Here is a 57880-nt window from a genome sequence, read left to right as displayed (position 1 = left end):
CTTATCAACTTTTTTTGTATATACTTCATACAAAGAATATGATAAAATATACAAATAATACATGTTGATTTTTTTAAAGAATTAAAAAATATATAATGGTTTGTAGGTTTTGTAACATAATGTGGTTTGGTTTGGTTTGATTCGGTTTGTAAAATACAAACCGCAAACCGAACCAAACCATACAATTTTGTTAAAAAAATGACCCGAACAAATCCAAACCAAATGCGATTTTTGCAGTTTTCGGTTTGGTTTGGTTCGATTTGCGATTTTCTATTGATCTGGTTCGGTTTTGAACACCCCTAGAATGAACATATTTGAGAGTGAAAGTTTAAAACATTGCTCTTTCCCACAAAAAATGAGGGCGGTGCGGAGAAGGCCCACAGACATTGAAATTTTTAGGCCTAAAAATAATAAAATTGTATAAAAAAACTCTTGTTCAAAAAAACGAAGCGGGACGCACACATTAAAGCTAATTCCACGCCAAGTCACACACTAACTCTTCTCCAAATCTCTGAAACAACACTACAAGAATAAATCAAATTTGCTAGGGGCTAAACCCCTCACTAGAGGCAAAAATCCCTCACAATACAAAATTTACGAGGGGACAGCTCCCCTAACAAAACAGGGAGTCGCAAATTAATTTTATACTTAGCTAATTCTTCTAATTATTTAGAGGATTTCTTATAGTGCAAACCGACAAGACAGAAATAAGTGAAAAGAATTTTCTTCAGAATCCAAACACATGGGTTACACCATGTGTTTGATTGCCCGTAAGGATGTATTTTATGGCCATATCAAGCCTAGTAGAGAGCTTATTTAGAAAGAGTTTATGTAGTACTCAAATTTTGTCCAAACAATCAAAAAATATTTCAAAACATATAGGTATGTTGTTAATTTTTATTGTTTCACATTTTCTTAATGGTAGTAGAAAATTTTCACAAAATAATTAAGAGTTTTGTTTATTTTTGGAGGTCAAATTTCTAAAAAAAAGTAATTATAATTTAATTTAATTGCATTTTATCATCATAAGTATTTTTAATTTATCTTCTAAAAAAAGTTTACTTTAGTCTTTTAATTTGATTTATCACCATATTTACCATCTCATCATAAAAATTTTAAAAAAATTATGCATTTAGGATTTTAGTATTTTCTAGTAAAAAATTTAAAGCTAAATTCAAATATGCAACACCAAAATAAAATGCAAATATAACTACAATGTTGAATTTGATTTACAACTAACAAAGACAAAATAATAAATATATAATTTTATAAAAGAAACAAATAAAATGACGAGTAAAAAATTAGAGAGAAATTTAGATTTCTAAGTTCAACTCATAAATATTGATATTTTAAGTTGAATATTTTTTTTTGATAAGCAAAGATGTATATTAACACTAGAAGCTCAAATAAAGCTTCTATAATACGATTACAAGGTACAGTTACAACAAACCATAAGGTTTTAGATCAACAGACTTCTTATGAGTGTAAAGCCATTATGTCTAATGGATGGTGGTTCCACTCATAGAATGAACAAAGAGACCCAACTGATTTTAAGTTGAATATAATGTAACGTGTCGAACTTAGGACTTATGTGAATTTTTAATCTTTACTACCTTTGTTTATCGACAAAAAAAATTGAGAAAAATCATAATGGATATTAAATCTCATTTTATTGAATTATAATATTACCTAAAAAGTTGCTATGAAAAAGTTTTTTCACATAAAAAAAATATGAATTAATATCAAATCAAAAATAAAAAGAGATTAATGGTTATGCACTGTCGATGTAAAAAGTTTTACATTGTCAGTCCATCACAATCATTCATAATTATTATTTTATATATAATTAACATAAAAGCTAAACGTAACTTAAAATCTGACAGATACAATTCACTGACGACGGTGTAAAACTACTTTACACAGTCAGTGTATTCCCATTAAATTCAAATAAAAAATATGATAAACACCCACATTCATGAACATTTTTAAAAAATATCATTTGGGAAAATACTTTATTATTTTTAGAGCTTAAAGGTAGTGCACTATCAGTGTAAAAAAATTTACACTGTCGGTGCATCACAACCCTTAAAAATAAATACTTTATATTTATTTAAAGAAAAAGTCAAATTTTTATAAAATTTAAAGGTTTGGATTTCATTGACAGTGTAAACTTACACTGTCGGTGCATTTCCATTAAATCCTTACTTTTATACCTATTTTCAAGATTATTATGTTATATTTTTTTTGTCACAATTTGTTATATTTTTTATTAAATAGAAAAATGGAAACAATTTAATTTATTAAAATTATATTAATGGTTATTAAGTAAGTGTTTGACTTTATAATTTTTTATTTATTTAGAAACCAAACCAAAAAACAAAACTTTAATACTTAATCATTTCATTAAATGATTTAGTCACCATGAAGACATAAATAAAAATAAAAATTCGATTTGTTCCCATATAGGAGACTAAACTATTTGTGCCATTTATGCTTATCTGTTAATTAATTAGATTTCAAATTTTTACAAAGAAATAAATATATTCATTATAATTTTTACAATATAATAATCTTTATTGACATAAATTAAATTCCACATTATATTTTAAAGAAATAAATTTTTGTATGGAAATGAATAAATCATAGAATAAAATTAATACTATTCTTTTATAGGTAAAAAATTTACTGACGATTTTATTAATAAAAACTAAAATATCAAGATTATCATATGACTCATTGTAGAGTATATGTTAATTTCTTTATAAGTACGTGCAATCTCCATCCTTTGAGGCCATGCGCAAATAACGAAACATGCAAAACACGTAACTCCCTAACAAATAGTTTTCACGATCATAACTTCCTCTCTTTCCTTCTTCACAAACTCGTTGCTTCTTCATCTTCTACACACATTTCACTTCTCATTCACAGGTTTCATACGATCATTTTCTCATCAATATCCATGCACTATTTCTCCTTTGAGACATGCATTAATTCTCAATTCTTGTATTTTATTATCTCAGCTTCAATTAGTATTTCCTCAAATTTCTAACAAAACTGAAAGCTGTAAGAGTGCTATAACAGTTGCCTTGAGCAACAAGAAAAGTAGATCGGAATAGGAGAAGAAAAGCTAGATGAGTTTTTGGGAACAATTGGAGGTGGCATCTGCCCCTATCATTCAAGTCCTTCTCATAAGTGCAGTGGGAGCTTTTATGGCAACTGACCATGGTGATAATCTTCTTTCGGCCGACTTTCGGAAATCGTTGAACAAGGTAATTAAAAGAGCATTTACACGAATTCGACGCTGATGTGTTTGAACTTTGAACTAATCTAACTTTAACATTGTTTTTTGGCTTTTGTTTATGCCTTGTGCAGATTGTCTTCTTTGCATTCACTCCTTCACTTATATTTGCAAGTTTTGCAAAGAGTGTTTCTCTTGATGATATGATATCATGGTACACACTTTTTGGTTTTTAACAATTTAGATAAAACTTTGCATATATTTGAATGGAAACCACAATAATTAAGGAAGGACATTATGGCTTTTTTTTCTGTTTATTTATGTTAACCATATATATATTGTTTACTCATGAATGTAGGTGGTTTATGCCAGTTAACCTTGGACTCACCTTCTTAATTGGAGGGATTCTTGGATGGATAATTGTCAAGCTACTAAAACCAAACTCGAAAATCGAAGGTCTTGTTATTGCTTCATGTTCAACAGGTAGCATATATAGCATCTAATTCTAAGTTAGGGTTGACATGAGACATGTCTTTGAGGGCGTGCAACACAGACTATCTCACAGGGTCCAAAAGTTGTCACATTAATGTTAGACACTATGAGCATCTCATATTGATTTCATGATGGTTCTATGATCAGGAAATATGGGAAACCTACCAGTAGTAATCATACCTGCAATCTGTAATCAGAGAGTAACACCATTTGGAACACGCGATGCTTGTCACGCTAGAGCACTCTCTTACTCTTTTTTCTCTTTAGCGGTAACTATGGCATTTTCATTTTTTTCATTAGATTTGCTTAAACCATCACAACTTGTGTATTACTATCTCATGTTATCATGTTCTGTGTTAACTGTTGTAGCTTGGTGGTGTTTTTGTATGGACCTTCACTTACCAACTGATTCGACAAAGTTCAATGAAGTATAAGGCGTTTGTGGCCGATGAACTTTTAAAAGTCGCCAATGCAGACCTTGATACTAATGTAAAAACTCAACTTCTCAAGGGAAATGATAGTGTTGGAGACGCCGAGAGCCAAATAGTAAGACTCTAACACTTCATATTTAAGATGTGTCTAGTGTCAGACACTGATATGATATGATAATAGAGTCGATGTGTCTGTGTCGTGTTTAATTATCTAATGATTCCAAATCTGTAGCTTGTAGATCAAGGTCTGACCACTGTGCCAAACACTAAATCTTTTATGCATAAAATTATGGAAGGTTCAAGCCAAATTCTGAAAGAAGTAATGTCACCTCCAACAATAGCTACTGTGAGTTATATGACTTTCTTTTGGTTTTTACTTGCTGGCTTAGTTTTTTTATTTCAATGTTAAAGTAAATAAAATGGTCAAGAGAAATTTCACCTCGTATTCCATGACCAGTTTTTAGGCTTCCTCTTTGGTGGAGTTAAATGGCTAAGGAGCCTAATAATCGGACAAGATGCTCCGCTGAAAGTGATCCAAGACTCCATTCAGTTGCTAGGGTATGTATGCGCTTATCCATGACACTGACATGAACACAAAACACGACAATGATATCAGACACATGTGTCTGTATCATGTCATTGTTGTTTGATACTGACATGTATTGAACACGTTTTCAATCTGAAATGTCGATAGTGACTGAATTGATTTTATATAGGGATGGTACAATTCCTTGCATCACAATTTTGCTTGGTGGAAACCTTGTACAAGGTATATGAAATTTAACTTCCAAAAGATGTACATTAATCTTTTCTTCCTCAACAAATTTTGGACAATCTAAAAACTAATGATTCATTTTTAATGTGATGAAATTGCAGGAATGAGTTCAACAAGTATCAAACCATTGGTGCTCATTTGTATCATCATTGCAAGATTTTTCTGTCTACCAGCTATTGGATTTTTTATTGTGAAAACAGCTGCAAATTTAGGGTTCCTCCCACTGGATCCTTTGTTTCAATATGTGTTAGTAATACAGTATGCCCTACCACCAGCAATGAATATTAGTAAGTGATTTATATGTAGTTACTATTGTTGCTAACTCTAAAACACCGATACCTCTAAAAAATGAAAAAATGTGTGACACCGACATGATACTACCGACACCTATGATTACGTTCAATTTATTTTTATTTTTTTGAGTTATTAGCATTGTCGACGTGTCAGTATCGGTGTAATATGTTGTACCCGTGTGTCTGTGCTTCATAAGTTGCTGATATGATATTTGAATGATATTATGAAGGTACGATGGCTCAGCTGTTTGAAGTAGGCACAGAAGAGTTTTCAGTTATACTATTGTGGACATATGGTGCTTCAGCTATAGCACTTACTCTTTGGTCAACATTCCTCCTATGGTCATTATCTTAACATTGTTTTATCTTCTCAAACAACTGTACAGAACCATGAAAACTAAACCTTGGTTTATACATCTTAGACTTAGGGAGCAGTTTTACCATATCAACCTATTATTAATGTTGAGTTTAACTAGATTATGAGAAGATATGTAGTTTTTGTCCAAATGTGAAATGAAATTACTTGCATTTCGCAGTAAATTTAAGAGTAAGTTTGTTAGTTAGAGATTTTGAAATAAAATTATTTTAAATTTGTACAGATTTAAAAATAATTATGAATATTTTTTAAGAAAATAATAAAACTATTTCGAACTTATTGCTATATATTAAAAGAGTTATTTTTAAAGTTATTAATTTAAAATACTTATTGTTAGATATATTGACATAATAAAAGTCACTAATTTTTTTTAAAAGATATATCCTTAAAATAATATTAATGACTCAAAATAATTTTTCATTTTAAGCATTCTTTTAAATTTTTATATAACATTTTAAAAAATTAAAAACTATAACAATTAGAAGCTAATTTTTTTAAAAGAAACTTCCCATTCGGACCTTGAGCCCACTTGGGCTACCCGGTTCGCCAAGAGGGGTATACTTTCTAACCTTAATCCTAGCAAGCTTACATGTCGTAACGATGTTGTCTCTGTTGTGTACCTAAACCTAATTCTTTCAAACTTGTTTCTCATCTTCCACATGGCTTTGCAGATTATACTCACTTCGTTTTTAGGTAGACTTTCGTCTCCATTATTCATCATCTTAATCAGATTCAAACTCTATACTTTTGAAATTGCACTTTCATCGCCATGGCTTCTGCAACTTGAGGATCTTTGTTTCACTACTTCTAATCTGAATGACCAAGATCGTTTTAAATTATTAGAGGGTAATTTAGTATTTACTATTCTAGTGATAACTTAGTTGTTAAGTTTGTTCGACTATGGCCTATATGGCACTTTTTGTTTGTATATAAATAGACTAGTGGTAGTTTTCATAAATGAATCAATCATTTTTATCCTTCTTTAATGAGTAGCAGCCGCCATTTACTTTCGCTCCTTTATTCCTCCTTGCTTTCATCACCTTGTACATTAACAATTGGAATCAAAGCCTGGCTCTAATTCAGAAACCACTGGGAAATACACGGGGAACACGAGTGATTGTGAGATGTGTGTTTGATTTTGATTCTGGGTTCTTGTTGAATCTTTGAACAAAATCTGAACAGAATCATACTTTCTGATTCTGTGGGTTTTGGGGAAACACTGTGTTTGAGATATGAGTGTGAACTGTACAAGGTTTAAGATGAGTGGAGGAAGCAGTTTGAATACCAAACTTCCAGTGTTCGATGGCAAGAACTGGAATTGTTGGATGATTCAGATGCGTGTGTTATTTGGTGCTCAAGATGTTCTAGATCTTGTCACTGAAGGATATGTTCTAGTTGCAACAGATGCAACAGAACAAGAGAAAGAGGCGCAGAGAGCTACAAAGAAGAAGGATCGTAAAGCTTTGTTCTACATCCATCAGTTTGTGGATGCGAATGTGCTTGAGAAGATTGTTGATTCAACGACGTCGAAGGAGGCGTGGGATAATACTGGTCAGATGTTACGGTGGTGACGCATCAATAAGAAGGTGAAACTTCAGTCCCTCAGAAAGCAGTATTAGAATCTCAACATGAAGAACAATGAGAAAGTTTCTGAGTACATCTTCAAAGTTATTCTGATCACTAATGAGATGAAAGCTTGTGGAGAAACTCTTTCTGAACAGGTAATCATTGAGAAGATCTTGAGGTCGCTTACTCCTCAATTTGATTACATCGTGGTATCTATTGAACATTCTAAAGATCTGGACACCATGAGAATAGAAGAGCTGCAAAGCAGTCTAGAGGCGCAAGAGTTGCGTCTGACTGAAAGAACCTCTGAGAGGGAGGTTGAGCAGGCTCTGAAAGCTTATTTTTTCAAGAAGGACCAGATGCAGAAAAAACATGGTAGGTCTCAGAATTCAGAAGTCTTCTATTCTGGTGAGGAGAAACATCAGAAGGGAAAAGAGAAGTATGACAAGAGAATGGTTAAGTGTATGTTTGTTTTCCCAATGAAGCACCGCTACCGCGCGTTTAATAGAAGCTGGAAAGTGTAGCTTTTACATTAACGTGCCTTGGGACGCGATTATTGTACGGGGAAACGCGGATCCAAACATTGCATAAGTGTTACTGTTGTAATAGGTTTGGCCACTTTGCTAAAGATTGTTGGTCAAACAAAGAAGCAGAAATAGCCAGAGGAGATTCTGATGATGAACTTGTGCTATTAATGGCTTATGAATTTGATGGGGAACCTGTGAGTTTGTCGTTTTCTGATTCTGAAGGGGAAGAAGATAACTCTGAATATTCTGAAGGAGTGTTTTTATATGATTCAGAATCAGAAGATGACTTTAAAGATTCTGAAGATGAGTCAGAGTCAGAAGATGACTCTGAAGCTGAAGACAAGTCAGAATTCGAAGGTGATTTTGAGTCTGAAGGAGAATTGGAAGATGAGTCAGAATCTGAAGAAGATTTTGTTTCTGAAGATAAGTCAGAACTTGGAAGTTCTGAAGAAGGGTTAGAGCCAGAAGATGATTATGAAGACTCTGAAGATGAAGATGATGAAGATGATTCTGATCCAGATTCTGATGATGATCCAGAATCTGGTGGTGTTCATGTTACTGGAAGGGAAAACTCTGAAGACGTAGGTTCTGGAGGAAAAGCTTTTGGAGATGATCGTGTTTCTGGTGGTAATCATGACGTTGAAGGTGGAACTTCCGAAGGTAGTCTAGTCTATGACGGTGGTCATGATTCTGAAGGTGGAACTCCTGAAAGAAAAAATTCTAAAGGCAATCCAACTTCGGAAGGCGGGATATCTCTGAAGGTAGTGGTTCTGGACGAGGTCCAAAAATTAACAAAGGTGTAGATTCTTGTGGTAGTCGTACTTGTAAAGAATATCCAGAAGGAGATACAGTTCCAGAATCAAAAGAAGATTATGAACAAGTGTGTATTTCATAAGCTCTCAAGAAGAAAGTATGGTTGAATGCCATGAAAGAAGAATTTGAAGCTATAGAAAGAAACAAGACTTGGGAGTTAACTGAGCTTCTAAAGGAGAAGAAAGCCACCAGTGTCAGATGGGTTTTCAAGGAGAAATCTTCTTTTCTGAATGGAGTTGCACATCGTAGCAACCAGAAGCAATGTGCAGATGTTTTGACGAAGGATGTCAAGACTGAACACTTTATCTATTTGAGGGATGGAATTGGTGTTGTAGTTTTGATGAGCTGAATATGAATTAAGGGATGGTGCTGGAAGTAATTCATATTCAGAAGTTGTTGTTAGAGTCAGAAGCTTCTGAGGAGATTACTCAGAAGTACTACTGCTCAGAAGCAGAAGCTTCTGATGTTACGTTCCAAAAATGTGTGTAGGTTTTGGAGTTTGTGTTTGTTATGCTTAGCTATTAGGTTCTAGTTTATGTTTGTTTTGTTTAGAAATATAAATTAAGGGATGGTATTAGAGGGTAATTTAGTATTTACTATTCTAGTAATAACTTAGTTGTTAAGTTTATTCTACTAGGGCCTATGTGGCACATTTTGTTTGTATATAAATAGACTAGTGGTAGTTGTCATAAATGAATCAATCATTTTTATCCTTCTTTAATGAATACCAGCCGCCATTTACTTTCTCTCCTTTATTCCTCCTTGCTTTCATCACCTTGTACGCTAACACGTATCACCACTTCTATTCCCCATAAGCCCTCTTCTATAAGACGTTCATCTGAGTTACAAAATCGACCCTAAAATTTTTCAAAAAATTGAAAATTGGTCCTTAATAATTTTTTAAATTTTACAATTTAATCCTTCAAATATTTAAAAATTACAAATTGGTCCCTACTTTTCAATTTTCTAATTTAGTCCAGAAATTTTAAATTTTGTAAAAAATGATCCTAAAAATCTAACAATGAAGTATCTTAATACTCCATTCAAACAAAATAATTTAAAAATAAATGAATTTCAATTGAATTGCTTTAAATTTAAAATTCCTTTAAAATTTTCAATTACCTCGTCTAAATTCTAAACACACTCTTCGAGTCGAAGGAACAATTTCCAAATTGATCTATAAAGATAACATTGGGATCAAAATGATTAGAATAAACACATTTGATCTAGACTGTGTTAACTAAAACATCTAAAGGACATTCAAAACTGGTTTATCCATAAAATATACTTTCTCAAAACTCTTAGAGAAATTTTCAAAATTAATTTGACAAATTCTTAGATTTATAAATTTTTGTTGGCAATCTAAAGTAACTACAATTTCAAACAATAAGAATTCTTCATCTAGAGATTTGACTAGTATACTTAATAAATTACAGGAAATTTTGCATGAACTAAAATATCTCAAGGAACTTAAAAAATCTACCGTAAATAAAGTTATCCATAAAGATGAAAATAAAAGAGATCACACTCAATGGAAAGACAACATAGACTCATCTGATGAATCCGAATAACATAATAAAGCAACTGTGTGCTTTATGAAAAACTACGAAGAAAAAGAGATAAAAAATGTAGAATTTGAATTCACTTTAATCATTTCCTATAGGTAAGACTTGTCATCAACCATTTATCATGTTGTTTCTCCAAGCTACAACAGAACTTATGTTTTCTTTCCCTTCCGACAACACATTCATACAAGTCAATTTCAATATCAGACATCTGTAAGTTCTGAAACGTGGATAGCAATATAAATACGAAGTACATTTCACAGCATGCTTCTTGTTCAATGCTCATATCTCTAGATGAGAGTAAGCTGAAGTTTTGGCCGGTTAGGCTGGGGCTCCACAACCTCCATGTGAATTTGTACTGTCTGCAAAATGCTGTATGAAAGGCTTCCATCCATCTTTTTAATCTTTTGCTCTTGTTCATCTACATACCATTCTCCACTACCCTTTTCAGCTCTTGTTGTCAAATATACAGGTCCTTCGATACCGTATCTGTGAAGAGAAAAATAGCATACAAACCTTAAATGAAAAACTCACTGAAAGCATAATAGGTGCTTCAGTCCTTACAACACCTACTGAAATAAAGCAAAACATTCTCTTATGTTATTTTTATCATTGCCATTTCATGGTATAACAAAGAAAAATTAAAATATAGAAATGAGGGGAAAGATACTTTACTTGGGAACAAACACAAAAAATCCATTAGATCTTATCTTTACTATCCTAGCCTCCGTATCTGTTGGCCTGCATGAACAAAAAACAAACAAACTCCATAATAAGCTGCAAAGTGCAAAAAGATAACCATAGTAGTAACACAGTGGAGAAGCTGCCATGTACCTCTTCCGGAAATAAATGAGAGTATGCAGCTCTACAGAGGCCCGCCCTGCCATCTGAGCATTCCTGTGCCTATAATTTAAATCTACACCAGATACAAATAAAACATCATTAATAAGATTTAAAATGTCACACCAAAAGAACAAGACCGGTGAAGAAAATTTTACTATTTGATTTGAGTTGTGTTGACAAATATAGTTTTGTCCTAGAGAAAACTTCCACTAAAGCTGGATAAAAACATAAATGATTAAGTATTATTAGATCATGAAAGAAATTACTTACTGTCTGCAATACTGGTGAGTTGCAGCCTGTCTTGAAATACAGATGGCAACTTGGATATTCCTATAGAAGCAGCAAGTAGCCTGTGTACAATGACATCTGCAGAAAAACACACATTTCATCTGTGTTACTGTGCACATTTGATCAAGCTAACACATATTATCATAATGAACATATACCTACCTGCATATCTTCTTATAGGTGATGTGAAATGGGTATATAAAGGAGTTGCAAGCCCATAATGATGATATTCTGGTGGGCTGAGATCTCCACTACAGAAATAAACTGCCTATGAAACAAGACAAAAAAATCAATTTTCCCTTGTAAATGTGAAAAACAAATAGACGTGTCCCGAGTTCCATATAGATTACTTCTCAATACAATTTCTTTCAAATTCATAAAAATTTCAAGGGTTCTCATTTACTTTCAAATTACCTGACTCATGCATCTAGTGGCAAGAATACGGATCAACTTGTTGAAGTATGGATCACCACCCTGAAAAGGTGCTCCGCATGAGAGAGAGAAATATTTGAGACCATATAATATCATCAAAAAATAAATACTTGAGCTAGCAATGTGTGCGCCATAAAAAGTATATCATCAAAGATTCGGAGGCCAAATCATAGCATTTTTACAGAAAATAATTATACAAGAACCATATATGATATACTGTTAATAGAAAACAAAAATGATGTGAAAACGCAAAATATAAATAAAATATATACCACGGCAAGGTCAAGAGAATCAGCTAATGCTTTAGATGATGAGACATCCAAGTTCAGGCCAATTGCAGCAGAAACACGTAGCAAGGGTTCAAGCATCTCTTTAGTTGGAGTCGGATGTCGCCTACACAAGAATCACAATCCCATTACTATTACTAGAACAGCAAGTACACACAATCTTGTCACATGCAAATATTTTATTAGTTTCTATCATGTACAAATATTTAACGCCTCTAATCAATGGTATGGGGTGCTTGGAAAGGAGATGATTCACAGAGTAACGTTTCATTTAGTAGATGCAGTACTCAAACAAAAACATAGATAATTAATATTTAGACCTGATGCTTTCGGGATTTCAGTTTATTTTAGGATGATATTCCTATCTTAGTTCTAGAATTAAATTTAATTATGATTATAATTAAAAAAAACTTAATATACTTTCATTAGCATTTTCATTACAGTATACTGTAAGAGTTATAAATATCTCTTCAGGCATTTTATGTTGGTAATGGTATCTGTTAAAGGGTGAGAGCGCATACTATCTTGAATTCTCTATATGTAACCCATTTTCTGCTTCATTTGTTTATCTATTACTATATTAAATCCACCATACAGTTACCAACTGTTTTAAACTAAACATATGATGTCAAACTTCTCGACCTTAGGAGTTATGGATGGTACTTTTCTGTTTCTATCAGTATCTTGCTTCTTGCTTACTCCATAGATCAGAAGATTCTACTTCATTCTAGACTAATCACTTGTGTTATAACTCTGTTCCATGCGAAGGCCGCATAACTGAGAGTACTTTTATTCTGTTTCTGTCAGTATCATTTGCTGAATTTTCAATATAATGCTAGTGTCAATTTTTTGACGTCTTTTGAATGCAACGCATGTTATGCTTCGTTGAGATTCATTCTATTTTCACCAACCATTAACCAAACATCATTTACTGAAAGAAGTATGTGCACTAGCCCATACAATAAAAAATTAATTAACTTGAATGCATAATCAGTTTTATTCGAATTCTTTAATTTACCTAAATAAATTATTGGGCTTGACATGGAATGACCAAAAAAAAAACAAAGTAATAGGAATTAGGGAAGAGGAAATAGTATGGTTTAAGTAAAATGTAAGCCCCACTAGAAGACATTATAAGCTAAAGACAGCCTCTCCCTAGAAGACACTATCAAATCAAAATATTAAAAGGTGAGATCAAAAAATGAAACCTTAATAGCGAACACAAAGGAAAGCTTTTAAGAATTTGTTGTGCAACAGAAACATTAGCAGCAAGCATAAACTCCTCCACCATCTGATTGGCTTCCCGGATTTGGTACATGCCTGTAAATAAATTAAACAGTAAAACCAAATTCTCAAAAACAGAAAGCAGAAAAAACCTGTATCTTTACCATTCCTTTTAAGGAGGAGCTAAATTTGCTCTCCTACAAAATACTCAATTTTACTAAACATCTTAAAGCAAAAGTGAATAACTTACAGTTGAAGTTTTAGGGATCAGAAGGTGAAGAAAAATGAAAAACATATTTCAATGAAGATATGATGCAAATAATTGTTAGACAGAACACTTGTTGAAATGGTACGGATTAGATGAAAAGGAAAATTAAATTTCAATAATGAAATGAGACAAGTAACTGTTAGACAGAACACAGACCCTATACAGTCTAGTCCAAAAGGCGGGCATATTCATAGATAGATTATTAAGGTTTAAATGATGCCAGCAAACTTGTACTACCTACGTCTCACACGATAAGTGTCCCTTTTGCAATATTTTCATGTCTCAAATCATTTGTCCCTTTAGTATACAAATGCATCATTTATTAATTTTTCCCACTAATATACCCTTATTTACTGTATTTCTATTCACCTAACTACTCCACAAACTACAATTAATAAGAGTATTTTAATAAATGAAATCTCTTTTATCATTGAAATCAACACAACTAATAATTATCTTCAGTATGCAAAGCTCAAATGGGACATCTAAAATGAGACGGACAATCACATACTTCCACAGTCCAGAAGAATTTCTTATTCAATAAGAATAACATTATAACAAACAACTTCCCATATTGCAAGGCCTAAATTAGAAATACTAGTGAAAATAAGAGGTGAAAAGATTATACCAATATCAAGGGGATCATGAGTCTCGGTGTCAATTTGAAATTTGACTTCTGCAGATGCAAGAGTCAAAGCTCCTCTCTCAATACGCCTTAATCTCATTTTCTGACAGATTGCAAACAAATATAGTTTCAGCCTTACTTACAATTTGGCGACGTAAAACTATAATTCCGTATCCATAAATCCATACCTTGGCTAAACTATTCATATTTCTCAAATCGGTAGTTACTGGATCCATCAATCGGCTGCAAAGAAAAGCAAGATACAGTAACCAAATTATATATGGAAATAAAATTGCATAACAAAGTAACAAACTAGAAGATACAACTAATCATCATCGACAGGATGACTACCCCCATGGACAAAATAAGAAACGGTCATTTCATTTTAGCAAATAAATTGATTGAAAAAGCATAAATCAACAATGAATTATTAGTCTAGAAAAATATTATATAATATATTGGAAAGTTAAGTTACAATTTAATATGTAGTTTGTTCAAATAGAGAAAGAATCTAGAACTAACGGGCTTTACTTAACAGGCCCTTATAATAAGATAAAAACTAAGTTAAAGATAAAATAAAACAAACAAATAACAAAACTAACTTGATCTATTATTTACAAAAATTAGCATGAGCATGAACCCAGTCATTCAGCAGATGCGGCACAGGCTTTTTTTATAAATAAAAGTCAGAATACATTTCCTTTAACTAGTCCTGTTTATTTTTGCGAAAATCACTAAAGCCGGTGCAGAAATTTTTTAAGCAGTTATGGTGCAAGTATAACACAATTACAGAATAGAATCATATCTTTAGTGTTTACTTTTTTTTCCTTCAGTATTAGAGTTAATAATACTAAATTAAAGAAAACTTTATCCACATCATCACAAAGGATCTAAGGAGAAATAAAAGCATACCTATCATCCATCCTCGCTTGTGCTTCAACATAAGATAATGCTGCCGTAGATTTTATGACACTTTTTGTGTATCTGGTGGAAATAATGTCTGCTTCAGGTGTCATTTCCTGAACATACATAAATAATGCAAGTGCAAATCTGTGAGTGTGTTACCCAAATACAAAATGCTGAAGTTGATATCATTTTGGAAAATATAAACTCTGCCATAAAATATAAACATTTTGCTCAGTCATATTATTGAACACACGGAGGAGATATGGTGAACTTTCAAAAAATAACAAATAATCAACACACATAGAAGAGACCCCAGTAGCCTGCGGAAGGTACCTGGGAACCATGGCAGTATTATTACTACTAATCAGTCCACAAAAAATGAACAGGAACCAACTTGATATAACATATACATGCTGTATAGACTTTTGCAACCACAAAAATTTGGAAGATGAAAATTAACATGAAGTGTAGCCGTCACCTTCAATAATTGGGTACAAATGTTTTTTACAGAAATAACATAGTGGATAACCAAAATGTTGGTTTTAAACTATAGTTTACAAACCCGGATAGCTTCCCACCCCAAGGCTGTGACAGCATAATAGCGCGCTGTGGAATGGCTGCTATGTTATGGTACTAGCTTATCTAAACCATATGACCAACTTGACCGAGAACTTATCTACACTTTGTGGCACTAGCTTTTTGCTCAAAGCAACATATTCTGTTTGAAGCTAGAGCTGTTATACTACTTTAGTTGGCATTCTCACCGGTGAATGCATATGATATACACACAGAACTAGTTAATGCAAACTTTACAATTGAAAGCTTACGGCAATTTGTGATTCAGTGAAGCATATTTTGAAGGTTTTAACTAAATAATAATTCCTATCCAATAGTAATCCACATGCATATACAAAATATATAAATTTCACTAAGTTTCATAATTTCCAGAATATGACATTGCACATACCCATATGACAGAGAATGCTAGCCTTTCCACGTCAGAACGAAGAGAACATACATCTGCCAGGTGAAAGTTTATCAATAAAGCAGATAATAGATATAACCACACTTTTTTTTAAGCATGCAACAAACATTTTGTCAAGAGGTTAAATGATAATACCCTCTGTTAAAGGTTTCGGAAGCATATCTATTCTCCGCTCAACAAGATAGACAGATGTGCCCCTTTGAGAAGCCTCGTCATCGAGTGGAGTGCCAGGAAACACAAAATTTGTAACATCTGCAATGTCTGATAGAAACTCATTAAAGAAAAACTGCATAAGAGAGATGAAATAGCATAAAATGGGAAGATAAAGGAGACAAACAAAAAAGGACCGAAAAACTACTGAAGCCTGACTGTTGAAGAGGGTCAAGTAACCCACCCCCATAAAGGATGGGTATTATCGTATTATTTATCATTCAGACATGCATGCGCTGAAGCGCATGATTTGATAACTTTGTACTTCAACCAAGACTGGCAGACTCTATTTAGAAAAGAAACCCTAATAAATAACATCCAAATATAACATTTGATCCAGAAAAGCAGCAGCATACTTCATACACCAGTAAACAATTCAAGCATGTAAGAAAAAAGCATTTAGATTGATCATTTTTTGAAAGGACACTAAAAACATACCATTCAGATATGCTAATTAAAATTTTAAGCAATTGCATCAACATTTATGCCAAGCTAAAATAGCATCCACATGCACACAAGTGATGAAATGAAATTGTAACATCCATCCAATAGTAGTAATAGGGAAAGGCTAATGAGTGCCCTAAGGGCACTCTTTAAGTATTCCAAATAAATAAATTATTCTTTGAAAAAGTTTAAATATATAGTTTATTGATTTTATTTTAAATGGCTAATACCCATCTATTTCTAATGCACCGAAGATCCATCTATAAATGCACCAAAGACCCATCTATATATGCTACTTTAAATATATAGTTTAGCGATTTTGTTTTAAATGGCGAATATATAAAGCTTATTGATGCATGCATCATCATTAACATAGATGTCCTTAGACTAAGGATACGAACTCCAACTTCAAAGTTTCCATTTGGAAGAGCATAGCAGTGGAGTGCATCATCAATATCCTTGCAGCCTGCATCCAGAAGCCATAAAAGTACTTATACCATCGTTGAAGCATGAAATATTTCATTTTCAATATTAGAATTACATTTGCATACTATACAGTACTATTTCACCATCAGCAGAAGAATAGAAATGAAAAAATAAGAAAATGATTCAAACCTGGAGGGTCCACACTGAAGACACGCAAATGACGCAAATCCTGCCTAAATGGAATGGACAAATCTTCCGAAGAGACTGACCATGGCAATGGTGGCAAACACGCTAGCACTTGTGCAGAGAATGGCCTTGAGTTTATATCGTTTTCTATCAAAACCACCTATATTAATAAGGAAAAATATGTTATATGTTATAAAATTAATGTTGTATAGTTGGTTGAAAAACATAAATAGTTGTGAAGACATGCATCAAATGCAAAACAAGAAAATTTATTAATGCATATAAGAAACATGGATGCAATATTAGGTATCACAATATAACATTGACAAGATAGACCAATATGACATGCAAGAACATTAAGAATTTAGGCACATAGAGATGATAAAAATAACAAAAACAACATCCGGAACACAAAAAATACCATCACAACACATCATAAACAAATAAAGTGGCCATTCCATAATAAAGTGCAAGTTTTTAGTCATACACATGTATTCTTATCAAGAAAGGACAGGATGACAGGAGGCGGTTCAAACATGCACAGGTCAACTAAATGGTATTCCTGTAGCAATAGGTATTATGGATTTTCAATTTATGGGGGGTAGTATGGGATCCGTAGTATGCTACCAATCACACATAAAAAATCAAAACAAAATAATATTATAGGATAAGTGCAGGATAGTAGTAAAGTATCTAATGATGTCCTATGGTCAGCAGGCACAGTATCAGTAACATCCTACAAAAGTAAGGAAAACACTTAAAATTATATGTGCTTCCTTGTCTGAATGAGGGATTTTTATTTCCCAGCTTCATTGCATACATTTTGTGCGGATTATCAATTCGGTGTAGCCGGGTAAAGGTTTGTAATGGTTTGCCCAAGTGACTGATGATTACATTAGTTTTCATAGCTTACAATTAAAATCATGTTGTTTGTTATAAAGCCAGAAGAATACAATAAGGTTGAGGTTAAGAAGGAAAAAGAAATCACTTAGATATGATTATATGCATCATCTTTATAAAGAACATTGCAGTATTCAAGCATAAAAGTGCCAGATAATTAGTATCTTCCAATTCCATACCTCACTTTCAGTATCTCTATCACCTATCTCTCCTATAGTCCGCACATAATGGCCAGATGGATATCGAGATTGACGATCCCAAGAATCAACTGATACCATAATCCTCTTGTCCAAAAGGTTCTCAAGTTGGCGGGTTTGGATACGAATCTTGGGAAATCTACGATCTTTAGAGACAAACAATGCATAGGCAACACCGCGACTTCCTCCAGGCATAGGCATTGGCTCCAAAGATCCACAATACCTGAAAAGACAAATATTACATCAATCATGTCAAGAACAGATTGACAATAAAAACAATTGAAGTATGGAAGCTGTTACAAATTTATTAGAGAACAAGATGATATATGCATCTAATATTTTATATCTTTTTATACAAAATTGTATTCGCAGTCGAAACCAAATACTGAAAATGCACAACAACCAAGGTAGGCCTTAGTCGAAAATAGAATGATACACAACAATGACAGTAGCAGAAATCACTTGATTACTGAATATAAAAGTGACAATAGTTTCTACAGATAAAAAAAAGTAATATCAGTTTCCAAATCAATTGAGTGCAATTTGTTAAGTCACACAAAAATGCTTCAAGTAATTAAAAAGATACTTACGAGTGCCAGTTTCTCTTTATAATACCAACAATGCGACCAGAGGGACGACTGGATCCAGCATTTGTTACTCCGGTAGAACCTTGCTGAGTAGTAGTTCTGGGTGCATCATCAGCACTATTTGGGGCTAGATGAACATCTTCATCCTCATCCTCTTCTTCTGCAAGCAAACAATGTTACATGATGGGAAGTTTAAATAGAAAAAAATGCTCACACTTGAAAGGACATACTAAAACAAAAATAAGACTGAACTATTTCAACCTCAAGAAGAAGCATGCTCATGTTAAATGCAATGTATAGAGAGAATTAAAAAAAGCAGCATATTTCTTTGCTTATCCAGCTGAAATTAAGGCAAACGTGAATACTTAGTTATTGAGGTTTATTCATCTATGAATAATTTAAATATGTGAATACAAAGATAGAGCCTCTCTTTCCCTTGTACTTCTTCTTTCCCGAGATAGAGCCTATTCGTCCAAAATAATACTAATACAAGAAAATATACAACTATAAGAGCAAATTTAATGTCCACGTGGCTAAAAATTCATGAACTGAATCAAGAAATTGAGGACAAAAAATTTCAAACAAATGTTTTCCTATTAGCATTGGTTAAGGAATACATTGAAAGTTTTCATCGCTGATTATAGTATTCAATGGATGAACAATTGTGGAAGTTATAATTTCCAATAAATATTTCTATCTTGCGCTCTTGTAAAGCATTTTTCATTTAATAATGAAATTTATGGTCCGAATTTGAGAATAAAATTAAAATCCCTACATTTTGATGACCTGTGCCTATGTAGCTTTGTTTTCCAAGTGAAATTGGTTAATTAGCTTTTGAGATAACTTAAGAAACAATGAATGTTAACAAGTTGCGATTCTTCCTTTTGACAGAGTAAAGGCATCTTAGTTAACATACCTTCGCCAACTATAGATAGAGACTTCTCCCCTTGCCATTGATCCTCAGGCAGAAGTTCAACTGCCACAATATCACCATCAAAAGCTCGGTTCATGTTAGAGCGCCCATATATAATTATTTCATCACCAATGCTCTCACTCCCAACATATGCTTCAAATGGATTGTAACGGTTTACACGGAGTTTCCCTTGATGATATATTCCACGATGCAAACCAGATGTGATTTCTGACATTGGCTTATGCTGAAAATTCACAGAATGTAAATGCTCCGCATGCTAATTTTAACCAAATCTTCAGGCACAGATTACTAGATAGAGTAAAAATAATACCTCTGAATAAATTACTTTCCTTTTGGATGGTCTGTGATCTTCAACATCTTCCATCTCTGCATCTTCAGATGAAGGCCGCACAAGCAGATCAAGTAAATCAGGTCGGTCCAAAGACTTGACATATGACTCAACTGAAACAAAAGACAGATTGATTAACAAGCTCTGAGGTGAATCATTTCAACAAAAAATGTTTGTTAGTTTCTAAATTCTTCATATACACGGCTGAAGTACATCGGTTTGCTATCTATTCAACATACAATACAATCACCAAAAAAATATAACTCAATCACCTGTTTCTGCACAAATGCCCTCTTCACTAGCTTTCCTTTTATTCTCTTTATCATTAGTTACAAGCAAAACCTTTACTGCACCACCTAGATGCTTCTGATACCACTGTGCAGCCACTCGAATAGCTGCATTACCACTCTTTAGAATTACATCTTACATAAGGATTATATCGGCAATTCAAAAACAAAACTATCCAACAGTGTTGTCAATGGCGGTCCATAGCGGAGAGCCAAAATCCCGCCATACCGGACGCTTTGCGAAGCCGTTATTACGGATTATTGCGGAAAAACTCGCAAAAACAACCATGTATATCAGCCACAGCGGCCATGGCGCCGGAATTTGATAACTCTGCTATCCAAGTTAACTAGGAAGCTTATAATTAATAAATAATAAATCCAAAGCTGATAAGAATAACAAACCTCTATCATTCCTGTCATTTTTAGTTTCCCCACTCATTTCCTTAACATATGTATCCCTGCCAATAGAGACACAAAATATCAAAACAGATACAGGTAGCGGTAGTGCGTGCTATCATACATAAGCAAAATATAATAGTAGCAGCATAGCAATGACACGTTTACATGAGTAAACAACGGCCGACCCAACAAAAGGAACAAAGCCCTGAAGCTACCCTCTTCACAAGATCTCTGGTGAAATGATGTCTTTCACTTGGACAACAGTAATTAATAAAACTTAGCCATGTTAAGATCCCACATCTTCTAGAGATATAGAAAAATAGTCCCATAAAGTTTGACAGTCCTCCCCCCTTGGGTTAGCCTGTGAAGCCTATACAAGATTTGTTATTGGGTCATCCATTGTTATTGTGCCACAAGCATTCGTTCATGCTCCAAAAGTACATTCCTATGTGTGTGCTGTGTGGTGAGAACCCGCATTGACTAGAGATATTGTCAAATTAGCCTAAATCCTCAATGACACCACCCACACCCAAGACTAGGTATATGGAAAAATGTAAGTTGCCCAATAACAACACCCCCTGACACATTGCAGAGCTATCAATTGCGAATGGCGGACTAGGGAAGAAATCCTACCCACACCGTAAAATGCCATGGCATTGACATCCTTTACAAATTGGCCATGGCAATTGTAAACAAAAAAAACTGCCATTGCGTCGATATTAACAACATTGACGCATACCACTATACATATTTAAAAAGGGCTTCGAATTGAAAAATAAAACAAAGAAAATATCTATAGTCCTGCGGTATTTTGATGCTTCTCATAGGAGCAGAAGTCAAAGGTCGTTACACTGCCCCCTAACCTAAGTTGCACTGGATAGTTATTTTTCAACATACAACAAAGAGACTGAGCAGCCTTTGTCTCATTCTTAGTTTCTTCTTCTCTTACAATTTCTTACTTTCCTTGTATGTTGTTATTATCATCATAATCATAATAATATAATTGTTTCATAGCAACAAAGTAGTAAATCACAATGTAAAATAGAATCTAAAAGAAACTACCTGTGATACTCATTGGAAAAAACAAAGAATTTCCTATTTGAATTGCTACAGATAGCTCTTAACCGGTTATAAACAGACATATTCTTGTTCTTAACCTCTTCCAGCACAATGGACAGTACAACAACATCATCAATGGCCGAATTTTCCAGCAAATCAATCTATCACAAAAACACAAATTTCAATTCACCATAAAAAACTCTACTTTTGCAGTGCAACAACAAACAATCCAAATCAACAACAATAAAGCAAACCTGATTAAGAACAACATTGGTGTCAACAACAAGAATTGTGGAAGCAGAATCACTAAGTCGAGCACCAGAAGAATCGCAGACAGTGCAAGACGGAGAACCACAATATATATCATCCCGCAAGTAGTGTTCCCTCACTTGCTGCAACCATACATAAAAAAAAAATATTTAAAAAACACATAATTACTAGAAAAGTGTAAAGCAAGTTGAATAGAAAGGGGTTAGGGCTCAGGTTAGGGTTTGGAGAGGAAGAAGAAAGCACCTTCATGACTTTGCCACCTTTGGTTTTCTTAACGAAAGACTTGTTGTGAAGCATTGTGGCGGTTTAGTCTCAGTACAATTTGAGGCACTTCGGTGAGTTGAAACGAGTTTTCTTAATTGGAAATAAAACTGTGTGTATGAACTTTCTCTACTCTGCACTCTTGGATTGTGATTATTTTACACGAACCTTGAAATTGGGAGGAAAGATGTTAGTCCAGTGAATTTGAAGGCGAAGCAGAGTGACTTGTTGGCATTCACCGTAAGCGGCGCGGCGGCGCGGCGGCGCAGCGGCGGACTGGAAGAATGGTGACGGCACGAGCAGCTGGAATAGTTGAACGCTGGTGACTCAGAAAACTCAGAATGGGGGAGTAAACAGGGAATTTAATTATTAGGTTTGCCTTAATTCCAACTTTAGGCCATGTTTGGATATTGCAAAATAATCCAAACGATATGGAGCTGAGCGGAACAAAATAGAATGGAGCGGAGTAAAATAAAAATATCATTTTATTGTATTTTGTGATAGAATAGACCAATTTTTTCATTTTACCATTTAGGATACATTTGGATCAATGGAATATAATAGTATAAAATTATATTATCTTTAGATTAATTGAAAATGGATGGAAATGAGAACTTGATGAAATGTATTTCATCACATTCAACCAGTTTCCATCACTTTTAGTACTCTTCGATTTGGATGAAATGAGAAATTTGTCTATTCCGTTGTGAAATACCCAAACAATAGAATGACATTTTTATTCCACTTTGTGTTCTCTCTGCTTCATTTTCCTCTGTTCCGCTTCATTCTGCTTCGTCCATTTTATTGTATCCAAACATAGTCTTAATGAAATAATTAAGGAAGACCCTGAGGCCAGAGCAGGAGGCATGAGTATTGTCCTTCTAGAGTTACACATACATTAGTTCGAGCGGCCTTCATAGAGTTTATCGCCCTTATCTTGATCAGTCGTCCAATCTCCCACTCAACGTCCACGATGTGTGTGTCTTGGGTCAATCGTCAATACCATGGAAGTCGGCGGGTTCAACAATTCCCTTGGATTTTTGGGTATTAACCATCCACCTCGTTAAAGGTTCTAATATTTTAGGGAGATTGTATTTGCTTGATTAACAACCTTCAGGGGCTATAAATATCGGGGCACCAAGATAACACCGAAAAAAATCTCTAACACATGGAGAAAACCACCATACAGAAAAAACTAAATAGCTTTTCCATTCATTTTTTTGAAGTGGTTGGTGGTGTTCCAGAAAATGAGAAAGCAAATCCATCATTTTTTAAAGAGTTAGGGGTCATCTCAATACTTGGGAATGAGGTGTAAAAAATAACAAAAAATAAAGGACCAAATAACCAGAAAAGTAAATCCTAGAACCATAAACAATACAACAAATGAAAAAGTCTAAGTGTGAAAGACCCATTTTCTAAATGAAAGTGATTTTTTTTAATTGTGGAGTACTGCAAGACCAGAGACAATAGTGAACCTTGAGAGGCTCTAAATACCATGTCAAAATACATAATTGTTATGGAATGCTCAAGTGAAATTTCATTAAGCTGGTTTGCTTATGTACATACAAAAAATTAAATATAATGTGAGAGTTACAAATACATTAATGTAGTTTATAGTTTCTAATGTAGTTCCTAGTACACGAATGTGACTCACTAGGAATTTAATTAGTTATTAATCTCCTAAACAAATTCTAATTTATTTTATAATCCCAACAGAAGTAAAGTATATTATAGTAGGCGTCATGCCCCCTTATAACATCATCATGGTAAGACCCGCCATAAATATGTTGGCGAAGGTCATGTCCACATGCCACCTAGGCCGAAAATATCCATTGCCTAATGGGAGTGTGGGTATCTTTAAGAGAGATTAGGTAGTCTCCTAAGAACTTTACCTAAATAGCTTGGCAGCAACAAGGGAACCCTTAACCTTGGTTGTAATCCCTCACACTAGAATGAATGACTTTAATGCGGCAAGTTGGGACAAAAGTTTGGGAGAAGAAAGTGAAAGACTCACCCCAACCGAAGATCTGAAAGAGATCTAAATTGAGCCCCTTCCATACCAGGTCACCAAGGTTGGCACATCGTTGTCCAGATCACAAGAATAAGAAGACTTGATCATCTTGCTTTGAAATAACGTCGACATGTTTGCTTGAACTCCTTCAGATATGTCTGGCATTGAAACTAGAATGGTGTGTTATCAACCCGCCATAGACCCCTCAATCAAGCCGATATCCAAGAGAAAATGCAAGGTTGGAAAAGAGAAGAGAGTCGCCATTAGCAAAATAGTCTAGAAGCTAACAAGAATCGATTTTATAACGGAGATCAAATACCCTTCATGGCTAACTAATATGGTTTTGGTAAGGAAGGCATCGAACAAATGACGCATGTGCGTCGACTTCGCCGATCTCAATGCAACATGCTCTAAAGATCCTTATCCCCTCACTAATATAGATCTCCTAATTGATGGATCATCAGACTAAAAATATTTAAGACAGTCAAAAGATATAAACAAATGCGTCGCACCAGTATCAATAATAGCAATTAGAGAAACACCATTGATGATACATGTACCTCTAATCAAATTATCTAACCTCGAGACATTGGCACAACTCAAAGCAAAGACCTTTCCACTTGATTAAGTTTTCTTCGGCTTCTGGAATTGGGTACTGATATGCCATGCTTCTCCACAGTTGTAACAAGTAAGAATATTACTCTTACACTTGACAATGTGGTGTCCTTGCTGCTCACACTTGAAGCACTTCTAACGCGTGCTCTTACACTCATTAGCACGACGACTCATCCCTCTGCATTTGAAACATCTCAAAGCAACAGGAGTGTCTCCCCCACTTGTTTCTTTCATACATGTAGCCTTTTGTTGAAACTTTTGTTTTCCCTTACTTGCTAGAGCCCTATAGGGTTTATTGCGGTTCTGATTCTCGCTCTTATTCTCACTAACACTCTTGTAGTGAGAAGATTTGGCCTAACTATCCTTATTGTAGAACATGCATTTGTTGATTAGCATAGAGAATTGACAAATCTTCTGATAACTAATGAAATGTTTGATCTCAGGATGCAACTCACCCTTGAACTTTATGCACTTAGAACCTTTAGCTCCTACCCTATTATAGTGAGGGCAAAACTTGGACAACTCCTCGATCTTACCCGTATAATCAGCTATAATCATGTTCCCTTGCTTCAGCTCAAGGAACTCAATCTCTTTCTTACTGCGAACATCAATCAAAAAATACTTCTCCATAAACTCTTTCTTGAAGTTCTCTCAAGTGATCTCAGTACCCGCAGGTTCCATCCTCTGGTAAGCATTATCCCACCAATACTCACCTCCTCCGATAACATATGTATCTTGAACAACACTATATGCTCATCATTGCAAACCATAACCCATAAGATCTTCTCAATCTCCTGAAGCAAACTCTGAGCACCCTCAAGATCATACCTTCTTTTGAATGTAGGCGAGTTATTCATCTGAAACTTTCCCAACCCACGAAACTCATCAACTCAACCATTCTAGTTATTATTCTGATTCGTTTGCAAAGTCGTATTCGCTTGTACCATCATCCGATCCATTACTCTCAGAGCATTATCAATCGCTTCAACGTTTCTACCTTCAGCCATTTCTTTTTGTACAACCAACAAAAAACAAGTTAACTAATCATAAATTCAAAAACAAGTAGCAATTAACAACAACAAGCAGTGACAATGTTCACACACATGCCGCACACCAAAGTATAAATCAGTTCATAAACCTAGGTTGAATGAACCAACTAGACTTTGATACCAACTATGTAACACCCGAATTATTTATTTATAAAATCATGCAAAAAATGTATTTCATTAAGGTGTTACACATGTTCAACATACATCTTCAACAACATCATAATAAGAAATAGTAGTGGAATTCAAAGATTAGTCATACTTTAATTGTCTTAATAAAACAAAGTATTTCATATAATTAAATAACTCAAACTTCGAAAAATACAAAACAGTAACAAGTCTTTCGTCCCAGTATTACAAATTAGAGCTTCAACAAAACTAAATAATACGAAAAACAATAAATAAAACAAAGGGGCCTAAACGTCATCCTCCAGTTCTAACAACAATTACTGATCTACCTGATTATTTGTACTCCAAATAGTATAGAACATCACAAACAAAAAACAACTAGGGGTGAGAAAACATTCAATATAGTTAACGATGCATAAACAATAAAGGATAATATAATTCAAACAATCACGAGTCACATGATAATATCCACAACAATGCACCAAATACAATAATGACTCAATCACAAATGTCGGTATGTATGCAATGCATCGACTCCGTATGCTTGTGGTATCAATTTGGACATCAGAGATACGTTATTGATTTCGTCCACTCACCAATGGTTCCCCTTCGAACAGTGCTAATTGGTACCAAACAGTACTTGCACATTCGCCAAAATAAGACTATCGAAAAATTGATTCGAAACGACCAACTATCCAATGTCATCCTCGTTAAGCGACCAGTAGCTCGTTTGGCAAGCTCTCGCTAAGCGCAACTATCACTCGTAAAATCTCACACTAAATATCTTGTCGGGCAAAGCCCTCCTTCGTTAAGCGAATACTTACTAAGAGAGGCTTCATCCTCGTTAAGCAAGAAAGCCCAAAACAACAAAACCAGAAAACGCGAATTTCACCATTGAAGCCATATCAAAGCTCTGATTTCAACCTTAAAACCACCCAAATTGCAAAGAATTCAACATGTATAACTTATACTAGGGTTATATGTATTTTGTCCCTATAAATAACTTAAAATTGGTTGTAGTCCCTATAAAAGTTCTCTTTGAGTAATGGTCCTCCTAAAAAATGCATCTAAACTTTTGGTCTCTCCTACTAAAACTATTGCTAATTCAGTTGCGTTGTAGAAATCATCGTTAAGACTGTGGCTAAGTTTGTCACTTAGTTGTAAAAACCGTCACTAAGTTGCATGAGGGAGCAAAAAAGGGAATGAAGATTTTTAAGAGGATAATTCTTTAAAGAAATTTTTTTGAGCCACTTAAAAGTGAAATTTGATATATTTAGATGGACCACAAACATATTTAACCCTTTATACTATGTTTATTATATTAATCACTCATAGAATAATCACTTAATTCATTAATTTATCACAATTTCATTAACATGATCATCATACCCAAAACATATTAACATGAACAACAACATCTAGATTCATACATTCAAATCATGCACGAATTTCAATATGATTTATGCACGAATTTCACATATATTACAACAAACAAGATAGATTTTACATCAACCTTCTCCAAACAAACCAAATTCAACAATGGAGAAAACATAATATAAACCAAAGAAGAAGGTGGAGATCCCTAACTACACTTTATGAAGTAAGCACTCAATAACGAACATTTCCTCCTTCATGGATTTTTCAGCATTCAAGGTTGAATTTTTCAGCAATGGATGTCTTCTCCTCTAGGTTCTCCTTTTGTCTCTACAACTCCCTTTTCCAAATTTCACATACAACACTTCTAACCTATTTTCCTCCTATTTTTCTTTTTAAATGAAAAACCTAATTTAATCTTTTTATTATTTCTACATCCCCCTCAACTCTTGTGCTCTTACTCATTACCACATAAAGTACTTCATTATTCTATTTTCACCTCATCTCTCATTATTTCATGTTTTATTCAATCTTTATTATTTTTAGGGTTAAATATACAAAATGTCCTGTAATATTAACGAGTTTTATTTTAGCCCCTTTAAAATATTTTTTTAAACCCCCCTCGCAATTTCCATATTCACTCATATAAACCCCTGTCTGCCACATTACAACAAAGATTCTCTCTCACTGCCTACGTGACAATCCACGTGGTATTAGGTTTATTTTTTTATTTTTTAATCCATGTAGATTTTTTTAAATCTTCTTTTTTACTTTTTTAATTATATATTATTAGAATATATATATTAATTAATATTTTTCATTTTGTTTTTAAATTTATAAATTATTTAAACAAAAATTTGATGTGTAACACATTGGGCTTTTGGTCCATTTTCTCTCAACTTGTTTTTAAGTCATTAATCTATATGTGGTTTTGCTTTATACACACTTAAATTCTTTACTTAAAAAATAATGCGGGACTGTATTTTTGCTTTGTATACTTCTTCATGTTCTTCATTTTTCATCCCATGCAACAATTAATTTCCCTTCAAGCTCCTCTTCACATATGTATCCAACACTAGAATTTGAACTTGAACGAGCACGAATGGTGCATATTATAACATCCATAAGAGAAGCCCCCTCGTCATTTTTAGCCTTAACATGCAACACAATCTCCATACCAACTGACATTTTTCCACTCGAATTAATTTCACCAATATTGAATTGACATTTCTTATGTTAGAAATATCTTCCACTCTAAGATATGTTTCTTATCTGTGGTGCTATCATGTCTAATAATTTGTTTCACAGCTGCAGATGTGACTCCATTGATTGCTAACTCAAGCAATGAGTTCTAAATTAAGAATTATAAAATTCCATAAAATGAAAGTTTTGAAGTGGAAAATACAGTCGAGTCACAAGGTCAATTATCAGGCTCTATTGTGGATTCATTAATAAGCTTAGTTGCAGATTCAAAGGTGGGAGAATTGAGTATTGTGCATGGTGATGGTTTTTCTGGTATGTCAATTGACTCAAGTATCAACAAAGCTGTAGCAGTATGTGATACTTCGCCAGAAAAAATATCTATGCTGCTGAAGATGTAACAGATTCTCGTTTAACAGGTGGTGAAAAGGAGACTAATTTTAAAGGAAATAATGAGGTAAAATCAGAAAGAGACATGGTTGGAATTGTGGAGTCAACTAATAACATTGTTGGTGATAGAGCTTTTAATCCAAATGAAATGAAGAGATCTGATTTTGCTTATTTGCAGCCTCAATATGAACTTCCACTAGAAGTAAACTCGTTTATTATCACCAAAGGGGTGCGGGTAGAATCAGCGGATGCAATATAGTCCACTAATAGTAGTGAACTCAAGGTTTTGCAAGAAAAGGAAGAGGTGAATGTTAGTAGTGATCCACTTCCTATGCATGATGATAAACTTAGTGTAGCTTATCCTCACAGTGAGTCATTGAAACACGAGGAAGATGTTAACAAGGAAAATAATTTTCATTTCAACACAACCCAATTGGGTGAAGGAAATGGTGTTCTCATTGAATACATACATGTTGAGCATTGCTCTGAATTTTCTTTAGGCGAGCTTGCAACTGAAACTTATCAAAGATCACGTGAAATTGGAGTGTCTATGATCACATATAGTCGCACATTGTTTTATAAGCAAAGAATTTAAGTGTATATAAAAGCAAAACCACATATGGATTAATAACTTGAAAACAAGCTGAGAGAAAATGGGTCAAAAGCCCAATGTGTTACACATCAAATTTTTATTTAAATGTGGTAGTTAGGAGTTTATCTGAGGGGAATATGAAACCTGCGAGGTTTTTTTTAAAAGAAATCTTTTACAGGGATTAAAAACAAAATTTACTAATATTACATGGGTGTTTTTAATTAACGAAAAGTAATAATAAATCATATAAATTCTACCAACCTCCAACAACCCCATAAAATATATAAAACACTCTCATAAATTATTTAGGCACATAAAACTCGATAAAATAAAATAATTAAAAAAACAAAGCAATACAACTCTCACCAATAAAATTGTTGCTTGTCTTAAGTTAATCACTTCGCCCTTCCATGTCTCGTGTTTGAGGGACAGTTGACTTGGAGAATTTCACTGGGTCTAAAAAAGGGAAAACCCATGACAAAGTAGTTCAAATCAAGCATGGCGCTAGGCGTGTGCACACATGGTCCCCCAACCCGAATTATAAACCATGTTCACATGTGGCATATGGATGTCCTAGGAATAAATGCTTCTCCATGATTGAAAGAAAAATCCAATTTTCCTTTATTTAACACCATCACCAAGAAATCAGGAAAAAACAATTTACTTCTTTGCATCCGACCCAAGGGATTGATAAGTGCCAAAATGTAGTTATTTTGTGTATATAAATAGTGGCACTTATCGATGCTTTTTGTTAATACCGTTCAAATAATTCCCCATTTTGTGTATATTTTGTATCGTTTGTGTTTTAATACGTTTTTATGTAAATATATACCGTTTGATAGTTTTGTTGTCTTTTTGTAGGTATTTTTGGCGTTTCGGAGCCTCGAGGAATAAATTGTCGAAGACACGGCTGCGAACGCGTTTTGAAGAAATAAAAGTTGCTGTTCTGGTGTAGCTCGCGTCGCGCGCTGAAGGTCGCGTCGCGCGCTGAAGGTGAAAAAGAAATAATCCAGGCAGAGTGTTTGCCGCGTCGCGCGCTAGGGCGGTTTAATATCTTTTAAGTGACAGCTCGCGTCGCGCGCTCCAGCTCTCGTCGCGCGCTCTGCATTTTCTGTTTTTGTATATATAGTTTAGAACATAATTTTCTAGGGTTTTTATCACCCATTTCCCCCTTGGAGTGGCTCTGATCCATTTTTGGTAGTTTAGAGGTTTAGGAAACACCGTTGGATGCTACATCATGTGGATTGATCATGGTTTGTATCGATTTCATTGTGACAGTGAGATTTTTCTGGTTCATCTTCTTTCTTCCCTATGTTTCATTTCAATGGTGGGTTTGTATGTATATTTCTACTCTTATTGTATGTATATTTGTCGATCTTGGGATCGTTTATACATTCGCTTTATAAATCATCATTGTTGTTGTTCTTGATCTTTTTGCTTAAATGCTCCGGGTTTGTGTTGTCTCAGAAATGGACACCGTAGATCTTGATTAGGAATGATAACTGTTAGTTTCTAGGTTTCAGAAATGGGTTTAGGGCTAACGACCGTAATGGGTATCGAATTTAATGCCTCTGTGTTGTTTGTGTCGGTTGAGAGATCGGTGATGTGAATAGTACGGTTGAGCTTCCGTCGGTGTTTCAGACATGGACACTGACGTGGCGTCTCGATTGATGCTTGGTGATTTTGATGCGTATTGTGAGTGTGTTGCGATAAGATCGTCCGATTTAAGTATTAGACGGGTAGAACGAATTGCAATTCCATAACTAATTCTCTTAGACTATTAAGAATGTTTATTGTTTTTATTTACTTTTCCCGCATTTACCTTTCCGCGCCCAAATCATGAAGCTTAGAACACGAGATAGTCGAACGGCAGTTCTTCTCACCAATCTCTGTGGACACGATAAATTCTCGGATAAATATTTCCAAAACTTTTATTGCTTGCCGCTTTACTGCCACAACAAAATGGCGCCGTTGCCGGGGATTGATTGAGATTAATCGCATTGCGATGGTTTCTCGTTTTAAGTTTCGTATATATGTCCATATCGTATATTTTGTGCATAGACGCATACTTGTATAGTTATAAGTGTGTCGTTTTGTTTGGTGAACTTACTAAACAAGTTGAACTCGAATTAGCTCTTAAAATTACATATCTTCACTTTTCAATTTGTTTAGTCAATTTCACCATTCTGTTGTAAATTGGTGTTTTTACAAATATTTGTATATACTTTTGCTTTTGATTCGTTTGTTAAGTGTTGGGCAGGACGTTTTCTTTAGGTGGCGTTTGAGGCGAAAGCATTGGCGTACCGTGAGGAAGTATCTTATCATTCGCGAAACAATAAAAGGCGTCGAGCTAACGACGTAAAACGAGCCCTTGTTGGGAGGCACCCCAACGGTTTTATTTTTCTGTTTTTCTGTAAATGAGTAGTGTAGGTGATAAGTGGAGGTCGCATTGAAAATTTTGTTTTTTAGGCTAGTTCTGTTTTTCTGGTGTAGCGCGTGCCGCGCGCTGTGTTGCTTTTGGCCAGTAACCTCTTTTTAATGGGTCACTCGTCTCGCCTTTTTCCCACTTACACCAAGGCCTTATAGTTTAGTATTTTATAGTTTTATTTGTAATTCTTTTGTTTGTGTTTAGATTCAAATTTTGGCCCGTTCGCTTGTGGTCGCATTTGGTAATTCTCCGATTTTGATTGTTTCAACATGCCGGTTGTGCGGTAATGATTGACCGAATTTGTACATAGCAAGGTACTCGTTTATCGCTTTCTATAGCATAGCATGTTTATGAGACTTTTCATTTGTACAATTTTCATATTACTCATTCTTTTTGCATAACTTGCTCATGACTTGAATCACAATTAGTTCCCCTTTTTACCATAAATGTGAGGTAGCTTTCCATTGTATATATATGCGAGAGACCGACAGTTCTTGTTCTAACTGGATATTATTATGTTTAATCTTTTGTTTGTATTGATTTTGTGAATGCACGAAAGTGATCAAGACACTTATTTGATTTTGAGCATAACTACCATAGCCAAATATCATTTCACCATGTGAGTGTGTGAGCATTAGTAACCTCCTTTGAGCCTTTTTGTCAACATCCATATTGTTTTTGTTTAATGCTTGTCTATGAGCATTTGATTCTCTATTGTGTATGGATGTTTGATTATTTGTTTTCATGAACCCTCAACTATGATGTATAGTTTGGATTTTTACCTTGCCTTAGAAAGTAGAGAGTATTCACTTTATGTTGTGGTTGAATTCAAATTGGGGAGAGGATGTTTGCCCACTTATATTGTGGTTGGTATGAAGTTGTGAAAAGAAAAAGAAAAGAAAAGAAAACCAAAAAAATGTGAAAAAGAAAGAAAAAAGAGAAAAATTTTGAAATAGAAAATAACAAAAAAGAGTATGAATAAGAGTGTGCTAATAAGTATTGTGTTTTGGTTTGAAAATTTGTGATAAAGAAGAAGTTTGATCGAGATTTTGGTGCGTGAAACTTTGTGGAAGTAATTACTCCCTTAGGTTTAGGCAAGGTTTTGTTTCGATTAGCTTTAGGACTTATCACTTGTTTGTTAACCGAGCCACATTCCAACCTTGAAAGCCCTTGTGATTCGTGATGTTTCATTTTCAATACTATTTTTGGATGAACGCATAATTTTGTCTATTGTTTGCAAGATTGTTGGGTGAGTGTTCAAAGTCCTCACCTTTTGGTGTTTTTCATCTACCGATGAGTTTTTGCTAAGCGTGATTCGTGATTGAGCTTGTTTTGTTTTAGAATGTTTTGTATGATTTTTGTACTTAGGATTAATTTCGTTTTCATGTTGTCGTTGTAGGATTGTGGTAAGTATTTACTTTGTTGGTACATTTTTGTTTGAACCGTACAATTGTTTTGTTTTTCCAAATCTTGTTGATTCTTGATTCTTTGATTTTTACTTTTGCGATTTGAGTGTTTTGGCCTTGTTTGAGGACAAACAAATTCAAGTTGGGGAGAGTTTGATAAGTGCCAAAATGTAGTTATTTTGTGTATGTAAATAGTGGCAATTATCGATTCTTTTTGTTAATACCGTTCGAATAATTCCCCGTTTTGTGTATATTTTGTATCGTTTGTGTTTTAATACGTTTTTATGTAAATATATACCGTTTGATAGTTTTGTTGTCTTTTTGTAGGTACTTTTGGCGTTTCGGAGTCTCGAGGAATAAAGTGTCGAAGACACGGCTGCGGACGCGTTTTGAAGAAATAAAAGTTGTTGTTCTGGTGTAGCTCGCGTCGCGCGCTGAAGGTGAAAAAGAAATAATCCAGGCAGAGTGTTGGCCGTGTTGCGCGCTGTGCAGCCCGCGTCGCGCGCTAGGGCAGTTTAGTATCTTTTAAGTGCCCGCTCGCGTCGCGCGCTCTGCGTTTTCTGTTTTTGTATATATAGTTTATAACAGAATTTTCTAGGGTTTTTATCACCCATTTCCCCCTTGGAGTGACTCTGATCCATTTTTGGTAGTTTAGAGGTTTAGGAAACACCATTGGATGCTACATCATGTGGATTGATCATGGTTTGTATCGATTTCATTGTGACAGTGAGATTTTTCCGGTTCATCTTCTTTCTTCCATATGTTTCATTTCAATGGTGGGTTTGTATGTATATTTCTACTCTTATTGTATGTATATTTGTCGATCTTGGGATCGTTTATAAATCATCATTGTTGTTGTTCTTGATCTTTTTGCTTAAATGCTCTGGGTTTGTGTTGTCTCAGAAATGGACACCGTAGATCTTGATTAGGAATGATAACTGTTAGTTTCTAGGTTTCAGAAATGGATTTAGGGCTAACGACCGTAATGAGTATCGAATTTAATGCCTCTGTGTTGTTTGTGTCGGTTGAGAGATCGGTGATGTGAATAGTACGGTTGAGCTTCCGTCGGTGTTTCAGACATGGACACTGACGTGGCATCTCGATTGATGCCTGGTGATTTTGATGCGTATTGTGAGTGTGTTGCGATAAGATCGTCTGATTTAAGTATTAGACGGGTAGAACGAAATGCAATTCCATAACTAATTCTCTTAGACTATTAAGAATGTTTATTGTTTTTATTTACTTTTCCTGCATTTACCTTTCTGCGCCTAAATCATGAAGCTTAGAACGCAAGATAGTCGAACGACAGTTCTTCTCACCAATCTCTGTGGACACGATAAATTCCCGGATAAATATTTCCAAAACTTTTGTTGCTTGCCGCTTTACCGCCACAACAAGGATCCTCCAGGTATAATACAATTCTAGGGCTTATAGATTCATTCACTAATTCTATAAAAACTTAGAATACATACTCTTGCCATCTATACGTGAACGAACTCTCTTCAACCCTTATTGTATTTTCAAAGTACAAAAAAAGAAAATGAATTTTATAGTGTAGTAACAAATTCTGGGTTCAACTATGAAAAATCATTTTAGCTATTTATGTGACGAAACAACGTCCAAAATCTCTTTTCTTATTTAATTTATTAGTATAAAATAGTCATAAGTGTTATTCTATTTTTATATTTTATTGTTTTAATATATAATTATTTGATGTTTTTTTAAAGATATTATATGACGTACAATTATAAATAAGGTAACAAATGTATTATTTATGTAAATATTTTTATATAGGAAAAAATATTGTTTATCTGAATTTTTTTTAAACAATGTTATTTTTATAAATGGGAAATAAATATTTTTCTAATTAATTCTAAAATAAAAATAATATTTATGTACGAGAAAAAAATATATTAACTATTCAAATATTTTTATATGCGAAAAATATAAAGGCACGTGTTTTTAAATCAAACAAATGCGCGTTCAAAACTATAGTGAGAATAAAATTTTAATAAACTGGAGAATCTTTACTATTGATCCAACTTTATTACGAGCAAAATGAATATTAATATTTACAAATATTTTTTAACGGGACATGAAGTTACTTAATGTTGATCATTAACGTGCCATGGAGTTAATGGTCAAAATATTTTTTCTTCTTAACGAGACATAAAGTTACATATCAAAATATTTTTTTAACGGAACATAAAATTACTTAATGTTGGTTATTTATTTTTCAAATAATAATTATTAATTTTAATTCAAAAATTTTTATATTAAAAAAAATGTACTGAAACGAGACATAAAGTTATTATCAAAATATTGATTATTAACGGAACACGAAGTTACTGATCAAAATATATTTTTTTATTAATTATATCTTTAATTATTATTTTTTCACGGATAATCAGATATTTTTTTATTAAAAATATATATCTGAAATAAATACGTGTCCCGTTTGAGAACAAACGGACGAGTTTCTTAGTGCTTTAAAATATCCAATATCAATAACCAAAAAAAAAAATAAAATTATAAAGTTGATATTGCGACGAGTAGGGGTGGCAAAACGGGCCGCCCGCCCCGCCCGCCGCCCGCCCCGTCTTAAGCCCGCCAAAAAACGAGCGGGGCGGGCATGCCCGCTAAGTAAAATGGGCATGAAAATCATGCCCGCCCCGCAAAGACAGCGGGTTGGCGGGCGGCGGGCTTGTCCGCCTATTTTTTATTTATATTTTTTTCATTTTTTTTAATAGATTAATAGGTATTTTTTACCTTTTAATTAAATTTTTCACTTATTTTTTAAAATAATTTTTATAAAAGCAACATTTTAACTAATTTTACTTAAAAAAATATTACATATATTTACAAATAAATATATAAAATAAACCATCAAGAATTGGAATTACTATAATTAACTAAAAAGAAGGAATTTTGGAGGAGGGGCGGGCTTTGGCGGGCGGCGGGCATTGGCGGGGCGGGCTATGGCGGGCGGCGGGTTTTGGCAGGGCAGACTTTGGCGAGCGGCGGACCTAAAATCCCAACCCAACCCGCCAATTTTTGGCGGGTGGCGGGCCAGCCCCGCGAGCCACGGCCCGTTTTGCCACCCCTAGCGACGAGGGTTAAGAAAAGCAATATTGCTAGTCAAGTCACGTTACTACAAAGTCCAACCAAATATTCCATCCCATTCCATTGCATTGTCTAGCAGAGAAGAGAAAACAAGAAGCTTGGAATCTTCGATTCTCTCCGTTGCTGTTCTCCTTCTCCCAATCCACCAAACCCTATTTCCCTTCCACTCCATTCCACACCATCATTTCCTTCCTTCGTCAAATGAAACTCCTCTTTCTCTTCCGCATTTCCTTCTTCCTCTTCATCCTCAACCAACTCTCCTCCCTCAACGCCGTTTCTCCCACATCACGTTCCCTTCTCTCCCTTCCTCCGTCAGTTTCCTCAACTCTCTCTTTTTCTTTCAGTTTCTTTCCATGCAAGATTAATATTCTTTTTTCCTGTTTTGACGTGTTGTTTTGACAGTAAGGCAGAAACAGCGCTGATTGCTACGTTAGATGGGACGCTGTATTTAATGGACAGTCAAGAGGATGGTTCCATGAGGGTGATATGGTCGTTCTCGACCGGTTCGCCGATATACAGTTCGTATCAAGCTCCTGTAAATAAGGACTGTTGTAAAGAAAATAATGAATCTGCAGCTGCACCAGCACCGGTTAGCGGGTTTGTGGAGTGTGGGGATGATTGGTCTTTGTATATGCATGACAAGCACTTTGGTAAAATGGTATTTTTTTTCCTGTAGATATGCTACTTTCGACTTGCATTGTAATTGTAATTGTAATTGTTGTCTTGATTGCTTTTCTATGATGAATTTAGCTGTTGAACCCACTATGTTGTTGAGCAGTATTATAAATAGTGTTGGACTTAGTGTTTGAGCATGTAGATTTTGTTGTAAGAAGAGTAGCTCATATGAAGAGTAGTCAAAATCCTAGAGGAAGACCTAGAAAAACTATAAGAGAAGTTATTAAGAAAGATCTTGAGATTAACGGTTTTGATAAAAGTATGGTTCTGGATAGAACATTATGATAGAAGTTGATCCATGTAACTGATCCCACTTAGCGGGATAAGGCTTGGTTGTTGTTGTTGTTGTTGTTGTTGTTGTTGTTGTGTGGGATTGCTTGATAGTCTATCGATGTCTTAGATTGAACTTCATACTTTGAACTTGACAGTAGGTGCTAAAGAATTCGTTTGATGGTTTTGCAAGAGAGATTAATAGACCTCAGGTTAATCCAATGGCATGTTGGTTTTTGAGTGATGTTGCAATTGTCACCAAGTTCAACCATTGACATGATACGACCTTATTCTTTCTTAACAAACAGATAATTTCTTTCTTAACCAAACCAACATCAATTTATGCTAAAACTTCTCCTGATTGATAAACAACATAGTGGGTTCAATTTCTCAGTAGAAAAAGAGTATAATATTTTCACTGCCAATTTGTTCCAAAGTTATGTTTATATAAGTGTCATTTATTGTTTTTTTGTTGCTGAGGAATTCTGAGCTTGATGTTCTGTTGATTGTTTATCATGTCTGCAGAGAATCTCAGAGTCTATTGCAGAATTTGTACTTCGTACACCTACAATTTCAGATGATGGAGCTGTTATACTTGGATCCAAAGAAATCAGTTTATTTGAAGTAGATGCTAAAACTGGATCGATCATTCAAATCCACGCCAAGTCTGATCCTGATAATATTTTCGCACCTTTGAGTGATGCTAGGAAGAGCGTTAGAAATATCATGAGTGCAGATCATAAAGATTTAGCTGATCCTAAGAAGCTAAATTCATCCCAGACGCTGCTCAAGATTTTTAGGACAGATTATTCTCTGCGATCTGTTAGCCCCAACTCGGGAAGCGTATTGTGGAATTTGACAGTAGCTGAATTCGAGGCTGTATTATTGTGCCAACATACTACATTTGAGGTAGAGGATGGATATTTTTCTGATAGTGGACTCAATTTTGCGATGCCTTACCCATGTCAAGAGATGCAAAATGTCTTCCGCGTGAAAAAAAAATTTCTGTTAGAATCTTTAATCACTGAAAGTGTACACGGGGCTTTTCATGAAAGTGATATACTCTCAGTGGCTGCCTCAGATCTGATGATTCCATTGCAACCTAGTATTGATAGACTCCCTCAGCCTCTCATTGAGGTTACTTCACCGGGTGATGTTTATTTGCACAAGAAGAGTGGATGGTCAACTCCATTACCTAGTATGTTGTTTACGGTTTTTCTTTTGGTGTCGGGCTTTTCACTCATCATCTTTCTTCTGGTGAAAGTGATTAAGAATCAAGATATATCAAAGGACCAAAATAAAGACTCTGAATTGAAAAATTCACCTGCCAAGAGAAAGAAAACACACAAGTCAGGAAAGAACCGTGGCACTAATGATAAAATGGAAAAACATCTTACTTCAGAAGATGATGCACTGACACCAAAAGATGCTAATGGAGAAGCATGGAAGAACTTAAATCAAGCTGATGAAGGTGTTGATGGACGAAGAATTGGTAAGTTATTCGTTTCAAATGAAGAGATTGCTAAGGGAAGCAATGGTACCATTGTCCTTGATGGAAGATATGAAGGCCGACCGGTTGCAGTCAAGCGTCTTGTCAAAACTCATCATAGTGTAGCCTATAAAGAAATCCAAAACCTCATTGTGTCTGACCGTCATCCAAACATTGTCAGATGGCATGGGGTGGAGTATGATCAAGATTTTATTTACCTTGCACTGGAACGCTGTACTTGCAACTTAGACGACTTGATTCAAATTTATTCAGATATATCAGAAGATTCCATTTTTAGGAAGGACCAAGCACTCGAATTGATAAAAGGAAAAATGGAGACAGGAAAGCATGATACACAGTATCTTTGGAAAGAAAATGGCTATCCATCACCTCTATTACTGAAATTGATGAGGTTGATTTATAATTTCTTCTTGATTTATTATTTATTAAAAGATATATTCAACCAAAAGATAATACTAACTTCTGTTTTTGTTTTGCAATTTAGAGATATTGTTTCCGGGGTTGTTCATTTGCATGAACTAGGAATAATACATCGAGATTTGAAACCCCAAAATGTTCTAATAAACAAGGAAAAATCCCTATGTGCGAAGCTTTCTGACATGGGCATTAGCAAACGACTTCTTGAAAATATGTCCTCTTTGGGTCATAATGCTACTGGTAAGAACTTCTCAGAAGAAGGAATGAATATAAAAAACATTAAACCGAACAGGCTCTTAGGAGTTGTTTCCTAATTTTTGTTTTGTTTTCAAATTTGTTTCCATATTGATCCAATCTCATCTTATTCAGTCAGTCTATTGTTTTAGTACTAAGGCTTAATGGCTTAATTGCAGGTGGGGGCAGTTCAGGTTGGCAAGCCCCAGAACAGCTTGATCAAGGACGTCAAACACGAGCTGTAGATATATTCAGTTTAGGTTGTGTTCTTTTTTTCTGTATGACTGGGGGAAGACATCCATTTGGACAAAATCTTGAACGTGACATCAATATTATGAAAAATCGAAAGAATTTATTCTTAGTTCAGTTCATTCCAGAAGCTGAGGATCTTATTAGCTGTTTATTAAACCCTAAACCTAATCTAAGGTAAATCGTTATCATTCATTGTGTTTTTGGAGGATGGAAATATATTTTCTCATACCTTCACAGCATTGCATCAGCTATGACTTGCTTAGTTCTAATGTTGTATAAAATGATCAAGGCTCAAAGTTCAAACAAACTTACTTATTATGGGTAGTAAATTAAGATGTAAGAGTGTTACCCTATTATGATAATCTCTAACGGTCAATCTTTTGTAGTTTTATTTGTGTTTTAATTGATCTGCTGATTTTAGGAGGTCTTATTTTAAGCCAAGACTAAGATTTATTGGATTGTGTTAAATTGAATTTATGCTATTTTGTTATAATTTCATGAATAAACTAAGAGTAGAGAGGAGGATGTTGTGTTGGATGTGTTAATAGACTAAACGAGGTAGGATTAGAAATGACAGCATTGGAGAAAGAGAGAGTTGGGGTTGCTATATCACCACTTTCAAAAGATCAGAAACTCGTGATAGCTCCTATTATAAATGCTTCATTTCTGTTAAATTAAGATTTGAGGGACTGTGTTATAGCTCCTATTATATGAGGGACTGGATGTATATTCTTGCAAAAGATCAACTCTCCTAAAAGCTTAAGCCTTTGGGTAGAAATTTGTGAATGGTGTTATGCAACAACAACCAAGCCTTATCCCCCTAAATGAATAGTGTTATATCTCTATCTTTATTATTTATGATTTGGTTTCAAACTAGCGATTTCATTTAAAATATGATTTCTTTTATTGTCAGGCCGAATGCGATTGAAGTATTGCACCATCCTTTTTTTTGGAGTCCCGACACAAGACTTTCATTTTTACGTGACACCAGTGACAGGGTGGAACTGGAAGATAGAGAGATTAGTTCTAATCTTTTGCGGGCTTTAGAAAGCATTGCTACAACAGCCTTAGGTGGTAAATGGGATGAAAAGATGGAACCAACTTTCATTGCTAACATTGGTCGTTACCGGCGCTATAAGTTTAACAGTGTTCGAGACTTGTTGCGCGTTATGAGAAACAAGCTAAATCATTATGGAGAATTGCCACAAGAAATCCAGGTTCTTACTTGGACTAGTAGCATTTAATATATTTTCTTTCTTTGTTGTTTTTGTTCGGAACTTGGCAAAACCATGGGTAGGGGTGGGTTTTGACATACGAACACCTCTAGGAATAGGTGTGTTGCGTCGTCCGAAACGCGTTGGAGTCTGCAACTTGTATGACATCCATAAGAGATGCTTTTGAAAAGTATGTGTACCTAAAAGCTAAAAATATAATTATTCTTGTTACAGATGCATTTCATATGAAAAAAAATACTGATAATTCATGCATAAGTTGTACATCTGTACTCTAGGAAATGAAAGCTATTCATACATATCCATGGCTTCTAATTTCTTGCTGGCTTTTCAGGAACTAGTTGGACCTGTTCCTGAAGGATACAATGACTACTTTGCAAACCGATTCCCAAGACTCTTGATTGAAGTGTATAATGTCATATGCAAGCACTGCAAGGAGGAAGAGTGTTTTCAAAGGTATTTTAAAAATGATGATTAGTGCCTTGTCCTGCTTTGTATGGCCTAAAAATAGTTCATATAGGAAAGTCTGGTTGCAGCATGAAGCAGACTATGTAGATATTTAATAAGAAACAATGATTTATGTGTCTGTATTTATATTGTCACTGATCAATCTGAGCTGCACCTTTTTAGTTTTCACTTTTTTCACCAATTTACTATGAATGCGAAGAACTACATGTCTGACTTGGTATCATGCTATTATGAACTGTTGATAATCAAATGTAATCTATAGAGGTTTTAATACTTAAACAGAATAGGTTAATTTTATTATGCAAAGCCAAGTTAAGACACTTGAGCAATCATTTTGATTTTCTTTCTACACCCCTACATTACACTACAGTCAGACACAAGTTGATATATCCTACAAATATATTTACTGAAAAGGTAAAAGAAATGCAGTAGGAATCCAGCAGTTACTATAGTTCTTGTAGATTTGACTGCAGGGGTTCCAAAGTCATTAGTGTTCAAGAAATGCCATCAGTTGGTCATACTTCAGACTCAATTCTGTTTGAGGATGGCTGAGAAAAATCTTTATTGGAGACTATGCTTGATCCAACTTCACTTGTGCTTCTATATGATATCCTTTCCATTTGCCTTCTCTTGGAGCGGCTCTTAACTATCTCTTCTTTTTCATCTACAAATGAAAGAAAAGTCCGCAAACGTGAAGATCCCGAACCTTGGCCAGTAGACTCAAGTTCATCTGGACTGTGCTTCTTGTACTGCCTCAAGGTTTGAATAAGATATATCAGGAGAGCAAGAAAACATGCCAAACCACAGACCAAGTAAAGTCCCCAAAAGCTTTTGAGATTGAGTCTGTCCACTCCGAGCTTCGCACCTTGTAATCGACAAGCACTGCTCAAAAGCCATTTGTCATGGATCCTTTGTAAATCTCCATTTTCTGCCAACTCCAAAATGGCAGTTGAGAGGTCAACTGCTAATGGCGAGTCTGGTGGAAAGGCCTGCAGAAAAATGAATTAAGAGAAATAGAGAAAAACTACTACATCAGTTGAGAACTTTGAACTAGAGAACCAAAATAAACTGCAAAGACCAAGCACTAAAAAGACAATTAGTAGTATGTGTATGGAGATACTTACAAATCCCCAACCATTTTTGGTAAACTCTTGACCTACAATAGTAAAATCACACCGGCTTGAAAGGAAGAGCTCTATGTAAGCTCGCTCGTTAATGTACGCAGCGACACCGCCGTTTTGGGGACCTTTCTCCAGCGCTTTCGCAGTTTCTTCAGGTGTTTTTAGAGGAACTAGTCTGGATTCATGAATACCGATTTCGTCAATCAAATAGGACCGGGCAAAAGAGCCCTGCAAGTAACCAATAGGCTCTTTCATATTTACTAAACTTTCAATGCCTTTAATAGGTGAAGAAAGTTGTTGCACTGTGAGAATCGAAGTCAGGCTTGCCGTGTAACTCGAGTTAATTATTAGAACTACAAATAGCCATATAAGCAGCACAAAACGACCAAGAGTGCTCACTGTGTTTTCCCCTACATTGTAAGGAAAAGAGAAAATTTATTTACTTGAAGTCGACAAAAGGTGTCGCAGAAGACAGAAATGACACTTACTGTGAGCGAAGAACATAGTTGAAAAAGTAAACCTGCAAAATAGAACACAGATTTAAGTTACAAACATGGAGATATCAGTAAATTTTTGTTGGAAAATTGTAACATTGATGTATAATTATTGCATGCATAAAAAACATAGGTAGGGTTCCAAAAAGGTTCAATATGTTGAGCCAGAGAAAAGTGAGGAGATAGAGAAAGACCGGATTTGATTACCACAAAATTGTGGCTACTTGTTTTTTAGGAGGTCCCCTAAAATCATCATTCAGTCTATGTTCTAGAATCCAGACAACTGCGCCAACTAGTAAGAAAAAGATAGCTGTTACAGTCCACATCATTGGTGTAAATGGTGTCAAAAATGCCCAAGCATTGGAATCTGTCTTCTTAACCGATGCTACGACCACTAGACCAGACTCGGTATACGGCTGAGTAAAATCCACCATCTTTGTTCTCTCTGTTGTAATTGTAATGTCTCCTACTGCAGCATCAAAAACCTATATAGCAAAGATAAAAAGTGGTCTCAGAGATGTAGCACGAAAGATCCAAACTTGCTTATAAACTATTGGAATGGTACTCACGCCGGCGGTGATCAGACGCACAAGCTCAGTGTTACTAGGATTGCTTAGACCGTCACCGTACGGAACAAACTTATAGGGGACAGCATAGGGTAACAAGTTTACTGCAGAAAGAAACACATCAATGCAGAATCCCTTGAACATGTCAGTCGATTGTACCTGAGAAACAAATTCGCGGTAACTAACCCTTTTCGGTACTCCGATTCTCAACAGCTTTCCATTGCTTGGAAAAACCCAACCGCGAGGTGTTTGGGTTGTTTCCCCCGGCCAAAACACGGTGAGTAGCTTTTGATTTTCATAGGAACGGTTAGGTGGTTTTGAATAAAGTGTTTCTGGAGGAACAACTGATAATCCGGAGTAATTAGACCAATAACCGATCCTGCGAGTCCCTGTTCCGATCACATTGATGATCTCATATGCTGGATTTGCAAGGTTTCCGTCAGGAGTATACCTGAATGGACCCGTTACACCAGTCATGTTAACCGCATAAATATTTTTACACAACAGATTTCCTTCATTGAAGATTTTCACAGCATCTAGATGCAAGCTGTCTCCACGTAGCTCAGATATCTTCGGATCATGCGAAAATGTAATTTGGTTCCCTTGTTTCAAAAATGTATCAAGGGCGCGAGCAAGCACGTAAACAGTATCATACGCAAAGATACCATAAGTACTCAAACCAAGAGGACCATTTCCCTCCTTTCCTCTGGTCAAATTTGTCCACCTAGAAACAAACGATCTTTTGAGCTTTGAATCGGGTATATGCATTCTTAGTGTAATAACTCCTTGAATGTTATCCATTTCTTCAGAAGAGAGTGGACTATCTATGTCGATATAAGACGTGAGAAAAGTAGTAGCAATCCAAACATAACCATTTTGCATCATTCCAAGAGACTTAGCAACACTCAACACTTTTGGACCCCAAGTAGTACTTGTATGAAGAACTATAACCCGAGATTCTGCCAAAGCCACCTGAACAAGCATGTCAGTAATCTCCTCCCTCTTTGCATCAGGAGTCATCGGTGCTTTAAACGATATCTTGCAACGTCTCTCAGCAAGCTTATCCGCTAATGCACCAATTCCGTTCCTCCCATGGTCATCATCACCGTATACTACGATAACCTCCCTCCAATCATAGTGGCTAACCATGTCTGCTATTGCAGTCATTTGAAAAATGTCATTGAAAGCAGTTCTAATGAAGAACGGGAATTGAAGGGAGGAAAGAGTAGGATCTGTGGCTGAAAACGATAGCAGAGGAACATGTAGCTCATTTGCTATATGAGATATGACATGAGCTGTCGTAGATGTCTGCGGACCGATAATGGCCACAGTGTGTGTCGCCATGAGCTGCAACGCTGTTTACAACGTATTCAATACAAAAATCATAATCTGTAAGACTTGAAGTAAGTTCTATACCCGAAAACAAAGTCACATATCAAACAGAAAAAAGTACCTTCAGCAATGCTCAAAAAGCCTCTATATTTTGAATCTTCTTGCATTGAGAGCTTCAACTTAGTTTTACCAAGAATCGAAGAATCAGAATTTATATCACCAACCGCAGTTTCCACCGCAATTTTCACTATTCTACCAACACTAGTATTGAAAGAGTAGAGAACCCCAATATTTAAAAACTCCGGTACTGTCGAATTATCCGAGCCAACCGCAGCAGAAGAGAACCACAAATTGGAGAGAGCCATCAACAACAGCACAAACCAAACTCTAACCATGGTTGCAACTTCCTATCAAACTCTAGTAACAATCACCCTGCTCAAAGAAACAAATAAAGCAACACCTTCATATAACAAAAACACAGATGCAAAGCACATAACATACTCAAAACCAAAGTGGGAAAGAAGAATAAAGTAATAAAGTGGCTCTCATTATTATATCAAAAAGTATCAAAATCCAAGGAGTCATAACAGTTAACAGCATGTGAAACCATGACTTTGTACAAAAAATTAATGTACCTAAAGTTTGGTCAGCGAAATGATGCAGAAAACTTGATGTTCTATTCAACTTGAGCATAAAAAAATTAGCTTTACATGTACCCAGATAAAAAAAAAAAGTGTCAAGTTTAACCTGAAGTAGTGTTGAAAGATTAGGGTATATTTTTGGAAACCTGGACAGTAAGAAAAAGTTAGATCTTAGAAAGTGAAATGTAAAAGCTGTGAGGGAAATATGTATTGAATGATTGGTGGTACCCACTTGAAGATAGATAGTGCGTTTCATTTTCAGATAGGGCAATAGCATCAATGTTTTGGGAATAGTAAGGAATGGTTCCTTTCACATGAAGACAATATTGGAGAATGCCACTGGAAACAAAACCATAAGCAAGCATCTGTTGTTGTTATTGTCTGTGGTATATGAACTTGTGCTAGGCTATGTTCTTTGGTTGCTTTGTTCTTTACCCACTTGTGTGTGAAAAGGACAAGAGAAGTTGCCATGAAGTTGGTGTTAATTGCTGAATTCAATGTTGATAAAATATTTTGGTGGCAAACAGATTTTATTATTATAATAGTTTTGATAATCAAAGTGAAATCTAAGGTTCTTGTATAGTTGGATCCTCTGACAACCTTAATTGTGGTTTCATTTCAACCATGGTTCACGTTTTTTAAGAAAAAAATATATTATTAAAAACAAACTAACTTAAATGAGTCGCTGGTCAAAATTAAATGAACGATAATTCAACTTGTTTTAAAAATGAATAATTGTGATGTTATGCATTTAAATATGCACTCAAGAGTATGATATTTTTGTATAGCTACTAACTCAGCTGATTTAACGGAATTGAATAACATAAAAAAATTAGTAAAGTAGTTATTTAAAATTTATTTTGAAGGTAATGAATGATGATTGGTCACATTTCCGTCCTTTACTTGGTTCTTGTCTCGCTCTACAATACAGTGTAATGATAGTGATCAAAGGAACAATGACCTTTTTATGTCGATCTTCATACATGTGATGGAGAAAAAGATTATAAGTTGATTAATTATGTAAAATTAGTTGATTAAAAATGCATTAGAAATAAAATAATGCTTATTATAATATAAAAGTGTGAGTGAATAAAATATTTTGATTCTTATCATAATGACAGAAAAATCCAAGGTTTATTATATATAGTTGGATTTTCTAACAGTCTTAATTAAAAATAATATTTTGATACCAAATTTTTATATTTATAACTTATGTTATTATTTTTCACAAATATGATGAACAGTAATATTCATAAATTTGATTTTTTCTATTTTTTCCCTCTCTCTTTAAAATAACTATGGTTAGTGATGTATAAAAATTTGATTAATAATACAATATATATAGTTTGATTAATGTCTTGATATTAAAAACTAAGAAAATATAATTGGTTAATTGAGTATAAATAAATGGGTTAATATAAATAATAATTTGGTTTTTAAGTGCCTAGAAATTTAAAAAATAAACTCTTACATAATAATTTAACTATGGTTATGGTTAGTGATATGTATAAGATTGATTTATATATATATATATATATATATATATATATATATATATATATATATATATATATATATAAAATAATTTAGTTAATGAGTTTATAAATATAAAAACATTTTAAGTAATAAAAAAATTGGTTAATAGAGTTTTAAAATTGGTCAAGACATTTTATAATTTAATATCTAAAAATAATATTAAATTTAATATCTAAAAATAATTAATATTATATTTTTTATTGGTTAATGAAGTAGAAAAAATAGTTAATAAACAATAAAGAAAACCAGAGATTAACAAATTGTTGTGGTTGATGCAATGATAAAATTGATTAATAACACAATTGATTAAAAAATATTGTTTACAGTATAAATACGATAAAAATATTTGATGTAAGTCTATCTTTCTTTCTATGTCAACATAACCACCTCTCTATGTGCCACCATATTTAAATTTTTTGTATACTTTTGATGAATGGACAGATTTTTAAAGGACTTCTTCTACAAGTTTACCATCCCTTTACTAAAAGGAATATTTACATATGTTTAAAGATTGCAGTGTTATTGTCTTCATTTGGTTTTCAGCTTGTAATGTATCAAACTCTTTTTGGTTTGAGTATATTATTTTTATTGATTTTAATATTAAAATTCACAAATAAAAATAAATAGAAATATATCCATAAATACTTTATTTAATAGAAATAGAAATATAGACATTTTTTCCAGCCTAATGTTTTAAATTAATAAATTAAATGATGTAACCGAATAGGGAGCAAGTTCAATATTCATATCGTTGTATTTTTTAAGTGAAATTCTTTTAGGCCGTACATACACAAAATGAAACAAAATTATGTATTAAAAAAATATTTTTATATAATCAATGTCGATTAACTTTAAATTAAAACAACTTATCAAAACAAAAGTTTAAATTAAAACATAAAGAAATTCATTTAAAAGAATCACAATATATACATATGGCAAATTACATATTGTGTTAAAAAATAAAGTGTATATTTGTTGGTTCTGAGAAAGATTTTTCATCCATTTCATTTGAGGATATAAGCATCACTTTTGATGAATCAGATTGTTGCACATTTGATTTTAAATTATTTATTAAAATCTCTAAATTTTCAATTGAATTTCTAAAATTTACTACATGCAGAAGCCAATAGTTGCAAAGTTAACTAATTAGTAATTAAATACTTTAAATTAATATTTATTCTTGATAAAAATTTGTGTTATTTTACTTTGAATTTTAGATAATTCTTCCGATCTTGAATATTTTTATACTGAATTGCAGAAGCAACAATCGAGCTAGATGAATTGTGAAGAGTTGAATTAAGAAAGGTTGCTCCATTAAAATCAACGAAAAATTGTTGGGGCCAATAACTTGGAGTTCCATAATTTTGATAAGAGTTGAATACAATTGCATATGGTGTCGAATTGTTTCATATGTAGAAAAAAATTAAATAAATCATCTATTTATTTACATATATAAATGATAAATAAAAATAAAGGATAAGAAATTAGAAAATTACTATTTGTCATTTGTGTTTACAAAGAGGGGTGCATAGGGTGAAGGTGAGAAAAATACACAAAAGGGGGGAGGGTGAATTGTGTATCTGGTAAACTTTTGCTTCTAAGAACAACAACTTTTGAATCTGGCCAAGTTCAGATTCTAAGCAAGAGCAAGTAGCAGCGGAAAGATTAAATGCATAAGCAATAAGTAAAAACACACACCAAAATTATCATGGTTCCTCTCCAACCGAGAGTAGTCCAGTCCCCTTGTCTCACAAGAGCTTTTTCACTATAATCAGAACATGACTACAACCTACTTAGACACACCCGTCCAAGACTTCCTTGCTCAATTACACCTGAAAGAGACTTCTTTGCCCAGACACACCAGTCCATAACTTCCTTGCTCAATAAAACCTAAAAGAGACTTCCTTGCCTACACACACCAGTTCAGGACTTCCTTGCTCAAGCAAACCTAAAAGAGACTTGCTTGCCTAAACACACCATTTCAGGACTTCCTTGCTCAATCAAACGTGAAAGAGACTTTCTTGCTCAAACACTCAGTTTGAGACTTTACAAATTCTAAACAAAATGTTTAGGATTACAACAAGATGTACTTGATATACAATCAGAGGTACAAATAATACAACACAAGCAAAGACCTGGTTACTTGAGATTTCTAAGATATACAAGAGTAAGTGTCATACCCCAAAACTTGCGCATCCTATTTCTCCTAATTCAAACTCATGTTAAAGTTCAAGGCTCAAAGACACCCCTCCTAAACAATGATTCAAAGTATTAGGGTTTTTGTTTTTCTGAAGAAAATCAATGGATCAAGGGCTCCAATGCATCTCATATGGCCTATAATGTTTCAAAATATCTCCATGACAAAATTCAGGCCTCAATTCAAAGGATTGATCACTCAATTGCTCAGAAAGTCAATAGTCGAGTAGTTTGACCTAAAAGTCAACTGTGGTCAAAGTACAGTCAAAACTCCTGACTTTTTGTCAACAACCTAATTTTGAAGCATCATTCACCATTTCATCAAGGATTGATCATGGTTCATCAAGAAAAGATCAGAAATCAACAAATTCAAAAGTTTCTAAATTAGGGTTTTCATAGGAAAAGTCAACTGAACTTTGACCAGCCATAACTCCTACATAGAACATCATAAATTTTCCATCCAAAGCTCATTTTGAAGGAAATTGAATTATCTACAACTTTGTCTCTCACATGCCAAGTCCAAAAATGCTTCATTTGAGAGATATGACCCAAAACATTATAGGTCCTTTTGAAAGTCAACCAAAAGACATCTTTTTCAAAAAAGCATACAAGGAGCATGGAAAATTATTTTGACATGAGACCAAATAAATTGGTTAGAAGACTCTTCAAGGTTTCTAAAAAGTCCAAGAAATTGAAAAAATGTTGAAATATGAAGAAATGGCAAGGTGCACAAGTTCACTTATTTTCAAGGGTATGCATGAAGAGAAAAGGTCCAAAACTCCAAATATTTCCAAATGGGCCTATATTCTTTTCATCCAATCTTTATCTTAAGCCCATGCACGTCCCAAAAATATATCTTTCTATTTTATATTATTTTTATTGATTATTTTATGGTTTTTATTCATTTAAATAATAATCTAATTATATAAAATAGTAAATTAAATGGAAGATATGATTTTGCTTTGATTCTAAGCCAAATATCAATCAAATTATACCTCTCAATCAATAAAAATTCGTGCAAAGCAAATTGATGGAAAAAAGATTGAAATTGTGCAAATTTAGAAAGATTTAAAGATAATTTCCAATCAATTTCCAATTGCTTGATTCAAAAGGATTTGGTCCAAAATTATCAACCTAATTCCATCTATATATGTTGACAAAACCTCATGCATAAGGGTTCACGAATTCTGCAGCCAGAGGAACCCTAACCAACTCTTAAAAAACTCAAGAAAAGTCAAAATCGTTTTTGAAGAGAGGGCTCGATTCAAGGCATTTTGAGAATTCAAATACATTCCTGGGATATCATTGAAGGTTTCTCAATCATTCTCCAAGGCTTTAGCGTTCAGAATCGATCTATATAGCTCACGGTTTGCCCTTCCAAACTTGAATTCGAATTCAACGATTTACGCATCTTTATCATGTTTTAATGGCATATACGTGTTTGTTATAATGCATTGATCGTTTCTGGTTTATCAATTTGATTATTACGTGCATATATGTGGATCCACCATGTTAGGGTTTACAAGCTTCACATTGGGGCTTTTCAATTTAGTGCGAATTAAGGTTCAATACTGGTTCAGGTGAATTCGTGAGATCAAAACGAGCATAAATATGATCTCCTTGGTTATTTTTGATGCATATATGAGTTGTTGACTGTTAGCAGGTGTAATAGCTCTGAGTTTTTATAGCGCGCTGGTAATATGTGCTGTAAAAAGCCATGGTTCAGTTCTTCCATGAAGAAGATGATTATGTGGCAATCGGTCATTGGCTCGTTTCAAAAAATAATGGCGCGCGTTTGTTTGTTTGTGTTTGTTTGTTTTTTTCTTTATTACAATACAGCCCCAGTATGTTATCACCAAAGACAACGTGGATGGTTGGCAAGAAGCGCCTCATACAAGCCTGGGTGTGCCGGTTCGATCCCCAGGTTCCACCATTTTATTTTTTCAAATAAATAGAACATTGATCCAGTGCGTACCATGCATATGCCATCACCATGCAGTCTCTGATCTCGACCATCATATCGCACCAAAGTTCGATCCAACGATCCAGGATCTAGAGAGTCCACCATATGCTTCCCAAACGCACTACATTGGAATATAAGCTGAGTATTTCTATTTTTTTTTGTTTTGTTATTGTTATAACATAGTTTTTATTCATTTATTTATTTTTATTCTTTCAAAACCTTTTTTTATTATTAATTCTTTTTCTACTAAGAACATAAAAAAAAGATAATAAATAAAAGATTAATTTAATTTAATTTGGTTTAAAGGTTTTAAATTAATTTAAATTGATTAAACCATTTAATTAATTATAAATATTTTTATTAATTGATCAAAGTATATTAGGGTTAAGATATTTAATCGAAACCTTATTTTTCCGATTTAATTAATTAGGTTGAAAATCAATAATTAATTTGGCTTTTATTTATTCTATTAACCACAGTTAACTTGTGCCCTAATCAGGGTTTACGAAGATCATTCCTACAATGAAAAATTTTCCTTTTTTCTTTGTGCAGTTTTTCAGGGTTACCATCAAGGTTCGTCCGACTACGCGCCATATCAGATCAAAAAGCTAAGTCCCTGATTTTATTGTTATTATTTTAAATATCATTTTATTTTGCCTCTTTTGATTAAAATAGGGTTAGTTTCAATCGCCAATGAATTGGTAATGCACTCACCCTTTGTTGTTTATTTTTCCTTTTCCAATTTCCAGGGTTAGCCAACCGGTCAAAGCTCAAATGTTCGGTAACCCTAAAACTCATCTTTTTATTCCTTTTTATTATTACTTATGTCAGACTTTTTGCTTTATTGGGGTTTTATTATTGCTTTCTTCCCCATTCCCATGGCTTATTATGTAACTGGCCTTGAAGGCACTTAACACTGCTTATTATTATTATTATTACTGCGTGGTTAGTAATTTAGGGAGTGTAACCTCGAACTGAATTTAGAATAACTATTTACAAGATAAATTTTCTGAATTAATCACGTGATTGTGCACCCATACACCTTTTATGGTAACCCCTCTTGTTGCATGTTGCCTGTTGCCTTGTTGCCTTGTGTTTTTCAGTGCAGAATAGCCAAGTCCCTCGAATACGAGGATACCTCAGCAATGTTGCCCTCGGTTCATACTTAAGATCATAAGTCCTAATGATGCTGCCTTCGATTCGCTAATATGATCTCGTCCCTCAAAGTTGCCTACGAAATGCTGAGGTGTCCTCTGGTTGCCTAAAAAATGATGGCTATTCTGATCCTTCCCTTAGACTACCTGCCCCTCTATGGCAAGGACAGTCTTATGGCGAATGATAATTGCGACGACCCTTCAACCTCCAAATAAAAGGACTTCCTACCCTCTTATGGCATGGATAGCCCTGAAAGGCTAAAAGAACACTTTTATAAATATCAAGGTAATTTGCCTTAATTGCATGCTCTGGTTTAAATTCCCTCTTCTACCCTTTTCTAAAAAAAAACTTCAATAAGGCTACGCTCATTTACGAGCTAAAGTCCTTATTTTCTTCTTCTATATTTCTAAACTTTTGGTTTCAAAAAGAGCAAAGCAATTAAGAGCCCATGGATAACCATGGATGCAAAGGGTGCCTTACACCGTCCCTTTGTATAAATTACCCCCCGTACTCAAAATTTCTTTTAAAAGGTCTTTAAATTAGATAAAATAAAAGTCGGTGGCGACTCTTGGTATCCGCAAATTTCGATAAAGTTAGTTCACCGTATTACAGTAAGAAATATCAAGTTTATATGCAATACAACAACTATGTACTAAAGCTTGGTGATCAAATCGATTCTGGTCCGTTGTTGTAGTTTCTTGTTGTTTAATGGTGTATCTTCCTTTGAATCTTTGGTTTCTTATATAAAGGTAACAAAAGAGTCGTTGGAGGATAACTTGCACAAGTGTCTTTGCTGAAGAAGCAATTTCTAAGACAAAGACGTTGAGAGTTGGTATGGTTAGGATATTCACTTCTAAGTAATCTCTTTATCCATTGTGTCTGTCTCAAGTATGACGACCATAGGCATGCTGGATTAAACTGAAGAAATCATGTCAAATAGCCTTGAGCCTTGTGCTAGAATCCCTAGTTGACTTTTTCAATAATTTTGGCAGTTGACAAGATGGAGTTGCTTTACACAAAGTACTGACCATAGGTGTTGTACTATGTTTCCAGCCTAACACAGGCAGATTCACCAGACGCTGATGTTCTACGTAAAAATTAGATTCTAATCCATTAGAATCTGTGTCAAATGCTTCTTCTCCATAAGCTATTTTAACTCGGTCAGAACCAAGTTAATTACTAACTTAATGATCTTGCACACTTAAACAAATGTTAGTATACCATATTGTTCTTTAAGTACTTTGTTATCAAAACCCGAGGAGTATGAACATATTTTGTTTTAACAATCTCCTCCTTTTTAATGATGATAGACACAAATATTTAAGAACAACGGTTGGTCAGTTTTAATAACTTGACAGCTTCAGAGTTTGGGGTTTGTAAGCCCCCCTGAGTCTAATAGTCCTTAAGTTTATTTTTGTAAGCATCCTCTAAGTTCTATCCAAGTTATTTAAACTTATTTTGATTTAAAATAATAAAAAAATTTAGCACATAACATAAGTTAATTAAAGTGGGTCCAGGTTCTAATAAAAACATAGAAAATGTTTTTATCAAATACTCTTTAATTACTCCCATAATTCCCCTCTCTTGTCATAAAAAAAAAAGAATGGAGAGAAAGAGAAAAAGATGTTGAATAGAAAAAAAAGCTGTTCAAAAGCGGTTCAAAGTGAAAGAGGTAGTAGGTGAGAAATCAATGAAAAAAAATCCTATTGATGGACAAGCATGCAAACCAAAAATTCCAAGATGGTCAAAGTGAGATTCTAATAGAGTAGCATAGGTAACAAGGCTCGAGAAGCATGGACATTAGATTTTGAAGATATTTTCCAAGGAAAAAAACTTCTCTATAAAAGCAGAAGCCATAGAACCTAACGAGATCACATTTCTCTTCTAGGTTTATAAAATTCATCAACATGGGTAGACGAAAACCATCAAGGGCAGAGAAGAGAGATGCCAAGAAAGATGTGAGTCAGTTGATGAATAAGTGGGCTAGAGAAGAGAATCAGGAGGCTAAGAAGGCTTCATCAACCCATGTTTACTTTGTCATTGACTTAACAAGTACTTCTGCTAGAGTTACTACTCGAAGCAAAAGCAGAGCATCTGAAGTAACACAAAGGAGGCCTAATAGGAGGGAAGAATAACCTCCAACTGAAGAAGAGGCTGACCAATACTAATTGGATTATTTGGATGAGCTGATAAATCAACCACAAACTTCCATCGATAGTTCTTAGATTTCCATGTCTTCATTATGTAAAAGCCTTAATATCCAACCTTTATACTAGTTTCTTTAAGGAATAAAAGTCTTTGTGTTACAATGCTTGTCTCACTTTAAAGAATCCATCAAGCGTGGAGAGTATGCTAAACCATTAATCAGCTTAAAGAGAAAACAAAAGTTTTACATAAAAAAGAAAACAATTTTTTTAAACGGTTAACCAAAATAAAATAGAATAAGTTGCAAAAATCTTATTGGTTGGAGGGAAGGCAAGCACTATTTTCACAAGTTACAAGATAAATAAGGTCAGATTTTGATAAAAGGAGCTTCTTAAGGCAATATTTAATGCAGATTTGAATGTTACCCAACTTTTTTTTGAATAAAGACAGACATTTTGTGTGAACATTCTCATCTCACCCTGTTCAAAGAAAAAATGGTAAAAACAAAGCAGTTCAAAGCACATAAGAGAGATTTCCAAAAGGAGATGACTAATCTGGATAAAAGCTACATAACATAAGTAGAAAGCCATCATAAACTTAAATAAGTGATGTTTAAAATATTCATATATATATATATATATATATATATATATATATATATATATATATATATATATATATATATATATATATATATATATATATATATATATATATATATATATATATATATATATATATATAGGGGACGTATCAAATGAGAACTTTTAATAATAACTGTACGATTTAAAATCAATGCTCAGATATGCATTTATGTGATATGTATTTAAATTAGAATCTATCTATAAGTTATTGTCTTTTAAAATTTGAAGCATTGATTTTAAATCGTATGGTTATTATTAAAAGTTCTCAGTTCTCATAATAACCAAAGTTCTCATTTGATACGTAGAAAGTAGAAAGTAACTTAATATTATCACTAACACTTATCAAATTTTCACAATCATTTCCTTGATCACATCATCTTGAAAATTTATCTTCATCATCTTTAACTTTTCTTTATCACTTGAAACACATTTGTGACATCATATCTTATCTCAATCTTTTTTCTCAAAATTAACCAAAATCTTTTTTTAATGGGCCAACCCAAAACCCACTTGGCCCGACCCATGAAAATCATAGGTCTGGTGGGCTGGCCTAGAAAGATAGAGTCGTGTTTTTAAAGTATTTTGCGGCCCGACCCGCGCTAAATTATTGGGATTATGGGTTGGCCTGATGGGTCGGGCCCACTTTGACAGCTCTACCTAAGAGATATAAATATCAATGACTCCTTTAAGAATTCTGACCCAACTGGTCTCCTAAAGAAGATTTCCCATGACGACAAACTGTCACCGTCTTCTTGAGTATATATACTAAGACTAGTCACTCAAGGAACAATCAATAAAAATTAATTATCAGTTGTGTTTACATGAATGCTTCTTAAAAGTAGATTACACAAAATATTTAAGTACAAATAACACAAAAATGTTGAGCAAGATATGAGCAACAACCCCTTGCTTTTACAAGATTATACAAAGATGTATATGATAAATGTTGAGTTGCATGTTGTAGTAATCTTCTTTCTCTTCTCCTTTCTTTGTATTTTGTAACAACAACTTGTATTTGACATTAAGCAACAAGCCTTGGTTGTGTTCCAACAACTTTTCTTTTGAAGTATTGATCTTCATTTATAGACTTCAGAAAAAGAAATGTTGTGAGGATAGAAGAGTCTTTTTCTAAAAGACAACGATTACTTTCCAACGGATATAAAAGTAGGTGTTGGATAGTAGAACACATTACTTCCTTATCCTGTAGCTTGCAGCTTTGACATAATGGTGTGGAAGACAACTTTTGAATAGTACGAACGTCTTGATAAATGTGAGTTGTTGAGCAGACCATTGTACTAAATCTTCTTGACAAAGTTTCTTGATTTTATATTCAAATGATGTACTTCTGATTCTGAAGTAGTAAGCTTGGAAGAGATCAATTTCTCTTCTCTGTTCTTTTGATGATGTTTCTGATGAGTAATTCATAAACTACTTTGTTATGATAGCATGAGAACATCAGAATCAATAGGAAGAAAACTTTGTCTTTAAAAAATAATGACAGTAGCCTTTCTGAAGTACGACCCATGACTTCCTAGATCAAATTTGTATCTGAAGAGATAACTGATTAGAGGTGAGAACACACAAACTATACGAGTAATAATATTAGAGTCTTTCAGATTAAAATAATGTCTTTAGATAATAGTGCAACAACGTATCTGTGGAGCACGTCTTGATATACGAACAAGAGTCCTAACAACCAATCCGTATTTCTGATGTGAATCAGCTGATCTAGACTATGTCTTTAGAGTAATGAGCAACAATTATTCTGAGGAACATATCTTGACATCTGATATTTGAAGAAACAACTTTTCTTTGATGTAGACTTTATTTTCTGATCAGAAGCAACAACTTCTTGTCGACCTATTTCTTCTTGAAACACTTGAGACTTCTGAAGCAGCATCTTGTTGAGAAGTACACAGGAGAACCCCTTCTGATTAACATCCAGCATTCCATAGAACTACTGATTTTTCTTCAGACATAGAAGCAAATAGTCTTTCTGACGGCAACATATCTGATAATTCTTTAGACAACCGTCATGAATCACTGAGAGCTTCTGATCTTCACACTTAAGAAAACATTAGAAACAAAATTGTTTATATATAAATATATGTGTTGTTATCATCAAAACTAAGAGATAAAGTGCAAAACCAAATCTTGTTCTACCATTCTACCCCTTTTTTATGATGACAAAACCAAGTATTTTGATGTTACAATTTTACAAGGTAATATCATTATCGAATTTAAAATATAAAAGAAAACTTCCCTTGTTTAGCATAAGCTCCAATTGAGTCAA

At 34.1% G+C, this 57880-nt stretch overlaps 4 protein-coding genes across 6 annotated transcripts; 2 read left to right on the top strand and 2 right to left on the bottom strand.

The window, feature by feature from the left end:
* Positions 1-2914: 2914 nt before the first annotated feature.
* On the top strand, positions 2915-5584 carry LOC131609081 (protein PIN-LIKES 7-like). The gene is made up of 10 exons (XM_058880725.1): positions 2915-3269; positions 3373-3452; positions 3597-3721; positions 3878-3999; positions 4100-4276; positions 4394-4507; positions 4592-4719; positions 4878-4930; positions 5038-5223; positions 5460-5584. The coding sequence occupies exons 1-10, from the start codon at positions 3132-3134 to the stop codon at positions 5582-5584; spliced, it is 1248 nt and encodes a 415-aa protein (XP_058736708.1). The 5' UTR covers positions 2915-3131.
* A 4547-nt stretch (positions 5585-10131) lies between these two features.
* LOC131641350 (exosome complex exonuclease RRP44 homolog A-like) lies at positions 10132-22797 on the bottom strand. The gene is made up of 24 exons (XM_058911657.1): positions 22405-22797; positions 22146-22283; positions 21895-22052; positions 20836-20891; positions 20419-20541; positions 20129-20259; positions 19801-20041; positions 18888-19044; positions 18280-18520; positions 17204-17360; positions 16986-17054; positions 16070-16195; positions 15917-15969; positions 14956-15062; positions 14232-14286; positions 14047-14146; positions 13135-13246; positions 11912-12032; positions 11622-11681; positions 11370-11475; positions 11190-11285; positions 10911-10992; positions 10752-10817; positions 10132-10565 (listed from the first exon to the last, which is right to left on the bottom strand). The coding sequence occupies exons 1-24, from the start codon at positions 22456-22458 to the stop codon at positions 10367-10369; spliced, it is 2808 nt and encodes a 935-aa protein (XP_058767640.1). The 5' UTR covers positions 22459-22797; the 3' UTR covers positions 10132-10366.
* A 13985-nt stretch (positions 22798-36782) lies between these two features.
* On the top strand, positions 36783-41918 carry LOC131641342 (serine/threonine-protein kinase/endoribonuclease IRE1a-like). The gene is made up of 7 exons (XM_058911649.1): positions 36783-37047; positions 37139-37394; positions 38207-39582; positions 39676-39848; positions 40022-40268; positions 41008-41311; positions 41661-41918. The coding sequence occupies exons 1-7, from the start codon at positions 36938-36940 to the stop codon at positions 41802-41804; spliced, it is 2610 nt and encodes an 869-aa protein (XP_058767632.1). The 5' UTR covers positions 36783-36937; the 3' UTR covers positions 41805-41918.
* A 197-nt stretch (positions 41919-42115) lies between these two features.
* LOC131641325 (glutamate receptor 3.6-like) lies at positions 42116-46417 on the bottom strand. 3 transcript variants are annotated; one of them, XM_058911637.1, is made up of 8 exons: positions 46181-46417; positions 45943-46094; positions 45429-45739; positions 43979-45330; positions 43617-43894; positions 43404-43435; positions 42919-43325; positions 42116-42783 (listed from the first exon to the last, which is right to left on the bottom strand). In XM_058911637.1, the coding sequence occupies exons 3-8, from the start codon at positions 45700-45702 to the stop codon at positions 42310-42312; spliced, it is 2817 nt and encodes a 938-aa protein (XP_058767620.1). In that variant the 5' UTR covers positions 45703-45739; positions 45943-46094; positions 46181-46417; the 3' UTR covers positions 42116-42309. The 3 variants fall into 3 exon arrangements, with proteins under 3 accessions (XP_058767620.1, XP_058767626.1, XP_058767613.1); XM_058911643.1 differs by having other exon boundaries at positions 46055-46094; XM_058911630.1 differs by having other exon boundaries at positions 45943-46417.
* Positions 46418-57880: the final 11463 nt, after the last annotated feature.

The sequence above is a fragment of the Vicia villosa genome, linkage group LG1 (genome assembly GCF_029867415.1).
Source record: "Vicia villosa cultivar HV-30 ecotype Madison, WI linkage group LG1, Vvil1.0, whole genome shotgun sequence".
Classification (NCBI taxonomy): domain Eukaryota; kingdom Viridiplantae; phylum Streptophyta; class Magnoliopsida; order Fabales; family Fabaceae; genus Vicia; species Vicia villosa.
This window is presented reverse-complemented; position numbering and strand designations above follow the sequence as displayed.

Excerpts from the sequence above, each read along its gene's own strand:
- LOC131609081 (XM_058880725.1), top strand. The coding sequence starts at position 3,132 with ATGAGTTTTTGGGAACAATTGGAGGTGGCATCTGCCCCTATCATTCAA. Across the intron at positions 3,453-3,596 it reads CTTGATGATATGATATCATG|GTGGTTTATGCCAGTTAACC; the intron begins GTACACACTTTT and ends TCATGAATGTAG. Across the intron at positions 4,000-4,099 it reads ACTCTTTTTTCTCTTTAGCG|CTTGGTGGTGTTTTTGTATG; the intron begins GTAACTATGGCA and ends TAACTGTTGTAG.
- LOC131641350 (XM_058911657.1), bottom strand. The coding sequence starts at position 22,458 with ATGCTTCACAACAAGTCTTTCGTTAAGAAAACCAAAGGTGGCAAAGTC. Across the intron at positions 22,053-22,145 it reads CCAATGTTGTTCTTAATCAG|ATTGATTTGCTGGAAAATTC; the intron begins GTTTGCTTTATT and ends TTTTTGTGATAG. Across the intron at positions 10,993-11,189 it reads ACTCACCAGTATTGCAGACA|ATTTAAATTATAGGCACAGG; the intron begins GTAAGTAATTTC and ends TATCTGGTGTAG.
- LOC131641342 (XM_058911649.1), top strand. The coding sequence starts at position 36,938 with ATGAAACTCCTCTTTCTCTTCCGCATTTCCTTCTTCCTCTTCATCCTC. Across the intron at positions 39,849-40,021 it reads TTTGGGTCATAATGCTACTG|GTGGGGGCAGTTCAGGTTGG; the intron begins GTAAGAACTTCT and ends GCTTAATTGCAG. Across the intron at positions 41,312-41,660 it reads AATTGCCACAAGAAATCCAG|GAACTAGTTGGACCTGTTCC; the intron begins GTTCTTACTTGG and ends CTGGCTTTTCAG.
- LOC131641325 (XM_058911630.1), bottom strand. The coding sequence starts at position 45,702 with ATGGTTAGAGTTTGGTTTGTGCTGTTGTTGATGGCTCTCTCCAATTTG. Across the intron at positions 43,436-43,616 it reads CAAGTAGCCACAATTTTGTG|GTTTACTTTTTCAACTATGT; the intron begins GTAATCAAATCC and ends TCTATTTTGCAG. Across the intron at positions 43,326-43,403 it reads AACTATGTTCTTCGCTCACA|GGGAAAACACAGTGAGCACT; the intron begins GTAAGTGTCATT and ends CTTACAATGTAG.